At 35.8% G+C, this 72,089-nt stretch overlaps 2 protein-coding genes and 1 non-coding gene across 3 annotated transcripts; 2 read left to right on the top strand and 1 right to left on the bottom strand.

The window, feature by feature from the left end:
• Positions 1-9,323: 9,323 nt before the first annotated feature.
• Positions 9,324-9,431, bottom strand: LOC148570165 (small nucleolar RNA R71). The gene has a single exon (XR_015908735.1). It is a non-coding gene; the product is annotated as a small nucleolar RNA R71 (small nucleolar RNA).
• Positions 9,432-34,154: 24,723 nt separating this feature from the next.
• On the top strand, positions 34,155-36,797 carry LOC107630085 (protochlorophyllide reductase, chloroplastic). The gene is made up of 5 exons (XM_016333118.3): positions 34,155-34,371; positions 34,457-34,555; positions 35,057-35,588; positions 35,795-36,153; positions 36,423-36,797. The coding sequence occupies exons 1-5, from the start codon at positions 34,318-34,320 to the stop codon at positions 36,576-36,578; spliced, it is 1,200 nt and encodes a 399-aa protein (XP_016188604.1). The 5' UTR covers positions 34,155-34,317; the 3' UTR covers positions 36,579-36,797.
• Positions 36,798-59,600: 22,803 nt separating this feature from the next.
• On the top strand, positions 59,601-64,318 carry LOC107630086 (stem-specific protein TSJT1). Its single transcript, XM_016333119.3, has 4 exons — positions 59,601-60,125; positions 61,491-61,731; positions 62,467-62,587; positions 63,975-64,318. The coding sequence occupies exons 1-4, from the start codon at positions 59,914-59,916 to the stop codon at positions 64,163-64,165; spliced, it is 765 nt and encodes a 254-aa protein (XP_016188605.1). The 5' UTR covers positions 59,601-59,913; the 3' UTR covers positions 64,166-64,318.
• The last annotated feature ends 7,771 nt before the right edge of the window (positions 64,319-72,089 follow it).

Genomic DNA, 72,089 nt, shown 5'->3' with positions numbered 1-72,089 from the left:
TTACCGATCCATAGAAAGTAAACAGAGCTCCTAACCCTTAATAAGAGAGGTTTAGTTACTCATGACAATCTAAAACTACTAAGGTGCTGGATGAATCCAGTTATGACTTGATGATTGATGATTCCCTATGTGAACCATACGTTGATTTATTTATCTTCTATTTCTGACTTAGAATTCAAATTTAAAAACTAAATCTAATCTTATCTTTTGAAGGATAAAATAGATAAAAATAACAATTCAAATTTAATCTAAAATTAAATATTAACAAACAAATCTTATCTTTCTAGAAGAAGTTAATGCTAACTAATCATTCAAATTTTGAATCTTTTGAGTTGAGTTAAAGCTTCCTGGGAGAAGATATTGAACTTGGCACTAGGCTTGAGTAGTTGGCGCCTAACTTGAATGCAATTTTGGGCCACTGAGAGTGAAAAATCACTTGAAGGCGGGTCCGAGACTTGGCGCTGGGTGCCCAGTGTATTGAAATTGGGTGGCGCTGGGCGCCTCTTCTGGAAGCTGGGCAACAGCCCTTCTTGCCCTTTCAGGTCTACGAAGGTGCCAGGCTTGGAGGTTTGGACATTGGGCTTGGTGTCCTAGAGCTGGGCTTAGGTCTTTAAAGCCTAGCGCCAACTTCTCTTCCTTCTCCTGGGAGTGTACTTTGTGTTTTCTTATTACTTTTATCTTGATTACTTTAAAACAAAGCTTGAAAACACAATTATTCTAAAATAACTCCAAACATATAATTAGTCATAAAAACTTCACTAAAAACATAAGACCTTTGAATTAAATCTAAGAAAACTATTCAAAAATAAACCTAGAAACTACTAAAGATACGTAGGCATCACTGATTACAATCATGTGCCAAAAAAATTATTGATCCATCAGAATGAAACACATAACTCAATCCATATAAGCATATAAGAGCACACTAAATATTCTAAGTTGTCCCTAACATTTCAAACGCCATATTTCTATCTCAAAAAATTTTAAACATGTTGAATATGATCATACTATTAAATTTGACAATAATAATTAACAAAATGAGTGACGTGGATGTTAATAACGTTACTAGTTAAGTCATATCTTCTTTCATGTGTTAGAAAAACATAACCAAAACCTTCTTGTAACAATTCTCCTCAATTTCCTTTTTATACAAAATTCAAAAGCCTAACAATTAATCATCAACGCTTTAAAATTAAAGAAAAAACTTTTATATTAGTGATTGTTGGTGATTCAATTTTACTTATATACTGAACTTAAATGCTACTAGCTCTTCAATATGCAAATTATTTATGCCAAATTTAATGATAGGACAACATTGAACCACTTAAAACTTTGTTCGGGTTGAAATAAAATGTCTAAATATTTTTGGGATTAAGATAAAACGTTTAAAACTTTAGAGACCAAAGTAAAATTCGACCCAAACGATAGGAACCAAAATAATACTTTATTCATTATTCTTTTAAAACCTTAAGAATAAATAAATCCTTCAAAATATATATGTCATGGTACAAAATACAATTTATGCCTTTTGTGATCAAACATAATGGATCGAATCCATAAAAATCCAAAAGAAAAAACTCATAATTACTAAACCATGTGTATATATTGCGTCTTTTCGAATAGACCCAAGCAAAAAACAATGGAACCTTTTAACCAATATATATATATAGAATAAAGTTTCTAAATCTTTTGTTAATGAATGAAGGTATATATTCAAGACTCCATGTCTTACAATTCATCAGGTGTAGCATATATTAATAGACACAACAAAGAAAGAGAGCAAGGAGAAAAAAATGATTCAACACACACGAACTTTACATTACTGGAGGTTTTGAATCTCTAATCTCAAATAGACCAAAAAATATATATAATCATACATAATTTACGTAACCGACTTTGAATTCTATCATTAACGATCGCAAAAAACGATCCAATCTTAACAATTGAATTAAATCTTTTTTTTATCAATAATTCAATTATGGATAGCTCTAATATTACATGTCGAAAATTTTTTATTTTCTTAATCTCAAGATCATCCATGTTAAATTATTAAAAAAGAAATATTTGAGTGTGAAAGTGTACCTAAATTCATAAACATGATTAGAAGAGTTTGGTTATTTAATTTTTCTCAACCAAAGCCTTTGGTATTCTTGATAGGGATGAATTGTAACTTTTCTGATGAGAAAAGAATTACAAAGGTGGCTTTGATGTGTTGAGAACCATAACTCTGAAGTCACTTTATATTTGAGTGTGACACATATTAATAAACTCTAAATCCCAAATAAAATAGTATATATGGTTTTATTCTCATTTAATTCCAAATCAAAAGTAATAATGATTTATTTAATTTAATATTTATAACAATAAATGAGATTACCATTATACAAGTCATTTAATGTAACATGACTTAATTCTGTGATTACGATTGATATATATATTGTCCATAAATAAATTCAGAAATTAATAATTTTTTAACATTTAATATTTAGTTCTTTTTGTTGAGTTTTTAAATCTTTCAAGAACTTATTTATCATTAGCATTTTTTGAGATTCGTTTTGTCTGCATTACGAATTTTTGAGTACCATTTTAATAGTTTACTCTCTTGCCAATTTTAAATAAATATTCTACAAATTGCCACAATTTATATGTAAAGTACTGTATGCTAAGATCAAAATATTAGTAACACATATTTATGATCGTCATAACTAATTAACAATAAAAATATAAAAATATAAAAATCAATAACATCCTTCTTCATGAATGAGAATAGAAAATAAAAAAAAATTGCACATGGAAAATAGTCATGTCTATGCATGTGATGATTAAACAACAACAACAACAACAACAAAGCCTTGTCCCACTAAGTGGAGTCGGCTAAATGAATCAAACGACGCCATTGTGCTCTGTCATGTGTCATGTCTACAGAGTGACTGTTTCGAGGGTTACCTGAAACTGTAGGTCGATCTCGGATGAGATCTTTAGTACTGGTCGGAGATGACGTGTCCGGCTGGCTGGTGGCAGCCGGAGCTGTTGCGTCCGACTTGTTGGACTTGCTGCACTGCTGATCCTTGGCCTCCGGAGGGTGGGGGGTACCTGCAAGAGACTCCGATGCTTAAGTTAGCACGGGTATTAAGCAGGTTTTTAGTAGAATCAGAGTATGAGTTATACCTGGGTGCTCCAGTGTATTTATAGTAGTGTGGGCCGACCTTTCTGATAAGATAAGTTAGTTATTTTTATCTTATCTTATCTTTATCTTGAGTGAAGTAAGCTTATCTTTAAGGGAACCGCCTTTATCTCTATAGGCTCGGATTGCCTTTGGATTTGGGTCGTGCTCCTCTATTTGGGCCCTTTACTGGGCTCTCCTGTTGATTTGGCCGAGCTCTTTAAAAAGAGGTTGGTCCGCTTGACCTAAAGAGGTCCGTCGCTTTGCTACTGAACATCCCGGCCTGGTCATCTCGACCCAGGGTATGAACAGTGCCCCTGTTTGAGCTCGGTCTTCTTTTTGAGGTCGAGTTCTTGACTTCGGTCCTTCTCTAGTGAAGCCGAACTCAAGCATTTTGTCGATTCTTTTGTAGAAGCTTTTGAATGTAGAACGTTTTCCTCTAAAAGCGCACGCTTTTATATCGGCGCTTTGGAAACGTGCGAGGGTTTAATGCCTTTATTAATTTTAGCATTAATTGCCCCGTTTCCTTTTGGCTTTTTATTTTGATTTTGAAAACCCAGAAACGGTTTCTCTCCTTCGCCCTTTTCGTAACTTCTTTCTCTGCTCTCTTTGCTCTCTGTCTTTTGCTTGCGCTTCTGCTTTCTTGTGTTGTGGCGCTTGTTTGGCGATTTTCTGGGCAGCTTTCGTCTCTGCGCCTCCATTTTTCTCCTCGAAGCTTCTTTCGCCTCCAGGTTAGTCCCGTTTCGTGCTTTCTTTTTGTTTTTGTCTTTGTGATGAGGTTTTGATTTTGATCCTCCTTTAGAGAAAGTTGGGATCTTCCTGTTTTCATTGTGCCCTGTTGTTGTTGAAATGTGCGTTTCTGGGAGTTTCTTCTTCTTCTGCATGATCCTTTTTTGCTTTTGCTTAATGCTTTTAGGGCTTTACATGTTCTTTGTTATTTCTGTTTGGATACCGTTTATCCAGAAGAATCCGCATCTGTTTCTTGCTTTATTTGACAGTTGCTTTGCCTGATTCTGAAAAAGTTCGCACCTTTGATGGTTTCTTCTTAGCGTACTTGATTTTTGGGAATGCTTTTGCTGGTAGACTGTAATGACTTTTGTGTTTTACTTTGGTGGAGAATGCTTGCTGTTTGAAGTCTTTTTCTTGTTTGAGAGATGCTGTAGATTTTCCTGGAAACATTGCTTTGTTACTACCTCCAAAGGATGCCCCAGGATGTCGGCTTGAGTCTTGGGGTTTTCCTTTTCTGTTTCTTTACCTATATCGTATTAATCGAGTCATTTTCTCCCTTGTCCGAGATGTTTTTGGTAACCCCATCTTCTTTTCTTATTGTAGGGTTAGTTGGCCTCATGTCTTCTCGCAATAACATTGTAGACATGTCTTCCCGAGTTCCTGAGGGGATGTCCGATTGGTTGGACTCCCTTGTCTTGCTGTGTGTTTCTGTTGTGGATGCTGAATTTTGCATAGAGATGAGGAAGTGCCATAGGATTTGTGGTAATAGTGCCCGGGAGGGAGATTATGAGCTTGTTGCTCCTGATTCTAATGAGAGAGTTTGTTTTCCGACTTCCGTCGAGGAGGAGCGTCCCTTCTTTTACGCCTATGAATACTTCTTCAGTCAGTTGAACATTACTTTTCCTTTCACTGCCTTTGAGACCGACTTGTTGTGGTCGTGTAATATTGCCCCCTCCCAGCTTCACCCAAATTCCTGGGGTTTTATTAAAATTTTTCAGTTACTCTGCCGAGAATTAGGTGTAACACCTTCTCTGACTCTCTTCCTGTACTTGTTTGTATCCGCCAAGCCTGGTGGTTCTTCGAAAAAGAAAGCTTCCTGGGTTTCCTTCAGGTCTGCCCAGGGCCATAAAGTTTTTGCTATGTATGATGAGTCCTTTAAGGACTTCAAGAATTACTTCTTTAAAGTTCGTGCCGTCGAGGGGGCCCGCCCCTTTTTTCTTGATGAAAATGATGAGCCCTCTTTCCCTCTATGTGGCAGAAGGATGTGAGAGTGTCTCGCTGATGAGCGGATAATTTATACGCTTTTTGGCATTGTTTTTAGTATGTTTTTAGTAGGGTCTAGTTACTTTTAGGGATGTTTTCATTAGTTTTTATGTTAAATTCACATTTCTGGACTTTACTATGAGTTTGTGTGTTTCTCTGTAATTTCAGGTATTTTCTGGCTGAAATTGAGGGACTTGAGCAAAAATCAGATTTAGAGGTTGAAGAAGGACTGCTGATGCTGTTGGATTCTGACCTCCCTGCACTCAAAATGGATTTTCTGGAGCTACAGAACTCAAAATGGCGCGCTTTTAATTGCGTTTGAAAGTAGACATCCAGGGCTTTCCAGAAATATATAATAGTCTATACTTTGCCCAAGTTTAGATGACGCAAACTGGCGTTCAACGCCAGCTCTCTGCCCAATTCTGGCGTCCAGCGCCAGAAACAAGTTGCAAAGTGGAGTTCAACGCCCAAACTGGCACCAAAACTGGCGTTCAACTCCAGGAATGACCTCTACACGTGTAACACTCAAGCTCAGCCCAAGCACACACAAGTGGGCCCCAGAAGTGGATTTATGCATTAATTACTTACTTCTGTAAACCCTAGTAGCTAGTTTATTATAAATAGGACTTTTTACTATTGTATTGGATATCTTTGGACGCCTGGTTCTTAGATCAGAGGGGCTGGCCATTCGGCCATGCCTGGACCTTTCACTTATGTATTTTCAACGGTAGAGTTTCTGCACTCCATAGATTAAGGTGTGGAGCTCTGCTGTTCCTCAAAGATTAATGCAAAGTACTACTGTTTTCTATTCAATTCAACTTATTCCACTTCTAAGATATTCATTCGCACTTCAACCTGAATGTGATGAACGTGACAATCATCATCATTCCCTATGAACGCGTGCCTGACAACCACTCCAGTTCTACCTTCGATTGAACGAGTATCTCTTAGATTACTAATACAGGGGACCGAGTCCGAGATATTGGGATCTTCGTGGTATAAGCTAGATTGATGGCGGCATTCATGAGAATCCGGAAAGTCTAAACCTTGTCCGTGGTATTCCGAGTAGGATTCTGGGATTGAATGACTGTGACGAGCTTCAAACTCGCGAGTGCTGGGCGTAGTGACAGACGCAAAAGGATAGTAAATCCTATTCCAGTATGATCGAGAACCTCCAGATGATTAGCCATGCAGTGACAGCGCATCGGACCATTTTCACAGGGAGGAATAGGATACAACCAACGACAAAGGTGATGCCTCCAGACGATGAGCTGTGCTGTGACAGAGCATTTGGATCATTTTCCCGAGAGAGATCGAAAGTAGCCATTGGCACCGGTGACATCCTTACATAAAGCTAACCATAGAAAGGAGTAAGATTGATTGGATGAAGATAGCAGGAAAGCAGAGGTTCAGAGGAACGAAAGCATCTCTACACGCTTATCTGAAATTCGAACCAATGAATTACATAAGTATTTCTATCCTTATTTTAGTATTATTTTCGAAAACCCCATTACTATTTTATATCTTCCTGACTGAGATTTACAAGGTGACTATAGCTTGCTTCATACCAACAATCTCCGTGGGATTCGACCCTTACTCACGTAAGGTATTACTTGGACGACCCAGTGCACTTGCTGGTTAGTTGTGCGAAGTTGTGAACCATGGTATTGGCATCATGTTTTTGGCGCCATTGTCAGGGAAATAAAGAGCAATGAATTTTACATAATCTAAGTGTAATCACAATTTCGTCCACCAAGTTTTTGGCGCTGTTGCCGGGGATTGTTCGAGTTTGGACAACTGACGGTTCATCTTGTTGCTCAGATTAGGTAATTTTATTTTTGTTTTATTTTCAAAAACTTTTCAAAAAAATCTTTCAAAAATTTCTCCTATTGTTTTCGAAAAATTTTTAAAATAAAAATGTTTTCAAAAATTTTATAATTTTCTTCAGAATTTTGAAGAATGAATTCTAGTGTTTCATGAAGCATGTTGAAGCCTGGCTGGCTGTAAAGCCATATCCAAACTCCTTTGGGATTGGTCTTCAACTAATCACCTCAATGGATGTAATTCCATTCTAAAGCTTGGCTGGCTATTAAGCCATGCCTGACCCCTTGATTGGAGCTTTAGTTTAAAGAACATAAGATTCCTAGAATTCATATTAAAAATTTTGGAATCCTTATTTTTCTTTTTCAAAATGATTTTCGAAAAAAATTAAGAGAAAATACAAAAAAAAATCATAAAATCATAAAAATAAAAAATATTTTTGTGTTTCTTGTTTGAGTCATGTGTCATGTTATAAGTTTGGTGTCAATTGCATGTTCATCTTGCATTTTTCGAAAAATTCATGCATTCATGGTGTTCTTCATGATCTTCAAGTTGTTCTTGGTAAGTCTTCTTGTTTGATCTTGATGTTTTCTTGTTTTGCATCTTTTCTTGTTTTTCATGTGCATTTTTACATTCATAGTGTCTAAACATGAAAGATTTCTAAGTTTGGTATCTTGCATATTTTCTTTGCATATAAAAATTTTCAAAAATAAGTCTTGATGTTCATCTTGACATTCAAAGTGTTCTTGGTATACATCTTGACATTCATAGCATTCTTACATGCATTCATTGTTTGATCTAAATTTTCATGCATTGCATCATTTTTAGTGTTTTTCTCTCTCATCATAAAAATTCAAAAATCAAAAAAATTATCTTCCCCTTTTTCTCTCATCAAATTCGAAAATTGAGTTGACTTTTTCAAAAAATTTAAAAAAAAATTTAAGTTGTTTCTTATGAGTCAAATCAAATTTTCAATTTGAAAATCTTATCTTTTTCAAAATCTTTTTCAAAAATCAAATCTTTTTCAAATTTCTTAGTTATTTTCGAAAATTCCAAAAATATTTTTCAAAAATATTTTTCTTATCTTTATCACATAATTTTCGAAAATAACATCATCAATTAATGTTTTGATTCAAAAAATTTCAAGTTTGTTACTTGCTTGTTAAGAAAGATTCAAACTTTAAGTTCTAGAATCATATCTTGTGATTTCTTGTGAATCAAGTCATTAATTGTAATTTTAAAAATCAAATCTTTTTCAAAACTAATTTCAATCATAGCTTTTCAAAAATATCTTCCTTATCTTATCTTTTTCAAAATATGATTTTAAAATATCTTTTCTAACTTCCTATCTCCTTATCTTTTCAAAATTGATTTTCAAAATTGTTTCAACTAACTAACTAACTAACTTTTTGTTTGTTTCTTATCTTTTTCAAAACCACCTAACTAACTCTCTCTCTCCAATTTTCGAAAATATCTCCCTCTTTTTCAAAAATTTCTTTTTTTATTTAACTAATTATTTTAATTTTTGATTTTAATTTTCGAAAATTACTAACTTTTTTTTCAAAAACTATTTTCAAAAATCACTAACTCTTTTTCAAAAATAATTTTCGAAAATCCTCTCCCTCTCTCATCTTATTCTATTTATTTATTCATCTACCAACATCTCTTACTCACATCACTCACCAAATTCGAACCCCCTCTTCTATCTGTGTTCGAATTTTCTCTTCTTTTCTTCTTCTACTAACAATAAGGAACCTCTTTACTGTGACATAGAGGATTCCTCCTCTTTTCTTTTTCTCTTCTCTTTCTTATGAGCAGGGACAAAGAAAAAGGCATTCTTGTTGAAGCTGATCCAGAACCTGAAAGGACTCTGAAGAGAAAATTAAGAGAAGCTAAATTACAACAATCCAGAGACAACCTTATTGAAAATTTCGAACAAGTAAAGGAGATGGCAGCCGAACCCAACAACAATAATGCAAGGAGAATGCTTGGTGACTTTACTGCACCTAATTCCAATTTACATGGAAGGAGCATCTCCATTCATACCATTGGAGCAAACAACTTTGAGCTGAAACCTCAGCTAGTTTCTCTGATGCAGCAGAACTGCAAGTTTCATGGACTTCCATCTGAAGATCCTTTTCAGTTCTTAACTGAATTCTTGCAGATCTGTGATACTGTTAAGACTAATGGAGTAGATCCTGAAGTCTACAGGCTCATGCTTTTCCCATTTGCTATAAGAGACAGAGCTAGAATCTGGTTGGATTCTCAACCTAAGGATAGTCTGAACTCTTGGGATAAGCTGGTCACGACTTTCTTAGCCAAGTTCTTTCCTCCTCAAAAGCTGAGCAAGCTTAGAGTGGATGTTCAAACCTTCAAACAAAAAGATGGTGAATGCCTCTATGAAGCTTAGGAAAGATACAAGCAGCTGACCAAAAAGTGTCCCTCTGACATGCTTTCAGAATGGACCATCCTAGATATATTCTATGATGGTTTATCTGAGCTATCAAAGATGTCATTGGATACTTCTGCAGGTGGATCCATTCACCTAAAGAAAACGCCTGCAGAAGCTCAAGAACTCATTGACATGGTTGCTAATAACCAGTTCATGTACACTTCTGAGAGGAATCCTGTGAATAATGGGACGCCTATGAAGAAGGGAGTTCTTGAAATTGATACTCTGAATGCCATGTTGGCTCAGAACAAAATATTGACTCAACAAGTCAATATGATTTCTCAGAGTCTGAATGGAATGCAAGCTGCATCCAATAGTACTCAAGAGGCATCTTCTGAGGAAAAAGCTTATGATCCTGAGAACCCTGCAATAGCAGAGTTAAAATACATGGGTGAACCATATGGAAACACCTACAATCCATCATGGAGAAATCACCCAAATCTCTCATGGAAGGATCAAAAGCCTCAACAAGGCTTTAATAATGGTGGAAGAAACAGGTTTAGCAATAGCAAGCCTTTTCCATCATCCACTCAGCAACAGACAGAGAATTCTGAGCAGAATCCATCTAGCTTAGAAAATTTAGTCTCTGATCTATCTAAGGCCACTGTGAATTTCATGAATGAAACAAGGTCTTCCATTAGAAATTTGGAAGCACAAGTGGGCCAGCTGAGTAAAAGGATCACTGAAATCCCTCCTAGTACTCTCCCAAGCAATACAGAAGAGAATCCAAAAGGAGAGTGTAAGGCCATTGACATAACCAAAATGGCCAAACCCAAAGAGGGAGAGGAGGACGTGAATCCTAAGGGGGAAGACCTTCTGGGACGTCCAGTGATCAATAAGGAGTTTCCCTCTGAGGAACCAAAGGAATCTGAGGTTCATCTAGAGACCATAGAGATTCCATTGAACTTCCTTATGCCCTTCATGAGCTCTGATGAGTATTCCTCTTCTGAAGAGAATGAGGATGTCACTGAAGAGTAAGCTGCCAAGTTCCTTGGTGCAATCATGAAGCTGAATGCCAAATTATTTGGTATTGAGACTTGGGAAGATGAACCTCCCTTGTTCATCAATGAACTAAGTGATCAGGATCAACTGACACTGCCTTAGAAGAGACAGGATCCTGAAAAGTTCATAATACCTTGTACCATAGGCACCATGATCTTTAAGGCTCTGTGTGACCTTGGTTCAGGGATAAACCTCATGCCCCTCTCTGTAATAGAGAAACTGGGAATCTATGGGGTGCAAGCTGCTAAAATCTCATTAGAGATGGCAGACAATTCAAGAAAACAGGCTTATGGACAAGTAGAGGACGTGTTAGTAAAGGTTGAAGGCCTTTACATCCCTGCTGATTTTATAGTCCTGGATACTGGAAAGGAAGAGGATGAATCCATCATCCTAGGAAGACCTTTCCTAGCCACAGCAAGAGCTGTGATTGATGTGGACAGAGGAGAATTGATCCTTCAAATAAATGAGGACAACCTTGTGTTTACAACTCAAGGATCTCTCTCTGCATCCATGGAGAGGAAGCATAAAAAGTTTCTCTCAAAGCAGAGTCAAACAAAGCCCCCACAGTCAAACTCTAAGTTTGGTGTTGGGAGGTCACAACCAAACTCTAAGTTTGGTGTTGAACTCCCATATCCAAACTCTAAGTTGGTGTTGGAGAGTCTCAACAATGCTCTGAACATCTGTGAGGCTCCATGAGAGCCCACTGTCAAGCTATTGACATTAAAGAAGCGCTTGTTGGGAGGCAACCCAATTTTTATTTATTTAACTATATTTTTCTTAGTTATATGTCTTTGTAGGTTCATGATCATGTGGAGTCACAAAATAAATATAAAAATTGAAAACGGAATCAAAAACAGCAGAAGAAAAATCACACCCTGGAGGAAGCACCTGTCTGGCGTTCAACGCCAGAACAGAGCATGGTTCTGGCGCTGAACGCCCAAAATGGGCAGTATCTGGGCGCTGAACGCCCAAAATGGGCATCATCTGGGCACTGAACGCCAGAATTGCACCCTGGAGAGTAGCTGGCACTGAACGCCTAGAACAAGCATGGTTCTGGCGTTCAACGCCAGAAATGGGCAACAAATGGGCGTTGAACGCCCAAAATGGGCACCAACCTGGCGCTGAACGCCCAGAGTTGTGTGCAAGGGCATTTTACATGCCTAATTTGGTGCAAGGTTGTAAATCCTTGAACACCTCAGGATCTGTGGACCCCACAGGATCCCCACCTACCTCCACTCACTTCTTCTCACCCCTCTTTCACACAATCCCATAAACACTCTTCCCCAAAACTCTTCACCACTCACATCCATCCACTCTTTCCCATAAACCTACCTCATAAACTCCACCTACCTTCAAAATTCAAAATCAATTTCCCACCTAACCCACCCTAAAGGGCCGAACCTAACCCCTTCTCCCCCCACTATATATAACCCTCCATTCTTCATCATTTTCACACAACACAACCCTCTCTTCTCTTCTTGGCCGAAACACAACCCCTTCTCCCTCTCCTCCATTTCTTCTTCTTCTTCATCCATTCTTTCTTCTCTTGCTCGAGGGCGAGCAATATTATAAGTTTGGTGTGGTAAACGCATAAGCTTTTTGTTTTTCCATTACCATTGATGGCACCCAAGACCGGAGAATCCTCTGGAAAAGGAAAAGGGAAGAGAAAAACTTCCACCTCCGAGTCATGGGAGATGGAAAGGTTCATCTCCAAAGCCCATCAAGACCACTTCTATGATGTTGTGGCCAAGAAGAAGGTGATCCCCGAGATCCCTTTCAAACTCAAGAGAAATGAGTATCCGGAGATCCGACATGAAATTCAAAGAAGAGGTTGGGAAGTTCTAACAAACCCCATCCAACAAGCCGGCATCCTAATGGTTCAAGAGTTCTATGCCAATGCATGGATCACCAAGAACCATGATCAAAGTAAGAACCTGGATCCAAAGAACTATGTTACAATGGTTCGGGGGAAATACTTAGATTTTAGTCTGGAGATTGTAAGGTTGGCATTCAACTTGCCAAACATGGAAGAGAACGCACGCCCCTACACAAGGAGAGTCAACTTTGATCAAAGGTTGGACCAAGTCCTCATGGATATATGTGTAGAAGGAGCTCAATGGAAGATTAACTCAAAAGGCAAACCGGTTCAACTAAGAAGACTGGACCTTAAGCCTGTAGCTAGAGGATGGTTGGAGTTCATTCAATGCTCAATCATTCCCACTAGCAACCGGTCTGAAGTTACTATAGACCGGGCCATCATGATCCATAGCATCATGATTGGAGAAGAGGTGGAAGTTCATGAGATTATACCTGAAGAACTCTACAAGGTGGCTGACAAGTCCTCCACTATGGCAAGGTTAGCCTTTCCTCACCTCATTTGCCACCTGTGTAATTCGGCTGGGATTGACATAGAGGGAGATATCCTCATTAAAGAGGACAAGCCCATCACTAAGAAAAAGATGGAGCAAGCAAGAGAGCCCATTCATGGAGCTTAAGAGGCGCATGAAGCTCATCACCATGAGATCCCGGAGATGCCTCAAATGCATTTTCCTCCACAAAACTATTGGGAGCAAATCAACACCTCCCTAGGAGAATTGAGCTCCAATATGGGACAACTAAGGGTGGAACATCAAGAGCACTCCATCATCCTTCATGAAATAAGAAAAGATAAAAAAGCAATGAGGGAGGAGCAACAAAGACAAGGAAGAGACATAGAAGAGCTCAAGGACATCATTGGTTCCTCAAGAAGGAAACGCCACCATCACTAAGGTGGATTCATTCCTTGTTCTTATTTCTTCTGTTTTCGTTTTCTATGTTATGTGCTTATCTATGTTTGTGTCTTCATTACATGATCATTAGTAGTTAGTAACTATGTCTTAAAGTTATGAATGTCCTATGAATCCATCACCTCTCTTAAATGAAAAATGTTTTAATTCTAAAGAACAAGAAGTACATGAGTTTCGAATTTATCCTTGAACCTAGTTTAATTATATTGATGTGGTGACAATGCTTCTTGTTTTCTGAATGAATGCTTGAACAGTGCATATGTCTTTTGAAGTTGTTGTTTAAGAATGTTAAATATGTTGGCTCTTGAAAGAATGATGACTAGGAGACATGTTATTTGATAATCTGAAAAATCATAAAAATGATTCTTGAAGCAAGAAAAAGCAGCAAAGAACAAAGCTTACAGAAAAAAAAAGGGCGAAAAAAAAATAGAAAAAGAAAAAGCAAGCAGAAAAAGCCAAAAGCTCTTAAAACCAAGAGGCAAGAGCAAAAAGCCAATAACCCTTAAAACCAAAAGGCAAGGGTAAATAAAAAGGATCCCAAGGCTTTGAGCATCAGTGGATAGGAGGGCCTAAAGGAATAAAATCCTGGCCTAAGCGGCTAAACCAAGCTGTCCCTAACCATGTGCTTGTGGCGTGAAGGTGTCAAGTGAAAACTTGAGACTGAGCGGTTAAAGTCAAGGTCCAAAGCAAAAAAAGAGTGTGCTTAAGAACCCTGGACACCTCTAATTGGGGACTTTAGCAAAGCTGAGTCACAATCTGAAAAGGTTCACCCAATTATGTGTCTGTGGCATTTATGTATCCGGTGGTAATACTGGAAAACAAAGTGCTTAGGGCCACGGCCAAGACTCATAAAGAAGCTGTGTTCAAGAATCATCATACTGAACTAGGAGAATCAATAACACTATCTGAACTCTGAGTTCTTATAGATGCCAATCATTTTGAACCTCAATGGATAAAGTGAGATGCCAAAACTATTCAAGAGGCAAAAAGCTATAAGTCCTGCTCATTTAATTGGAGCTATGTTTCATTGATAGTTTGGAATTTATAGTATATTCTCTTCTTTTTATCCTATTTGATTTTCAGTTACTTGGGGACAAGCAACAATTTAAGTTTGGTGTTGTGATGAGCAGATAATTTATACGCTTTTTGGCATTGTTTTTAGTATGTTTTTAGTAGGGTCTAGTTACTTTTAGGGATGTTTTCATTAATTTTTATGTTAAATTCAAATTTCTGGACTTTACTATGAGTTTGTGTGTTTTTCTGTGATTTCAGGTATTTTCTGGCTGAAATTGAGGGACTTGAGCAAAAATCATATTTAGAGGTTGAAGAAGGACTGCTGATGCTGTTGGATTCTGACCTCCCTGCACTCAAAATGGATTTTCTGGAGTTACAGAACTCAAAATGGCGCGCTTCCAATTGCGTTGGAAAGTAGACATCCAGGGCTTTCCAGAAATATATAATAGTCCATACTTTGTCCAAGTTTAGACGATGAAAACTGGCGTTCAACGCCAGCTCTCTGCCCAATTCTGGCGTCCAGCGCCAGAAACAAGTTGCAAAGTGGAGTTCAACGCCCAAGCTGGCACCAAAACTGGCGTTCAACTCCAGGAATGACCTCTACACGTGTAACACTCAAGCTCAGCCCAAGCACACACCAAGTGGGCCCCAGAAGTAGATTTATGCATCAATTACTTACTTCTGTAAACCCTAGTAGCTAGTTTATTATAAATAGGACTTTTTACTATTGTATTGGATATCTTTGGACGCCTGGTTCTTAGATCAGAGGGGCTGGCCATTCGGCCATGCCTGGACCTTTCACTTATGTATTTTCAACGGTAGAATTTCTGCACTCTATAGATTAAGGTGTGGAGCTCTGCTGTTCCTCAAATATTAATGCAAAGTACTACTGTTTTCTATTCAATTCAACTTATTCCACTTCTAAGATATTCATTCGCACTTCAACCTGAATGTGATGAACGTGACAATCATCATCATTCCCTATGAACGCGTGCCTGACAACCACTCCAGTTCTACCTTCGATTGAACGAGTATCTCTTAGATTACTAATACAGGGGACTGAGTCCGAGATATTGGGATCTTCGTGGTATAAGCTAGATTGATGGCGGCATTCATGAGAATCCGGAAAGTCTAAACCTTGTCCGTGGTATTCCGAGTAGGATTCTGGGATTGAATGACTGTGACGAGCTTCAAACTCGCGAGTGCTGGGCGTAGTGACAGACGCAAAAGGATAGTAAATCCTATTCCAGTATGATCGAGAACCTCCAGATGATTAGCCATGCAGTGATAGCGCATCGGACCATTTTCACAGGGAGGAATAGGATACAACCAACGACAAAGGTGATGCCTCCAGACGATTAGCCGTGCTGTGACAGAGCATTTGGATCATTTTCCCGAGAGAGATCGAAAGTAGCCATTGGCACCGGTGACATCCTTACATAAAGCTAGCCATAGAAAGGAGTAAGATTGATTGGATGAAGATAGCAGGAAAGCAGAGGTTCAGAGGAACAAAAGCATCTCTACACGCTTATCTGAAATTCTAACCAATGAATTACATAAGTATTTCTATCCTTATTTTAGTATTATTTTCGAAAACCCCATTACTATTTTATATATGCCTGACTGAGATTTACAAGGTGACTATAGCTTGCTTCATACCAACAATCTCTGTGGGATTCGACCCTTACTCACGTAAGGTATTACTTGGACGACCCAGTGCACTTGCTGGTTAGTTGTGCGAAGTTGTGAACCATGGTATTGGCATCATGTTTTTGGCGCCATTGCCAGGGAAAGAAAGAGCAATGAATTTTACATAATCAAAGTGTAATCACAATTTCGTCCACCACTCGCTATACTTGGAAGATGCTTGACGATGTTGAACGTGCTTTTGTTGTTGTTCTTGAGGATTTATGGGGGGCGCCTCCTCATCTTGATACAAAAAGATTTTTAAACGATCCGTCTTTGGTTCGGACTGTTTTGGGTATTTGTTAGACTTGTTTCTATACTTGTTTTATTGGCTTTGCTTCCTCTTCTTGTAATTGTGATCCTTTGCTGTGGCTGGTTTTGCAGAGATGTCAAAAAATAATGATTCCATGAAGGCCTTCAAAAGGGCAAAAAAGAAAACTGCTGCTCGAAACATCTCGGCCAAGGCGGCTTGGGAGGGATCTTCACAAGTTTCAATGAAGCCACCCGTGCCGAGTTATCCTGGTCCGAGGAAGGTGATCCCCACTCCTCGGGTTCGTCCGGTGGAGCCCCCCCAGTCTTCTGCTGCAGCTTCTGGTGCTCCTCCTAGTAAAAAGCAAAAAACGATTGAGCCTTTCAACCTTGATGCTCCTAACTTTGATGCGGTCGAGTTTGTAGATCAACAAATCGGTCCTTATGGTGTCCTCCCTATGGATGACGTGTCGCTTCTTCATCATTTTGATTATATAACTCGGAGTAGTATCAAGATGGCATACATGGGAGCGGCCCTATATCGAGCTGCTCAAAGTCTTCCTCTCCATGCCACTAAAGCTTTTATGGAGGAGGCCAAATAGGAGTTTGAACGGATGAAAGGCTTAAAGGAGGAGCTTGAAGTGAAGGTGGCCAAGTTGGAAAAAGATTTGGAGAATGAGAAGGCGAGTTCCATCTCTCTGGCAGCTTCTGTGAGGCTGGCCGAGGACACGGCTATGAGACATAAGGATAGTTATGTGACATCTTACCGGGAGGTGTTGCGCCTGAGGGAGGAGTTGGAGAATGCCCGAGCTGATTACTCCGAGCTCCAAGGTCATCTTGTTGGTAGTGTAACTGTTGCCTATGAGAATCTGAAGGAACAAGTTCGGGTTATTGCTCCCGAGGTCGACCTGACCCTCTTCAGCCTAGATAACGTTGTCAGGGATGGCAAGATTGTCCCTGATGATGAGGATGATAATGATGTTGAACCTCCCCCTGTGTCCTCTGCCAAGGTGTCAACTCCTGCTGTTCCTGCCGAGGTCGGCCCTCCCGCTTCTGATCCTGACTGCCAGATCTTAAACCGGGATGACGGTACTGTGGATGCTGTTCCTCTCCAGACTCGCCCTCCGTCTCCTCGGACTGATGCTGCTAAAAAGTCTTATGACCCTTAGCCCATTTATTTCTGGATATTTATGTAGTTGGCCCGGCTTATGGGCTTTTTAAACTCTTTATGTTTTTTTAACTGCAGATACTTTCTCGTTGCTTGCCTAACAACTTTTTGTTTTGACAAACAAAAGTAACTTTCTAGCTTTTGAGGTAGATTTTGGTGGCCTCTTAAGCTTTATAACTTTGTAGATTATATCATGCTTTTGCGCTTAACTTGGTATCTTTTTTTTTTTCTGAGGATGTTGGAACCCTGCCGCTCGTCCTCTTCGGATTTGCTTTATTGTTTGTAGCTTGGATCCTTTGAGGTTATGGTTATGTGTGTCCAACTTGTTTTTCGGTTTTCTCGCTCTTGCTTGTATTTCTGACGATCTATAACCGATTTCTTCAAGTTGGTCCTCTAAGTTATTTTGGTAGTCCTTTGTCCGGTCTCTCTCAGGGGTTACCTTTGTAACTTGCTTTGTAGTAGGCCGACTTCTTTACGTCGTCCTTTTCTAGGTTACTTTTGTAATCCTCTTTCTTGGATCTTTGTCAGATCCCTTTTATGGATTACTTTTATAACTTTTTAGTAGTAGGAGTCTGACTTCGTTATGTCGGTCTCTTCTAAGTTATTTTTGTAATCCTCTTTCTTGGATCTTTGTCAGATCTCTTTCAGGGATTACTTTTATAACTTTTTAGTAGTAGGAGTCCGACTTTGTCATGTCGGTCTCTTCTAAGTTATTTTTGTAATCCTCTTTCTTGGATATTTGTCAGATCTCTTTCAGGGATTTCTTTTATAAATTTTTAGTAGTAGGAGTCCGACTTCGTTATGTCGGTCTCTTCTAAGTTATTTTTGTAATCCTCTTTCTTGGATCTTTGTCAGATCTCTTTCAGGAATTACTTTTATAAATTTTTATTTTGGGCTGACTTTGTCATGTCGGGCCCTTCTAAGTTAAAGTAATCCTCTTTAATAGGGTTGGCCAGACCTCTTTCCAGGGTTTACTTATAACTTGGGTTGACTTGGTTCGACTTCTTAACGTCGGCCAGTCTTTAAGTTATTATTTAGCAATCCATAAGACCTCGTCAGGTTCTTTTTCGGATCACTTTCAATAACTTCTTACATTATTCTGTGTTCATCTTTGCCGATTTGTAGAAGGTGGTTGCTATCTTTAGATCGTCTTTTGGGTGAATCGCGTTTTCACCTTTATCGGACGATTGTCTTTATCGTGATCGTGCAGTGAAATTGTTATTCACTTTCTGCCGATCTGTTGCTTTATAATCGAACGATGAATGCTTCAGATTAATGCGTCTTGAATACTTGTAGAATATCTAAAATATATATTTTATTCAAAGGAAAGTGCAAACATATACATGTGGGAATTTTTCATCCCTTTATGTCGAATAGTGTTTGAGTCTCAACTTGGTGCCTCATTAAAAAACCTTTTCGGGAAAAAGAGTGCATCCAATAGTGAGATCTTTTACTTTTCTAGCTGTAGTACCTTCTTAGGTTGCAGGCGTGCCATGATCTGGGAAGCTCTCGTCCATCGAGTTCAGACAGTCTGTAGTAGCCCTTCCCAAGTACTTTTACAACTCGGTAGGGTCCTTTCCAGTTTACTGCCAACTTTCTTTCTCCTGGTCGAGTTGTTCCTATATCATTTCGGATTAGGATGAGATCGTTCTCCATGAAACTTCTCGGCACTACCTTTTGATTATATCTGGAAGCCATTCGACGTTTTAGTGCTTCTTCCCTGATCCGAGCTCTTTCCTGGATTTCAGGTAGTAGGTCGAGTTCTTCCTTCTGAAGTTGAGAGTTGGCCTCTTCATTGTAGTGGACTACTCTGGATGACCCTTCCTCGATCTCTACTGGGATCATTGCCTCCACTCCGTATGCTAGTCAAAAGGGTGATTCATTTGTCGTGGAGTGTGGCGTTGTTCGATATGCCCATAGGACTTGCGGAAGTTCTTCGACCCAAGCTCCCTTTGCATCTTGTAGTCTCCATTTCAACCCAGCCAATATGACTTTGTTGGCAGCTTCGGCCTGTCCATTGGCTTGAGGGTGTTCGACGGAGGTGAACTGGTGCTTTATATTCAAGTCGGCTACTAGTCTCCTGAAGCCTGCATCTGTGAATTGAGTGCCATTGTCTGTGGTGATGGAGTATGGAACCCCGAACCTCGTGACAATATTCCTGTATAGGAATTTCTGGCTTCTTTGAGCGGTGGCGTTGGCTAGGGGCTCTGCCTCAATCTATTTTGTAAAATAGTCTACTCCAACTATGAGGAATTTTACTTGTCCTGATCCCTGGGGAAAGGGTCCGAGAAGATCAAGTCCCCATTTTGCAAATGGCCAGGGCGAGGTTATACTGATGAGCTCTTCTGGCGGGGCGATGTGGAAGTTGGCATGTTTCTGACATGGTGGACATGTCTTTACAAATTCTATAGCTTCTTTCTGTAGGGTTGGCCAATAAAATCCCGCTCGGAGTACTTTTTTGGCAAGAGCTCGTGCTCCGAGATGATTGCCGCACATGCCGCCGTGTACTTCTTCTAACACTTCCTTTGTGTTGTTGGTCGGTACACATTTTAGTAGCGGTATTGAGATCCCTCTTTTGTACAGGATGTTGTTTATAATAGTGTAGTACTGTGCCTCCCTTTTTAATCTCTTTGCCTCCTTTTCCTCCGTGGGGAGCGTCTCTGCTTTGAGGTAGTTAATTATGGGGATCATCCATCCTTGGTCCTGACTTGTTATGGCTAGGATTTTTTCCTCTTCCGAGATTGACGGGTTCTGTAGCTTTTCCTGGATGAGGCTTCTATTGTTGCCCCCTGGTTTGGTGCTGGCTAGTTTTGAAAGTGCGTCAGCTCGGGTGTTTTGTTCGCGGGGTATGTGGCAGATCTTATATTCCCCGAGTTGTCCGAGCTGTTCCTTGGTTTTATCCAAATACTTTTTCATGGTGGGATCTTTGGCTTGATAGCTCCCTGTTATCTGCGAGGTGACTACTTGTGAATCGCTGTAAATGTTGAGTTTTTGGGCTCCAACCTCTGTAGCCAGCTTCAAACCGGCTAATAACGCTTCATATTCCACCTGGTTGTTTGAGGCCGGGAACCCGAACTTGAGGGAGAGCTCAACTTGGGTTCCTTGGTTGCTTTCTATTATCACGCCTGCGCCGCTTCCAGTCTTATTTGAAGAACCGTCCACGTAGAGATTCCATTCTGTGGGGTTTCCAAGGCATCTGTGAATTCTGCGATAAAGTCGGCCAGATACTGTGATTTAATGGCCGTCCGAGCTTCATATTGGAGGTCAAATTCTGATAACTCGACTGCCCATTGTAAAATTCTGCCTGCTAAATCTGTTTTCTGCAGTATTCTTTTTATGGGCTGGTTGGTTCGAACCTTAATGGTGTGAGCCTGGAAGTACGGGCGAAGTCGTCGAGATGTTAGAATGAGAGCATAGGCAAACTTTTCTATCTTCTGGTAGTTCAGCTCACATCCCTGTAGCGCTTTGCTAATGAAGTAGACGGGTTGTTGCCCACTTTCGTCTTCTCTGACTAGTGCTGAGGCTATTGCCCGGCTTCCTACTGCGAGATATAATATGAGCGGTTCTTCTTCTCGTGGTCGAGATAAGATAGGCGGCCGTCCTAAGAACTCCTTGAAGTCTTGGAAGGCTTGTTCACATTCTGTCGTCCATTCGAACTGCTTTCCCTTCCTTAAAGTAGCATAGAAGGGGAGAGATCTTATTGCTGCCCCTGCTAAGAATCTGGATAGGGCGGCCAATCTCCCGTTGAGTTGCTGCACTTTTTTGACACAAGTGGGGCTCATCATGTTGATTATGGCTTGGCATTTATCCGGGTTTGCTTCAATTCCTCTTTGTGTAAGCATGAAACCTAGGAATTTGCCTACTTCTACCGCAAAGGTGCATTTTACAGGATTGAGTCGCATGTCGTGCTTCCTTATAGTGTCGAACACTTGAGTCAGGTCGGAAAGTAATGTGTCTTCGCTTTGTGTCTTTATCAACATGTCGTCCACATAGACTTCCATAATTTTTCCGATGTGGTCTGAGAAGACTTTGTTCATCAGCCTTTGATAAGTAGCACCCGCGTTCTTGAGACCGAAGGGCATCACGATGTAGCAGTAATTTGCTTTCGGTGTTAAAAACGAGGTCTTTTCTTGATCTGGTGGATACATGGGGATTTGGTTGTATCCCGAGTATGCGTCCATAAACGAGAGGTATCTATATCCGGAGGAAGCATCTACCAGAGCGTCGATACTTGGGAGTGGGTAAGGATCTTTTGGGCAGGCTTTGTTGAGATCGGTGTAATCAGTACACATTCGCCACTTCCCATTTGATTTTTTCACCAAGACGATGTTGGCTAACCATAGTGGATACTTGACTTCTCTTATGAATCCTGCCTCCAGTAGTGCCTGTACCTGCTCTTCCACAGCTTGGGATCGCTCCGGTCCAAGTTTTCTTCGTCTCTGCTGCACCGGCCGAGATCCTGGATAGACCGCCAACTTGTGGCACATTAGCTTGGGGTCTATGCCTGGCATGTCTGCGGCTTTCCATGCGAATAGGTCGACATTATCGCGTAAGAATTGTATCAGTAATTCTTTTGAGTCTCCTCTTAGGATTGTTCCGATATTAGTTGTTTTATCCGAGGTGTCTCCGATCTGAACCTTCTCTATCTCGCCTTCTGGCTGCAGACGGAGTTCTTCTCGTCGCTGCACTCCGCCAAGCTCAATTGTATGAAACTCTTCTCCTCTGCCTCTGAGGTTTAAACTTTCGTTATAACAGTGGCGCGCCATCTTTTGATCTGCTTTTATTGTAGTTATCCCTTCTGTAGTTGGGAATTTCATGCATATATGTGGGGTCGAGACTATTGCGCCGAGTTGATTGAGTGTTGTCCGACCTATTAGAGCATTGTAGGCTGAACTTACATCGACCACAATGTAGTCTATTTTGAGGGTCCTGGATTGGTTCCCTTTTCCGAAGGTTGTATGTAGTGATATGTATCCTAATGGTTGTACCGGAGTATCTCCCAGTCCGAACAGACTGTTCGGGTATGCCTTAAGCTCCTTGTCTTCTAAACCGAGTTTGTCGAAAGCTATTTTGAATAAGATGTCGGCGGAGCTTCCTTGATCTATTAGTGTGCGATGGAGATTGGCGTTTGCCAGTATGATGGTAATGACCATGGGGTCGTCGTGTCCCGAGATGATTCCAGATGCGTCCTCTTTAGTGAACGTGATTGCAGGGATGTCGGGTACTTCCTCCTTTCCTTCGACATGATATACTTCTTTGAGATATCTTTTACGAGATGATTTGGAGATTCCTCCCCCTACGAATCCGCCATGTATCATGTGGACGTGTCTTTCTGGTGTACGAGGTGATCGCGCGGTTCGTCCGATATCTTCGTCCATTCGTCTCTTTCTTTGATCATCATCTCGGGTTGCTAGAAACCGATCTAGTTTTCCTTCCCTCACCAACTTTTCTATGATGTTCTTTAAATCGAAGCACTCATTGGTGGAGTGACCTCGCACTCAATGGTATTCACAATACTCATTCCGATTTTCTCCCCCTCTTTTGCCTTTGAGTGGCCGAGCTGGGGGTATTTTCTCCGTGTGGCAGACTTCTTTGTATACGTCAACTAGGGATACCTTGAGAGGAGTGTAATTGTGGTATTTTTTTATTTTCTCCCCTTGCCGATCTTCTTTCCTTTTGGATTCCTTGTCTTTATCTCGGTAGGGGACCCCAGATTTGGAGGTTTCTCCCAACCGAACGTTTTCTTCCATGTTGATGTATTTTTCTGCTCGCTCCTGCACTTCGTCTAAGGAGGTAGGATACTTCTTTAATATAGATTGGCTAAAAGGTCCCTCTCGTAGGCCGTTGATGAGTCCCATGATGGCGGCCTCTGTTGGTAAGCTTTGAATGTCCATGCATGTTTTGTTGAATCTCTCCATGTAGTTGCGGAGGCTCTCCCGTTCTCCTTGCTTGATCCCTAGTAAACTGGGGGCGTGCTTGGCCTTATCTTTTTGGATGGAGAATCTGGCCAGGAACTTTTTGGCCAGGTCGTCAAAGTTTGAGATGGACTTTGGAGGTAGGTTGTCGAACCATCTGATTGCTGTCTTCGTGAGAGTTGTTGGAAAAGCTTTACAGCGAACGGCATCTGAGGCGTCGGTAAGGTACATTCTGCTTCAGAAATTGCTGAGATGATGGTTGGGATCTGTGGTGCCATCATACAAAATCATATCCGGGAGCTTGAAGTCTTTTGGAATTTTGGTTTTCATGATTTCCCTGGTGAATGGATCTTGTTCTTTGCGTGAATTTTCCTCAGGAGCCGTCCGAGGAGCTTTTGATTTGAGATTGGCTTTTAATTGCTGTAGTTTTTCTTCCAATTCTCGACGTCGCCGAACCTCTCTTTGCAGATCCTTTCCGATCTCCCATTGTTGTTGGGTTTCTTTCTCAAGTTGCTTTAAGCGATCTTGAAGTGCTTCTATTGCTCCCGGATTTGATGAGTTTTTTTCTCCGTTGGATTCCGGAGCATCCTTCAATGTAGTGTCCACGTTCTTGTGCGGTGTTCTATTTTCTAGATCTGAGTCGTAGTCGTTGTCATGGCCGTCCGCCATGGTGTTGGGATGACTTCCAAGTTCCCCGGCAACAGCGCCAATGTTCCGAGGGTTACCTGAAACTGTAGGTCGATCTCGGATGAGATCTTCAGTACTGGTCGGAGATGACGTGTCCGGCTGGCTGGTGGCAGCCGGAGCTGTTGCGTCCGACTTGTTGGACTTGCTGCACTGCTGATCCTTGGCCTCCGGAGAGTGGGGGGTACCTACAAGAGACTCCAATGCTTAAGTTAGCATGGGTATTAAGCAGGTTTTTAGTAGAATCAGAGTATGAGTTATACCTGGGTGCTCCAGTGTATTTATAGTAGTGTGGGCCGACCTTTCTGATAAGATAAGTTAGTTATTTTTATCTTATCTTATCTTTATCTTGAGTGAAGTCAGCTTATCTTTAAGGGAACCGCCTTTATTTCTAGAGGCTCGGATTGCCTTTGAATTTGGGTCGTGCTCCTCTATTTGGGCCCTTTACTGGACTCTCCTGTCGATTTGGCCGAGCTCTTTAAAAAGAGGTCGGTCCGCTTGACCTAAAGAGGTCGGTCGCTTTGCTACTGAACATCCCGGCTCGGTCATCTCGACCCAGGGTATGAACAGTGACCATTTACATGTAGATCTCGTTTGACCACCTCATGGATGGTCTTCTTAGGTCTTCCTCTGCCTTTCACCCCTTGTCCATCTTCCATCTCATCCACCCTCTTGACTGGATATTCTATCGGTTTTCTTCTCACATGTCCAAACCACCTAAGACGCGATTCAACCATCTTTTCTACAATGGGTGCTACTCCAACTCTCTCCCTTATATCTTCATTCCTTATTTTATCCAATCGCGTATGACCACTCATCCATCTCTACATTTTTATCTCTACCACACTTAGCTTATGTTCGTGCTCCCCTTTAGCCGCCAAACACTCCGTACCATAAAGTATAGCCGGTCTTATAGCGGTGCGATAGAATTTACCTTTAAGTTTTAAAGGCACTTTTTTGTGGCATACAAAACCAGATGCACTCCGCCATTATCTCTGCATGTGATGATTAAAATAAATGGAAAATAATTAACACTTTTTTTTAATCAGAAATCAGAATGGTATAATATAACATTATTGGGGAGTAGAGTGTTTTACGCCGTTGTAATAACAGAAATGAAAAAATCAGACCATTCGATTTGATCGGTCAATAATCGAATGGTTTAATTAGGATACACAAATCAGACTGTCCGATTTATATTTTTTTTCTATGTGTCGCACATATGCAGCTTCTCCCAACTCTATTATATATATGTTGTTTATAATAACTAAATGATAGTTAATATTGTTAACAATGTGATATGTAGAATTATTAGAGATGTATTTTTTTATTTAGTTAATAAATATTTCTGAGGCAAGAAATACATTTTTGAGTGAATTTAGTAATAATTATTAGAATTATATTTTAAATATATTTAAACTTTATTAAAAGTTAGAAGCTAATTGTGAAATTTTTGTGAAATAAATGTTGAATATTTTTAAATAATTAATGAGTTAATTGTTATTATAAATATATTAGTTATGTGTGGTGAAAATTAGATATTTTAATTTTAATAATTAATTAATTATTGATAAATATTTAATTAATATATTTATTTTATTGTAATTATGTTTTTAAATTTTTGGATATAATAATTATTGTTATCATGATAATAACATTAGTTAAGTAATTAATAAACATTATTAGCCGTATGTTAAACTACAAGTTAACGAATTATTGAATTTAGTGTAAATTATTTAGTTAATTAATTGTTAACACTAAATTTTGTATTAATTTAATAAAATATTTATTATCATTAATAAATTTAGTGCTAAATATTATTATAGTGATATTAGAGTAATTTAGATACTTTTTAAAATTTTTGGTTATATAATTAGTTAGTTATTTTAAGTTATTAATTATTGTTACTATAAATACATAGGTATAGATATTAGCAAATATATTTTTAACGTATTTATGAATTATATTTTAGATATATTTAAGTTTTATTAATTATTGTTAGAAGTTAAATATAATGGTGAGATTTTTGTAAGATAGATTTAGTATATTTTGAGTAGTTAAAGATATAATTATTATTATTATAATTATTATATTATATTAGTTATGTGTTAATAAAAATGAGATATATTTAAATTTAATTAATTAATGAATTAATTATGGTTAGACATATAGTATATATAATCAATATATTTATTATAATTAAGTTTTTATGGATATCTTTGTTTGATGTGATATTTAGCTACGTTTCGTAGGGTTCATGGATGTTGATGTGTAACCACTTATTGTCGCCGGGATCCGTACAATCCGATTGTCGAGGGGTATTTATGGGAGACTATTTTTATCACGTTTTTCAGATTGGAGTACTTCAGTGTCAGTCGACAATGGTTAACGCATTGATTGAGAGATGACATCCTAATACGCATATATTTCACCTTTCGATTGGTGAGTTTGCTGTCACACTGGAAGATGTGGCTGTAATTTTTGGTCTTCCGACTAACACTACAAGAAAAACGTTGAGTACCGTCGGATTCAAAAAATATATCTTATGGTAATCAATTTACTATTGGAAATAATCTGACGGTATAAACCTTGCCGGTAAATATTTACTATCGGATTTATTTCATCTGATGGTAATTACTATGGGATTTATTTCATCCGACGGTAATGTTGGTGCCAAAGCATGTTTTTGCGCGCCATGTTACCGTCGGATTATTCTTACGATAATTCTGACGGTAATGCCATTTTATTTTATTTTTTTGTGGAATTTGAAATAATTGGTCAATTTTAATTTTAAATTTAATTTTTTTTCACATAAGTAGTGGTCAATTCATAAGTAGTAATGAAGAATTTTTATTTGAAATAAATAAATAAATAATACAATGTGCAAATTAAATAAAAGTCAAGTATACCAAATAAATGTATGAAATAATAAAACAAAAACCTAATATCTACAGATCTAGGTAGTTGTCATCGTCGTCGTCAGTCTCGTGGCTCTGAGTCGATGGTGACGATGTCCATTTGCCACCAGCAGGCTCGATACCAGCGGCGTGCATCTAGGCCTAGTATACTTCCATCTGAGCCTCCATACGCTGCATCCGCTCCAGCGACTCCCTAAACTCTAGCCTGAGCTCATTCGTAGATGTCATGCGGGTGAGGATCTCCTGATACCTCTTCCAATAATCGTTAAGCTCCTGAGCCTACTGGGGAAGGCTGCGCTACTGGAGCTCTTGCACCTGGAGCCTCAAATTCACACCTTCCTTAGGTTGGACAGCTCGATTGGTGGCAGAGCCTGACGGTGGCCTCAACGTCGAGGTACAGAGGTTCTGGTATACACGGTTCTTGTATGCGACTGAGGCGGTCTCGCGCCAAACCGCATCGGGGTTGACAACTGAGGTCGCAGATCCATCGGTGGCGTCTTCCCACCTTTGCTGAGACTGTTGAGTCGCGGCCTCTAGTCTCTGTGTGTTGGACTCCTGTGCAATTAACACAAGTTATTGTGCGATTAATAAACTAAGACAGATATACAATTAATATCTAATAAGTTCATAGTAGAAGATAATCAGATGTATGTTTACTCACACAATGATCTTGAGACCACTGATCAAGAAATCTTGCTTTGTTCTCCTTCAGCATGTAGGTGTACTTGAAGGTCTCTGCCAATGTGGCCTCGCGGTCCAACGACTTCGACTATGCAAGTTGCATTGAAATACAAAATTATTAAAATGCCTAGTAATGATATGCAAAATAGATAATATAATGAAGTTATTAACAATATTAAAAGAACTACATACCATCCTGGCCTTAGTCTTCATGACGGTCGCCGAGCCGCAGGTGTACTTTGACGACCTCTCCGGTGCTCTATTAGCTTGGTTGGTGAGACGCTGATGCCTAAACCCCGCATCGGTCTCCCAGTGAGTGAACATGCCCTTCTTTACCTCTGGTCGGAGCCAGCGTGTCCGCTGGTCCCGGCCGTGGAAAACATCATCCAACATCTGTTGGAGCAGCCAACCATCCTATCGTCGAATATCTTTCGGATGGCCAGGTCGTACTCAGCATTCCAAATGAATTGCAGCTGCAATAAAGAAGCTTTAAATTTAGTTAAACAAGATAGATGATATAAACTAGCAAAAAAGAATTAAAACAGAAACAATGACAATAATTACCACCCATTTCTCAAATCAGTGCTGACTGGTCTCAACGGGGATCTTCTTGTAGTTGGGCCAGGGCATGTTGTACATTAGTTTGATAACATTTGTCATCTCCTGAGTACATACGTTTAGGTTTGACAAAAACCTAACAACAACCCAGAAACAATAATCAACCTAACTCCACTAAACATGAATCACTTTTTTAGGAAATCTTAGTAATAACAGGAATCATGATCAATAAAACTAGAAAACAATAACTAACAACATCCCAAATCAACCTAAATTCAGTAAACAAGAATCAGTTTTTCAAGAAATCTCAACAACTACAGGAATCATAATCAATAAAATAAGAAAACAATAACCAGCAACATTCCAAATCAACCTAAATCCACTAAATAAGAATCAATTTTTTAGGAAATCTCATCAACAACAAGAATTAATCAACAAAACTAGAAAACAATAACCAGCAGCATTCCAAATCAACCTAAATCCACTAAACAAGAATTAATTTTTTAGAAAATCTCAGCAACAACAGGAATCAAAATCAATAAAACTAGAAAACAATAACCAGCAGCATTCCAAATCAACCTAAATCCATTAAATAGGAATCAATTTTTCAGAAAATCTCAATAGCAACAACAAGAATCATAATCAACAAAACTAGAAAACAATAACCAGCAACATTCCAAATCAAGCTAAATCCACTAAACAGGAATCAATTTTTCAGGGAATCTCAGCAACAACAGGAATCATAATTAATAAAACTAGAAAATAATAAATAGAAAATATATGAGAATTGAACGTGATACTTACCCCATGTTGCCTTCAGGCCAAATGCGCAACTGTACGATGGTAGGTGGTGGAGGGGCATCAGCTGCTGCCTCACTGCCGTGGTTGAACTCTGAGGGCGTGTCATCCGTCGCTGGACTTGGCATCACCGTGGATGCAGGCTGCTGAGCAGTAGGAGGTGGCATCGTCACTGTGGACGGTAGCACATAGTTGGGATTAGGGACCATGATAAATGGCTGGTCTGCTAAACCCGCAACCTGTGGCGTGACCGGAGTGGTCGGAGTAGAGGGAGAGGATCCAGAAGTCCCAGGGTACCAGAGAAAACTCTCCCTCTACCCCGACCACGACTGCTACCATGACCGGCAGCCTGATTGGGAGCACCTCTTCTTGTCGTCATGTCTGCATGTATCAAAACCAACCGTAACACAGTCAATGAACATCTTTCAAATAATGTTAAACAACTTCGGCAACAATATTCAACAATTCAGTTCAATAATCGAAATACTTTTCAAAGTTAAAGTTCAAAGTTCAAATCAAAATCAAAATAAGAAAAACCAAATCAACAATCAACAAAACTTCAGCATATTCATAAACTCAAATTTAGTCATCTTCAAACACGTATAAAAGTGTAGTCTCCATAGAAAAAATGTTTATTCTTTACATATATTTGATGATGTGTTATCCTATAACAAAAATATTTAACATAATTACTTAATTCGTTTTCATTGGCAGAACAAACAATATAATTAAATATGTCATTAATATTTTAATAGTTATGCATATATAGTTTTTTAAAAACAGTTCAACTAGAGAAACTTTTTTCTAGCTTATATTAATATTTAAATGCACATCTTAAATTACATACTAGAAGAATATCTAACATTTCATTAAAAATAACCTTTACAACTAAAATAAAATATCTAAAATCATAAAGTTTTTTATGGAAATCACCAGAAAAATGATTTAAAATTAAAATAAAATCTTAATAAGTGTAAATGAAAAAAAATGTTAACTCAATATAGAGATTTCAATTAATTCAATATATAAATTTCAATTAACAAAATAAAGTATAATCTAATCGAATTTCAACATGCATCAGCATTAAGCATACAAGCTTCTATTTTTAATATTCGCATTTGAATTTTTTACCTATTATTGCAAAGGCAGAATCGTTTCGAAAAGGAGAAGCTGGACAGTGGCGGTGGTGGTGGCGGTGACGAGCAGACACTAGAGAAGCGAACCTAGGGAGTGGCGGTGGTGGCTCTGTGGTGCGGCACGGTGGTTGCGGTTCGGAGAACGGAAAAGGTTAAAGGTAAAGTGGCAAGGAGAGAAGAGGGAGAAGAAGAAGAACGAAAGGGTCTCAGGGGTGGGTGGGTTGACAGCGACGGAGGGGGCTGCAATGGTGGCAGTGTCGGCAGCGGCAGATGGTGGTTTTGAGGAGGGCAAGGGAGTGGGAAGAAGATGGTGGTTTTGTGAGAGAGGGAATGAATCTGAATGAAGGGAAAGAGGGTTCACGTTTTGAATTTACGTTCCAGTTACCGTCGGATGTGTCTGACAGTCACCAAAACGCATCGTTTCACTAATTGGAGTTACCGTCGGACAAATCCGCCGATATATCCGACGGTAAAGAACGCGCCATTTTATTTTTTGTTTCCCTCTAAATATTACCGGCGGAGTTACCGTCGGATCCCAAAACCTTATGAATTTGGCGACATTACCGCCGGTAAATTCGATGATAATTTTGCCGCTAACGTCCGACGTTAAATCTGACAGTATTCGACGTTTTTTTTGTAGTGTAATGGTCTTTAAGTGATAAGAGTGACTATGAGTAGTTACGATACCTTAAAATATGAATACTTGCACTAGTTTGGAATTAAATTTAGGAAGGCAGATTGCAAAAGAAATTTTATAAAATTGACGTGACTTCGAAATTTAAAAGATTAATGCATAAATTGTAATAGTTATCATTTTAAAATTCTATAAAGTATAAAACATTTTACTTTTGAAATAATAATAATAATACGTGTTATGCATATTTGTTTACATAAAAGATATAATGTTTGATAAATCGCTTGATATATTTTAATATGTTAATGTATAATAACACAATTGTAAATTTATGTGTTGTGACAAAAATTTGGCATAAACGGCATATGTCTAAAAGAATTCAATAGTTAAAGTAAAATATTACATATATATGAAGCATACTACGGAGAAAATAAGAATGAGTTAGATTTGATAAATTATTTTATATTTGGTGTCCAATTTTACTTGAATTTTAAGATTACTTGAAATCTAAATTTATTTGAGATCCAAGATTACTTGAAATGTAAATTTACTTGAAGTCTAAAGTTATATCAATTATCTTAGATTTTTTTTCATGTGAATAGGATTAGTTTCAATAAACTAGAGAAGCTTTCATTGGCTCTTTTTTTATATGGAAGTAAAATGAGTGATATACCATAACACTGTCATTTTTGGTGTTTTTAAAATTGTAGAAAGTACATAAATTGGAGAATCCGATTTCTGTATCTCAACTTTTTAATTTGTTTAACACAAATCAGATGGTCCAATTTCTGTACCTTTTACAAATCGGACGGTCCGATTTCTGTACCTCTAACAAATTGGACGGTTTGATTTCTACTTCTCTAATTAAACGATTTCATATTTGAGAATAACACCCGAACAATTCACATTTCAAAAAAATACCATTACCACTCCAATATCAAAAACAAAAATTCCCTTCTATTCATTCACACACTCATTCTAAAAACTCCTAGTTACACTAGCGTATGGAAACATAAGTCACAATTCCATGTAAGTATTGGAAGACTCTATTTTTTTAGTCATTTTAATTCTATTTTTTCTGTTATTTAAATTCTTTTATTTTAATTCAAATTCTTGTCAATTTTTACACATTTTAATATAAATTTTATAATTTTTAGTTTTTTATTTTTTATACTTATTTTTTCTTACTTCTTACTTTTTATAATTGTTTTTTTTACACTGTTATTGAATAATGATCTCTAAATTCTAAAAACAACCAACAAAAAAAATCATTTACTCTTAAAATTGAGATCAATAATATAAATTTGGTCAATACCTCTTGTTAAAATCTAAAAAGTAAAATTTAAATGAAACATTATGATTGTCTTTTTATTTGATGTATTTTTTTAAACAAATATTCATAAAATAAGTAATTTTATCGTCACATATTGATTGTCAAAAATTATTTTGAGAGGAATAAAGAAAAAATAATAAAACAGTAAAAAATAAAATTAAGGAAAATCCATTAATTTATATCACCTCTTATACCTAAATTATGGTTTTATATTAATAATCTGTATTGTATGCATGTTCAAAATTGAGTCACACTACGTGTTTTTTTATTTTATTTTGTTAGACACTTGTGTTAATTAATTAAATTTGGTTCATTTGGTTCAGTGACTCAATAATCTAGTACCTTGGTTGAGCCAAGTTTAACGGATTTAACTAGCAAATTAACAGTTGCTTGAAAGAGACAGAGGCACATGGTTCTCCGAAATTTCAGAACATGTAATACAAAATTACAAGCTACAACATCCTTCTTATAAATTGAAAAAGAAGGCTTGTCTTTTTTTTTTTTTTTTCTTTCTCTCTCTTTTTCACCTTGAACTCTCAATCGAAAATGTAAGCCCATTCCCCAATCCTTTTCGAACGTTGATATTCACATCCTATAAAGAACACAAATACTTTGCTTAATTGTCATATTTTAGATATAGAATAAATTACTATTTATATCCATAAAAAATATAGAGACTGATAAATGTACTTATATAAGAATAAAATGATAATTATAACTACAAAAAATGACTTTTGTGTGTCAAAAGTACCTTAACGGACCAATTACGTAACTAACGTCTGGGTACTCTTAGCACACGGAGGCTATCTGCCGTGGTTACAATTGTCGTTTTATTTTTATATGAGTACATTTGTCAGCGTCTGTATCTTGTATGAGTACAAATGGTAATTTATTCTTTAGATATAATATTTATTGATATTCGTTTGATACATATGATCTTCATCTGACACACATATTTATCGTGTTCCATTGTGTCTTAATAAAAAATAAAAAATAAATTTTAGATACATCTAAATACCATTACATATTAGCATGTTTAAAAATAATTATTAACAAAAATTTTAGTAAAATCACAATTTAATAATTAAAAAATTATTGAAGGATATTTTAGAAAAAATAATTTATTTATTAAATTTTTTAAAAAATATTTTGATAAAAATATAATTTAATTAATAAAATATAATTTATTAAAGAGTATTTTAATAAGCAAAATTTAATGATAAAAAATAAAAATTTTTGCTAAAGGATATTTTTGTAAAAAATAATTTATTCTTTCTTAAAAAATAGATAAAGTTAACATAAAAAATTTAAAATGGCTTAAAGAGGAGGTTTTTTTTTTAAATTATAAGGGAGGGGATATAAATTTTACAAATAAAAGAGAGAGGAGTGTCATTTTAACATCTCTCAAGAAAAAACAAATTTTTTAAAAAATATTTTGGTAAAAATATAATTTAATTAATAAAAAATAAAGAGTATTTTAGTAAACAAAATTTAATGACAAAAAAATAAAATTTTTGCTAAAGGGTATTTTTGTAGAAAATAATTTATTTTTTAAAAAAAAAATTGATGAAGTTAACATTAGTTAACATAAAAAAATTAAAATAGATTAAAGAGGAGGTTTTTTAAAAATTATAAAAAAAGAGAATGTATATTTTACAAGGTGAGTTCTATGGTGCCTTTGTTATGGTGCCTAAATTGCCTAACTTCCCTCTTAAAGTAAAAAATAAAATGTTTAAAGTAAAATGTAAATCATGTAAAATTTATTAAATATTATTTACTTACCTTCTTTAGTAACTTAGGTACAAAGTAATAGGCACCATAGCATTCACCATTTTACAAACAGACAAAGAAGAAAATGTCATTTTAGTTTCTCTTAGGAGAAGATAGGAGAATAAAATTTTCTCTAAAATAAATTTAATAATAATATATATTATTATTTATTAAAATAAAAATATTTTAAATATTTTATATAATTAAAATAAGAAATTAAAATTAATTAAAATTAATTTATATTTAATATTAATATAATATCTGTACATCATAGTTCACACCTCAAGTCTCATTGATCAATTAAAATATCATAAGAAATCTAAATCACAGAGCATAAAGTTAATGAAAATATCACAAGAAATCTAAAACACAAAACCTCATTGGTTGGTTTCAAGTGACATGGCAAGTGCACATGCTGAAAATTATCTTATCCTTTTCATATCCAAAGAGGCACTTTGCATTATAAATTCACGTGACAAGATATTCATATTTCTCACTATAACCAAATTATAATTGTAATACTCTTGGGTCTTCGCAGAACAAATTACAAGTTCCAAATGGCTCTTCAGGCTGCTTCCTTGGTTCCCGCTTGTTTCTCCATTACTAAAGAGGTTTGCTTCAATTTCTCAGTGCAGATCATCTTATATAATTTTCCCAATTTTTCAGTTCGGAAAATGATGTTCTTTGCGTTTGCAGGGAAAGTCTAGCGCATCACTTAGAGACACCACATTGTTTGGTCTTTCATTTTCAGACACTGTCAAAAGTGACTTAACCTCCTCTGCATTGAGGTCTAAGGTAGTCTCGTACTCTCATCATAAGCTTTTTTGTGTTATTTTTTCTAATATTATGCCATTGAATTTTTTTCAGTTTCCAAAGATATTAGTTACTTTCTCTAGCTCTAATTCTAAATAACTCTTGTTTGAACAAAGTACTACATTAAAAACCCGTATAAGTGTACGTATATACTTAATTTATGTCTAAGTATGTTGATTTTTTAACGCAATGAACAATTATTTAATTGGTTCCGGAGGAAGTATATTGAGAATTGAGATATTTAACTAGAATTATTTAAGAGAGGATATCGATAATATCTTCACTACAATGCCATAATCTAATTTATCTTCAAGAGATTCAAAAGTTGAGAACCCATTGGTTTCTGATTAATCTTGTTGTTCAATGTTCATCATTAAGGATTATAGTAAGCTATAATTTTACCACAATATTTTTGTATTTCCCTGAATCCCTGTCCGTATTCTTGGCCAATTAATTAATTTACTGTTCTGCTTTCTACATCAGAGGGAATTTCACAAAAAGTTTGGAGCAGTGAGAGCTCAGACAGTGGCTACCGAGGCGCCGGCCGTGAAGGCGGCTGCACCAGGTGGCAAGAAAACATTGAGGAAGGGCAGTGTTGTGATCACAGGAGCTTCGTCCGGACTCGGCCTTGCGACTGCTAAGGCATTGGCCGAGACAGGAAAATGGCATGTCGTAATGGCCTGCAGGGACTTCCTAAAAGCCGAAAGAGCCGCGAAATCTGCCGGCATTGCCAAAGAGAACTACTCCATCATGCATTTGGATCTTGCATCTCTTGACAGCATCCGTCAGTTCGTCGATAACTTCAGGCGTTCTGAGAGGCCGTTAGATGTGCTGGTCTGTAATGCTGCAGTTTACTTGCCAACTGCTAAGGAACCTACTTACACAGCCGAAGGATTTGAACTCAGCGTAGGGACTAACCATCTCGGACATTTCCTCCTTTCGCGACTATTGCTCGACGACTTGAACAAATCTGACTATCCATCCAAGCGCATGATCATTGTTGGCTCAATTACAGGTTTGTTGATAAAAATATGTTTTGGTCCGTAACATATGAATTAAGTCCTAATTTTGTTCATAATGTTTAAGTCCTAGTTTTATCTCAAACATTTTACTTTCGTCTTATTTTAGTCATACATTCAAAAGTATTTTTATTTTTTGTCAAAAATATCTTTTGTCCTGTTCAATAATTTTAGTACCCTAATTTTGCATATGATTGAACAGGAAACACGAACACATTGGCGGGAAACGTGCCTCCGAAGGCAAACCTGGGGGACATGAGGGGACTGGCTGGAGGCTTGAATGGGCTGAACACTTCATCCATGATAGATGGCGGAGATTTTGATGGTGCAAAGGCGTATAAGGACAGCAAAGTCTGCAACATGCTCACCATGCAAGAATTCCACCGAAGATACCATGAGGAAACTGGAATCACATTCGCTTCCCTTTACCCTGGTTGCATTGCCACAACTGGCTTGTTTAGAGAGCACATTCCCCTCTTCAGGCTTCTCTTCCCTCCATTCCAAAAGTTCATTACCAAAGGGTTTGTCTCAGAAGATGAGGCAGGAAAGAGACTTGCACAGGTAATAATAATTAAGATTTTGCTATTTACTTGTATCTTAAAGACACATGTTAAAATTATAAGTTGAAAATTTTTATTAAAAATATAAAAATTTAAATTTTTATTATATTTATTTTGTATTTATAAAAATAAATTTAAAAAGTTGAATAGAATTTTTATCTATGACAAATTAGTTTTTAGATTACCGGATTTGGAGATACTATAAAAAAAAATACATGGAGATTATTATAATATAATATCATATAATTGAATGCCACTGTTACTGTATAGGTTGTGAGCGATCCAAGCCTAACGAAGTCAGGTGTATACTGGAGCTGGAACAAGGATTCTGCTTCATTTGAAAACCAGTTGTCGCAGGAGGCTAGCGACGCGGATAAGGCTCGCAAGGTATGGGAGATCAGTGAGAAGCTTGTTGGTTTAGCCTGAAGTTAATGGCAGCGAGCTTCCAAGTTGATTCATTTGGTGCCATTTGCCATGAAGTTGGATAAAATAACATCTAAGAAGAGTGAAATTCCCCTTTTCTGATGAGTTCATTACATGTTTCCGTATCTGCTAACTCCTTTTGCTCGGATGACTTTGCGGCAAAGTGCACATATGTATGAAATTAATGAGAAATGAAATAACAGTGAATCATCATTATTGTAATCAGTGTTATTGCAATCTTCTAACTACTAAAGCTTTATTATAAGGTTTTAGTTAAGGGTATGTATTAAAATCACCATTATTATAAATTTTTCAATTTTTTATTTTAATAAATATTTAAAAATTAAATTTAAAATTTTAATTTTAATTGATAACTTTAACACTTGTCTTTTTTTTTTTAGAATAAAAGACAAATAGGTCTTGAGTTTTTTGTTTGCAAACATTTAAATTACTTAGGATTAAAATATACATTTAACTCTGAATTTTTTGGAATACATAACATTTATATTCTTCCGTAGACTTGGGGTGAAAAACCTAATGGAGTTTGCTGATTTGGAAGGGAGACTGCTAATGTGTTCATTATGATGCTTATGTGGAGATGTAAAGAAAAGTTAGGGACAAATACATTTCTAGAGATATTTGAAGCATCTGAAAATGCCTTTTGAGACAATACACATACTTAAAAATGAGTTGTCCCAAAGATCGAAAGAGTCTTTGAGTTGATCATCCTTTCCTCAACTTCAAAATCAAACAAAATCAACTTTGAAGAAAAACTTTGGTGATTTAGCAAGAAATTTACCGTGTCCCATATTCTTGTATGTTTTAGGCCGATTTTTAATTGTCCACGTAATGCTATCTTCATTTTTGAGTTTCTTTATCCCATATCCACATTGAAATTTAAACAAAAATAAAGACTACTTTAGAATATGTTTGGATTGTCGGTTGTTGGTGAGTGAGCGGACCTCTTGAGTTAGCGTCGAAGGGTGGAGGGTTGGCGCTTTGCGACCTCCTGAGTTGTTGTGGTGTAAAGGGGGAGCCACCTACAAAAAGGACTCCGATGCTCAAGTCGAATTCCGATACTCAAGTCAGAATCTGTATAAATGGCAATAAAGTGAGGGAACTGTGACGTACTCTGTATCTAAGGTGGATCTCACAGGAGCAGATCAGCCTTCCAAAAAGCTTCTTTACCCCCAACTGTCATGTGTCTTGCTGGAAGGGGGAAGGTGTCGGGTCTGCCTCCGGATTCGGACTCGACATGCCCGTCGAGTCGGCCGCTCGGGTCGGAACATTGTGCTAGTTGGGTCGGACCGACAGAATATAAGCATAAAAAAAATTATGAATTAATTGTGTTGAAAAACAAATAAATAGAACTAAAATTCAAGAAGATAAATGATTGAAAAGTAATGCAATACAAGCCACCAAGATCCGCAAGAAAGCTCACTACAACTGGAAACGAAAATTAATGAAATTATTAATATACTCTTAAACTAAATTGTGACATTTGGACAGAGAAGTAACGAGAATTTGATATTGCCTCCAAAATATAAGTTCAAAGAACAAATTTCTAGAGCAATACAATAGTGTTTTTTCGAGAAAAAAAAAAGTCAAAAAACCTCTATTAAATTAATTTTATTCATGCGTAGCAAAATAATCTATTTGTCGTTAATTAGGTTAAACCCATACATAATAAATATAGCTAACTAGTTTGACATGAGGGTGATTTCTCTTTTCAAATTGTAGGTACAAATTATCCTTTGTTTAAACTTTAAGTTATGCAATGACAAGAAGGAGATTTTTTCTGTGAAAAAAAAAGGAGTAAAGTACCAATCCGGTCCCTGTCCATTTCCCAAAATCCTTAACCAAAAACACGTTCCATTACGGTCTCTGACCCTATACTCCGTCTGCCAACCCGGTCCTTCTGCCAGTTTTCCGGCAAAAATTTGACGGAAATTGCTGACGTGTCAGGTTAAAAAATGGACAGGGACCTAGTTGTTTCTAAATTTAAATTGGTTAGGGGTTTATTTGTCCGTATTATTCTTTAAATAATATTTTTTAATTATTTTTTTATTCATTATATTAATATTCTTTTTTTAATAAATAAGTACAAACTAATTAATAAATTATTCAAATTTAAAAATATCATTTATTATAAACCCAAATAAATAATTTTTAAATATATAAATAATAAACATTAAAATTCAATTAATACATTAATAATAATAACCCTATGATATACTATTAGTATTATGATCTAGCTAATTTTTACAATAAAGTGAAAACTAATGAACACATTATTTAATATATAGTAAACTTTTTTTGACTAATAACAAATTTAATTTTTTATCTCTTTAAACTAAATTAATAATTCTATTTGATATCTTTACACTAAAATACACTATGAGTAGGCTACTAATACTAAATGAAATAAAACATAATAGAATTATTAATTTAGTTTAAAGAGATAAAAAATTAAATTTGTTACTAGTAAAAAAAAGTTTACTGTATATCAAATAATGTGTTCATTATTTATAATACTAATAGTATATCATAGGGTTATTATCACCAATGGATCCACTCCTATAGGTGTGGGGGCAAGCGCCCCCACTACAGTTTGAAATTTTATTTAGTAGTATATAATAATAATATTTATTTGCCTCCATTAAATTATTAAATTTGACCACACAATAATTTTTAACTTTCGACACTTGATAATCAATTTGAGAACTTCATATTAGATTTTCATTATAATAATCAATTTTTAAACTTAAATAAGATTGGTGTTCTTTTTTAGAAATCGGCTCAAAAGAATATTATCTATCCATTTGTGTTTCTTCTTTTGAAATTAGCTTTAGTTTTTTTTCATAATAACTACACTAATTGAATGAATTTTTCAACTATGAATATCATCAAGAGCTAATTGTATGAAAGTTGAGTTTTAAATGATTATTTAACGAATAAATGATATTTTTAAATTTGGTTTCATAATAAATGATATTTTTAAATTTGAATAATTTATTAATTAGTTTGTACTTTTTTATTAAAAAAAATATTAATATAATGAATAAAAATATAATTAAAAATATTGTTTAAAGAATAATAAAGACAAATAAACCCCTAACCAATTTAAATTTAGAGACAACTAGGTCCCTGTCCATTTTTTAACCTGACACGTCAGCAATTTCCGTCGAGTTTTCGCCGGAAAACTGACAGAGGGACCGGATTGGCAGACGGAACACAGGATTAAGGACCGTAATGGAACGTGTTTTTGGTTAAGGATTGGTTTATCATTTTGGGAAATGGACAGAGACCGGATTGGTACTTTACTAAAAAAAAAAGTATAATCCAGGCTTGGAAGGATTAAGCAATAAATAAAGATACCAAAAATATAAAGATCGGTTCGTAAATATTAAATTGTAGTAATTGGGACAAATTTAAATATAAGTTTACTTTATGATCATAGCTAATATTATCTTTCTTGCAATAACCTTCGTTTTTATATTGATTTTTTTTTTTGGTCTATTATACTGTTCTTTCTTATTATTGTTATAATTATTATTTCATTTATTTATTATTGCTGTTATTGTTTTCATTAGGGTCATTATTAACGTTCCTGTTATTATTATAAGCCAAAAACAGTCATAACTTGCCTTATTTAACATTTATTAATTGTTGTGACAATTAATTAATACTAAATAAGGTAAGTTCTGGCTGTTTTTTTGTCATACCTAGCATTACCCGAATCATTATTATTGTTATAATTAGTATTAGTATTATTTTGATTATTAAAATTATCATTACTATTATTCTTATTATTATAATTGTTAATGTTATTATAATTGTTTTAAGAGTAATTATCTAAATTAGTCTCTAAAGATTTTAAAAGTGGACATTTTAGTTTCTAAAAAAAATTAATACACAGATCAATCCCTAAAGTTTTACTCCGGCAAACAAATCAGTCCCCGTTCATTTTTTGGTAGAGTAATTACCCAAATCAATCCCAAAAAATTTTAAAAACAAATAATTTAGTTCCCAAGAAAAATTAATATACAGATCAATTCCCAATGTTTTTTTTCTGTTAGACATAACAGTCTTCCGTAAAAAAAAAGTAAAATAAAATTATTATTATTAAAGAGTAAAGTATCGTTTTTGTCCCTAACGTTTGGGGTAAGTCCCAAAGTTGTCCCTAACGTTTCAATCGTCCTATTTAAGTCCCTAACGTTTCAGAATTGACTCAATATTGTCCTGTCGTTAGGGATCCGTTAACACAAAGCTAAGTTAATAATAATAATAATAAAAGTCGACATATAGTAAAAGTAAAATAGATAGGGGACTATTATGTCTGACAGAGAAAAATGTTAGGGATTGATCCGTGTATTAATTTTTTTGGGACTAAAATGTCCGTTTTAAATTCTCTGGGGACTGATTTGGATAATTACTCTGTCGAAAATAATGAACTGTGGACTGATTTGTCTACCGGAGTAAAATCTTAGGGATTGATTTGTGTATTAATTTTTTTTGAAGACTAAAATATCTACTTTTAAAATCTTTGGAGACTAATTTAGGTAATTACTCTAACAATAATAATAATAATAATAAATTGTAAGCCTAATAAGAATGACTCTAATAATGTCAAATTGTAGGCTAATAATATTAGTGTATACCAAAAATATTTTATATGTTATTTTATTATTTTAAATGTGTTAAATATGTAAAATAATAAATAATTAATTTAATTATTAATTATTATATTAATATTTTTATTATTTTTGTTAAATGTGTTAACACATTTTTATTTTCCGCAATAGCCTTCTGTTATTTTATTATTTTTATTTTAATTTAGTGCAATTGAAGGTAGAGAGAGAATGAGAGTTAGAGAGAGAGGGGGTGGGAAACACAGGGAGGGGTAGGCATAGGGAACATGACAAGGATCCAAGGGTTTGGAATCGAGAAGAGTATCGGCGGCTGGAGCATGAATTATTTTCTGTCTTTGTGAGTAATCTGCCGCAGGATATATCGAAGAGGGAATTATTCCATTTGTTCAACTGGACGGGACGAATCAATGATATATATTTATCACGAAAACAAAAAAGTGAAAATATATACATGATTGCTTTCGTGCGATACACAACCAAAGGAGGGGCATTGAAGGCTATTGCGGAAATGAATCATCAGATACTGAGAAGAAAGATTTTATTTGTGGAAGAGGCAAAATACAGAAGAATGTCAGGCGCAGTAACGATAAGCAATATACGCGCGGAGGGGGACAAGCGAAAAACCGCTACATGGCAGCCACGTAGGAAAGTTGCTGAGTCCGAGCCTGAGGCTCCTGGAAATGAGGAGCGAAAACAGGAAAGAGACAAAGATCCGTATGGAAAGGGTCGGATAAAGAAAGTGAAAGTAATAGTGGCAACAGAGAATCTGGAATTGTTGCAGAGGAGCATCTTCGGGGGCACGACCAAAGCCATTAACTTTGAGTCTTTAAAGGAAATGATCGCAAAGAATGTGCCTAATGTTATTCAGGTGCGGGAGATGGGCGCGTACAAAGCACTTCTGACTTTTGACAGTGTACGGAACGCTGACGATGCCTACACCTTTAACATGAATAGCCTCTTACAGCTATTCCATAGGGTGTGGCGATGGGAGGAGTCGGAACATAGTGAAACTCGAAGGGTGTGGCTGGAATGTTTCGGGGTTTCGCTACACATATGGTCAGTTAACACCTTTAGGACGATAGGAGGCCAATGGGGTGAAGTCGTTGGATGTGCTAGAGAAACGGAAATGTGTAGCTCTTTCACTATAGGTCGTGTTCAGATTGACACTTGCGTAATGGATGTGATTCAAGAATGGGTCCACGTTACAGTTGGTACGGGAGGCTTCGATGTCCTGGTGAAGGAGGTTGGACATGAGGCATGTAATCTGCTTTGCACCGGAAAATCTGAAGATGAACATTCAACTATACAAAGGAATTCTGATAGCAAAAGCAACGGTGCCGGCGGAGATATAATACAGAATTCTGTTGCAGGGTCATTGCATGAAGGGATACAGGATGAAGATCGGTTGTTGTTGGTTTCACGGGACGAGGAAGAAGACAAGGGCAGAATTATAATTACAGACACAATTTTGAATGAATGGAATAATGGCAATGTGCAGCGTAATCTGGGGGAAATCGAAACGTATCCGACATTAATGAAGGATAATCATTTTATGCATGAATTGGGGGGAAGAGCCGTTATGCTCTATGAAGAAGATTCTGAAAAAACAGTAAGTGGTGCCCTACTTGGGCTGGAAAGGGAGTCCACAAGTGCAACACCAAAAAAGCCACAATTAGAAAAGTATTGGGCCAAAATGGAACATGGGGACAGACACCAAAGGTTGGGCCCAGGACTCCAAACCCACAAACAAGTGGCCGCGGGTCAGACGCCATGCGAAGCTGGGTCGGGTCGGAGCCCAGAGGGAGACGCGGGTCGCGGTTCTCTTGCCCAGATCTCCACGGGAGATGAGTGTGGCGCCATAGGAGAGCTCCCAGTCGCTGGCAGGCAGGCGGCGATCAACAGGGAAGGTTGCGGTAAGGGTGGCCTCGGCGACAACCTGGGTGTGCAGATGATCCGCGCTGGGTCTGTCCGCTTCCAAACCACTGGGACTGATGCTGACGACGACGCGGGGAGGCAGACGGCGACCAACAGGGAAGGTCGCGGTAAGGGTAGCCTCGGCAGTAACCTGGGTGGGCAAATGATGAGCGCTGGGTCTGTCCGCCTCCAAACCACCGGGACTGAGGCTGACGACGACGCGGGGAGTGGAGTTGATGGTGGGGAAGGTGGCTCTCCGGCGGCGGTCGATCAAGACATGTATGGCACCACAGATCTCAAAGTGGTAAGGGGAGAACGACGAAACAAAATCCAGGAGAACAGTAGACATGGAGACGCAGTGATGGCTTATCACGCAAAGGGGAGGCATGGAGAACAGAGCGCCAGACCAGGGAATGGAACCGGGAGTGACCAAACGCCACATAATTGCTGTGGGCGAACCGGTAGGGTGATTTGCAGGCAGCTTGAGGAAGAATTTGCAGAGACTGAACCGGACCAAAAAGGAAGGAGGAATGAGGTGGAAGCAAGTGAAAAGCAGCAAACCGATCTGGAGGAGCAGATGGTAGAAAATAGAAAGACTTGGGAGCTGGCACGTGAATCAGGAGCGATATTATACGATGAAGAAGACGACATCATGGCAATTTTATAAGCACAGAACGAAGAAATAGCTCGTAAAAAAAATGGTAAAGCAGAAAGCGAAAATGAGACGATGCAGACCCAAACATGCTAAACAGGTGTGTAAAACAATTTTAAAATGATTTTCAGTTCATGGAATGTGCGGGGGTTGAGGGGGGATGGGAAGTTGAGAATGGTAAAGGACCTGAGGAATAAACATAGACTACAAATGTTAGGTTTGATCGAAACTAAAAGGCAGATAGTGACGAGATTTGATGTTGCCAGAATTTGGGGACAAGGTAGTCCAGGTTGGGAATATGTAGGGTCTGATGGGGCGTCTAGTGGACTATTGCTAATTTGGGATGAGGAGATGTTCAGATTGAATAACTGTTATAAGGGAGAGAGGTGGTTGTGTGTTGAGGGAGTTATTTTAAAAAGTAGTTTCAACTGTGCGTTTGTCTTGGTCTATGGTGCACATGATAGAGATGAGAAGATACAGGTATGGGAGGAGCTGAGCTATATAGCAGGGTTATGTCAGGTTCCGTGCTGTTTTATGGGAGATTTCAATGAAATAGTACATGTAGAGGAACGAAGAGGCACTACTGGGCTGACACGGTCTGCGGAAGATTTTAAGTTTTGGATACAGGACATGAACTTAGTGGACTTGCCGCTCACTGATCGAAAGTTTACCTGGTTTCGAGGATGTTCTTGCAGTCGCATAGATAGAGTTTTGGTTAGCTTGGAGTGGTTAGAAGAGTACCCAGAGGCACACTTGAGAGGTGGACCAAGGGGTTTGTCAGATCATTGCCCGCTAATAGTGGAGGGTAGGAAGCTGAGAGGAGGTCCCAGGCCGTTCCGGAGCCTAGATTCATGGTTTACACATGAGGGATTTCGCAGGATGGTGAAGGAGGAATGGAGAGGATTGGGAGAGCTACAATTCACAGATAAATTGAAGGCGCTGACAAAACTACTGAGAATATGGCATAAGGCAAATTTTGGTGACATGGATAACAAGATTATAAAGTTTGAGGAAGAGATCAAGAGGATTGATGATATGGTCAGCAATGGAGTATATGATGGAACATTGGAGGCTAGAAGAAAGGCGTTGGTTAAGTGCTGTGAGCGATGGTATGTGAGGAAAGAAGTACATTGGAAGCAGATGTCGCGGTCTCGACACGTGAATGATATGGACAGAAATACAAGATACTTCCACAATATAGCTTCAGCTAGAAGGCGGAACAATAGGATTGATAATCTGGTTATCAACGGTAGGTTGGTTCGGAATCAGGCTAGAATAAAGGTTGCTATCAGAGAGTTTTATAAGGACTTATACCACCAGGAAGACTCTCCTATGATGGGGTTCAGGGATGGCCTGGTGGTTCGAATAGGTGAGGAGGATGCTATGGCTCTAGAAGTGATGCCGTCGGCAGAGGAAATCAGAGAGGCCGTGTGGGACTGTGAGTCCTCTAAGGCGCCAGGGTGTGACGGATACAACATGAACTTCATCAAGCGATGTTGGGATGAGATTGGCCCTGAATTCACAGCTGCATTGATGGGGTTTTTCCAGACGGCCAGGTTACCGAAGGATGCCAATATCACTTGGGTGGCGTTGGCACCTAAATTCATAGGTGCGAAGGAGATTAAAGACTTGCAACCTATCAGTATGGTGGGGTGTGTGTATAAGGTTATTTCGAAGGTGCTAGTTAGGAAGATGAGATCAGTGATTCCAGCATTGGTAGGAGAGACTCAGAGTGCGTTTGTACAGGGAAGAAAAATCCATGATGGGGTGCTTATTGCGTGTGAAATAGTTAGTTGGCTTAAACTGAGGAAAAAAGAGGCTGCCCTAATTAAGCTTGACTTCCAAAAAGCATATGATAGAGTTAAGTGGAGCTTTGTGAACATTGTTCTGCAGAAGATGGGATTTGGGCATATATGGAGAGCATGGGTGATGGAGTGTGTAGCCACTGCATCTATGTCGGTACTGATAAATGGATCGCCATCTAAGCCTTTCAACATGGAAAGAGGGTTGAGACAAGGGGACCCACTATCTCCGTTTCTGTTTGTACTGGTGGTGGATGTGTTGCATCGAATGATTGGAGAGGCAGTCAGGAATGGTCGTATATCACCATTACTGGTTGGTAGAGATAGTGTAGCATTGTCACATCTTCAGTTTGCTGATGACACTATTCTCTTCTGCCCTCCAGAAGAGGAAACTATAAAAAATTACAAGAGGCTTCTGAGAGTCTTCGAGTTGATGTCAGGCCTGAGTATCAATTTTGATAAGTCTAGCCTGATTCCAATTAATTGTGAGGAGCAATGGGTCGATCGTATGTGTAACTTACTGGGGTGTAAGGGGGATGCCCTCCCAGTCAAATACCTTGGAATATCACTAGGAGCTAATCCAAGGTTGGTGAAGACATGGAAGCCTATCATAGATAAGGTGGAGGAGAAACTCAGCCTGTGGAAGGCCAATGTGCTAAACAAAGCTAGGAAGTTGGTACTTATCAAATCTGTGTTGAACAGTCTGCCAGTATACTATTTGAGATTGTTCAAGATGCCGAGAGCTGTTGCTGAGTAACTGATTTCGCTGCAGAGAAGATTTCTGTGGAGCTCAGAAGAGGGTAGGACTGGTATGGCATTAGTAAGGTGGGAAGTAGTACAGGCACCGAAGAAGTTAGGTGGGCTGGGAGTTGGGGATGCTATGGTTTGCAACACAGCACTGCTGTTTAAGTGGTGGTGGCGATTTGCGAAGGAGGATTGCCCACTGTGGAAAAAAGTTATAGTCTCTTGTCATAATCTAAACCCCAATGAGCCTCTGTCGACTCATGACCCGCCTACTAGAGGAGGACCATGGAAGGATATCTGCCAGTTACACATCAGGAACCAACCTTTAAGGGATAAGATGATCGCAGGCCTGTCCATGGAGGTTGGGGATGGGTGTAGGACACGATTTTGGGAGGATGCATGGGTGCTTGGTGGACCTCTGAAGAACCGGTTCCCGAGGCTTTTCTCTATTTCAAACCAGTGTGGATCCTTTATAGGGAACTGTGGGTTTTGGGATGGGTTTGAGTGGATTTGGAACTTCTAATGGAGGCGAGAGCTCTTCCAATGGGAGTTAGAACTCTTGAGTGCGTTGCATGAGGTTTTGAGACCTGTGAAATTAGTTCATAACAGAGAGGATAGAGTGGTGTGAAAATATGATAGGCGAGGTGTTTTTACAACTAACTCATTTGTGCAGGTGTTACAAGAGGAACTGGTCCCAGCGGAGGTAACTAGTTACAGCTTTGCCAGGACTGTCTAGAAGGAGTTGGTCCCGCCTAGAGTGGAGCTGTTTGTCTGGTTTGTTCTGATAGGAAGAGTGAATACAAAGGACAGGTTGAGCCGGTTTGGAATCATCAGTCAGGAAGATGTTACTTGTGTTATTTGTAACAACGAAGTGGAGGATGTACATCACTTGTTTTTAGGGTGTGTATTTGCATGGCAGGTGTGGAGTGCTTGGATCTCAGCCTTTGGCCGACGATGGTCTTACTCGGGATCGATGAAAGAACACTTTCTTAGTTGGACAGAAGAACCGAGGAGGAAGGAAGAGCGTAATCACAGGTTGAGGTGTTTCTGCGCGATCGTCTGGAACTTATGGTTGGAAAGAAATAGACGGATTTTTCAGCAAACAAGCAAAGGAGTTGAAGAAATCATCAACATGTCTTCGAATAGTACTAACGAGTGGAGCGGTGGGGATCCCTTTAGTTGTTGATGGCTATGCCGGAGATGACATGGGGACGGATTTGTTTTTGCTCTGTTTATATTTTTGCTCTGTTTATGTTTAGTTGTGACACTCTACTTGCTTCACTTCTATTGTGTTGAGCTGTTTGCTTTCAAAAAAAAATGTGTTGGATTTCTATGAGTTACATTTGTGTGGGTTATGGGTATGTGGTAAAGTCCAACAAAAAAAATTGTAAACCAATTCATCCAAAAAAAACCGATTATTAAATGATTGGTCTAACCAAATCATGTATATATAACTTTGGGTCAAAACTAGCATTACTAGTTAATAATTATTGTACAGCAGTCATTCCAACCCTTGATATAGAATTTTTTACATGGTCTTTTAAGTTCCTGATTATTCTTTCTCCACCAAAAACATTCCTGACAAGAAACCTTAAGAGAAAAGAAGTCAAAGTTTAATTAATTTTAAAAGTAACTTCTTACAAAATACTAGGATCCAAAATATTCTCCTTATCAATCCACAACATAAGTAGAGAGAAAATTGATGTACAATATAGTGTTAATGCCTCAAAATGCTTTATATACGTAAACTTTTTAGATATAAGCTTACTTCTTTTCGTACGTTGCAAAGATTTTTATGTGTGACTACAACAATTTGCTATGGTAATAAATTCTTTAAAGAATTATTCTCTCATAACTAATTTTCTTGCTATTTCAGGTGAATGTGATAGAGAAAAATTAATAAATGGAAGCTGAAAGATGTGGTAAATAATATTTTGGCGATGCTAGTTACCTCCTTTTCCATAGAAAGAGGCAAACAACATAACATGAGCTTGTTCATCTGATGCCTCCTTTAACCTAAAGTTAGCTTATACAACAATAACTACCAATCATAAACTTCCTGATCGAGTGTTTAAGCTTGCTTGGATTTGGAGGGGTCTGGAAATTAAAGAATTCGAACCTTTATGTAGCCTGTAGCCCCACGAAGTAATCTTAATAACCAATGGAAAAGAAGAAGGCGACATCTCTCTCACAATTCGAACTGCCTCAGATGCAATGGTCAGGAGAAAACTACGTTTCCATATTCGTGTGAACACAACCACATATCCTTACGGTGACACTATACATATATATATATATATATATATATATATATATATATATATATATATATATATATATATATATATATATATATATGTAAGCGTGTATTATTTTGTCATTCTTTTGTCACAATCTTTGTCATTATATTTTGTTTTTTTAGATCATGATTCATTCCACCATTTTTTATAAGGAGATTCTAAAAGTAGGGATGTTGTTTGAAATCCTCGAATAAGCACGCCAATTTTATTACAACTATGCTAATAAGGTGGGATTCGAGCCTCATATAAGGAACACTAACTTGGACAAGCATGGATGTAACATCGTTACTATCAGAATATCACGCTTCCTACTGCGCCACTCTGATAGCAAGATATCACGATGACTTCTATATATTTAATATTAAAATAAGAGCCTTTAACTTGAAACTGTATTGCTGTTTTCTTTGAAAAACTAAAAGCTCTTTTTTCCCCCTCTATACAAACATGCATATACATATATACAAAATTTCTTACACAAGTACCTTACAAATATTATATACATATACATCATACAATCACGACTCCTTTCCCTCTTACAAGAATATAATAATAAAGACGAGGGAAAAACTATAATTATATACAAAAAAAACAGCAATGCTAAGAAGTTAGCAAAACTTCATGAGCTTTCTCGTCCGTCCTGAAAAGAGAAGTCTGTGGGGGGAGTGTGAGAACATCGACCTCGCAGGTTCTCAATAGAGGGTTTAAGAATTGTCACAAGAGGATACATATAAAAGAAGAATGAATTTCACTCAATACCCAAACCAAATTTCGCACAAATGAAGGGGGATGGGAAAATGGGCACAAAATTCAGAAATGTTTACCACTTTGTTTGAATATAATTGAAGAACTCGACGAGACGAACGCATGGCCGCAAACGGTGCAACGATCGGAGCTCCGGATTGAAAGTTATGAGCAAAAAAATTTTGAAGGGAAAAGGGGGATTAGGTTTTGGTTTTCGATGCTGCTTCTTCAGCGTAAATTGCAATAATGAAGAAGGAAAGAGGCTGTTGCAAGTCTTTTATATGGAGTCATGTGAGTGGGCTTGAGCCCAATTGAGTCCGGTCCAACTAATTTAGCCCGTTGGCCTAATTCTGGACCAAAACATTTAAAATTAACGTTTTAATTCATACTTTAATTATTTTTACTTCTCTAAATCATAAAATTTAATTTCATAATCTCCTTAGCTTATACTTAATTTATTAATTAATTACTTATTAATTTTTAAAGTTTTGCATCCTATCCACCTAATTAGGAATTTTGTCCCCAAAATTCAAATTACTTACAAATAAATGTGGTTAGTCCTTCCTCATCTCTAATTCAAGCTTCTACGTATGTTACTCGATTCCGGCTCGACTCCAAGCAACTTTTACTAATGAGACTTCCTTTTCTCAGATTTTCTTGATACTAACTTCATCAATCCTGACCAAAACCACTTGAAACATCAAATCTTCTTTTAATTGAACTGATTTAGGTTTCGAGACGTGAGTTACATCAGAAGTGTACTTCTGAAGCTATGGAATGTGGAGTATGTCGTGCACGTTCGGAAGATATGGTGGTAAAACTATTCGATACGTCACCGGCCACCAAATCTGTCTCAACACCTCAAACGGCCTAATATACCTCAAGTTCAACTCCTTAGTTTTTGATTGCTCATCCGATTCCAGTTTGTTGAAGTAACCTTAAAGACCGCGTAACTTCCTTCTTCAAACTCTCTAGGTGTTCTCCTCTTTTATTCGCATAACCTTCTGTCAGCTTTGCTCAATTAAAATCTTAACTCGAATTTGCTTGATCTTCTCTCCGTCGTCTCAACTATCATTTCGGGACCTAAGACGCTTGATTCTCCGGGTTCATATCAACACAAATGCGATTAGCATACCGTGCAACCTCACTACCTCCTTAGCTTGATGTATAGTCTTCGGTGCTTTATATTCACCTTCTAACATGTCAAACACTTAGTCACATGCGCCGCCACGTCATTCTTCATTCTAGCCACCCAAAATATTTTATTTGAATCATGACACATTCTTGGTAACTCCAGCATGAGTCAAAAATTCGCTCTTGAGAACTTCGGACAATAGTTTATGTCTCAACTTCCGACATTCGGCACAAGATTCCTCGCCTTATGCCTCCAAATTTCCTTCCCTGTCTCCCTTGATCTTTTATTAATACTCCTATTCAACAAATTTCAACATCCTTGGTAGCTCCTTATCATCTTGCTGCGCTCCCCAAATTCTCAACCTTATAATTATTTGACATTTGTAATTGATCCAGTCTAACACCTCCATCCACCTTCTCAACACTCAACTTAAAAATCCAAACCTACTTGACGATTCTTTCTCCTTAATTACCATCCAAACAATACTAAAAAATTTCTTGCTCAGGGCGTTCGTCACCATATTACGATGTTGCATCAGCACGCATTCTAAGCCCTTTCATAATGCATCACAATAACCCTCAAATAGTTTATTAGGTTCAGGTAACACGAGTGTTGGTGCTATAATCAATCTCTCATTCTGAGTTTGAAAATTCTCTTCACGGTCGGGCATCCATACAAACCGTGCATCCTTGCAAGTCAACTTAATCGTAGACAATGCTGTTTGCAAGAATCAAAGCTTCTCAACTCCTCATGACGCCGCACACTTACCTGCTTCATCTCCTACATTCAGAAGTCTCGCTTTACAGAACTAACGTCTTGATGGTTATATTTAGGGATTGCACACACCACTAAATCAAGCTCGATTTGAATTTTCAAATAATACCGAGCTCAAAAGACAAACGAACAACACAAAGGGTATTCGCGAGAAATCAAGAAGATGTCTTGTATTACGGTAAAAAAAAGTTGTAGAAAAATAATGGAATGCACATGAAGAAGAATTAAGGTGCATCTCAAGAAAGAAATTCAAATCAAAACCTTGTTAGAGAGAGAAGAAAGCGTATCGAATAAAGTAAGCCTCCGTTGATGTCAAAGGAACGCAAGTTTGCGAAGGAGAGCAACCCCACTTACCGCGGGTTCCCAAAATTCAAGGAGAGCTTGATTATACCAAAACAAACTCAGACTCACCTCAAAAGGGACAAAATTCATGCACATAAGAAATAAAATTGGAAAGATCGTCAAATCGTTTAAGAAGAACTCCAAGATAGAATTTCAATGTAGGTGACAAAAGAAAGGCTAGATCGAGTCGCGAAGATTCGTTGGCACACTCTCCTTCTCGTACAGCTTCCTGATATTGTCTTACTTCTTCACCGACATAACCGGTGCCCCCCATAGGAAAACACTTGGTTGAGCAGATTTTATTTCTATTAATTTCTTCAACTAGATCCTAGGTTCTGCTGATTCCAACGTGTCATCTTATGTGGTGCAACCAAAACTGATCTGGCTTTTGACAATAAGTCTATCGCAAATTTACTTTCGCTCGCCAGTTAACCAATTAGCAGCTAAAGGTTACATCTGTGTCATGCCTCTTCCTCGCAATTTGTAAGACCCAGAACTTTTGAAAAGTCTTATTATGATCAAGTCTCAAAATCATATAGTTATTTATAGCCTTAATTTCAGAAATTATTTTATTAAAGATAATTAAGGCAGATTGTGATTTATTGAATTTGAAATAAATTGAGATTATTATCCAATTTTATAATTATTGGATTATTTTCTATAGTTAAAGTATAAGGTTGATAGTTATGAAATAATAAGGATTTTATATGATTTGGATTAGATAAGTAATATTTTAAATATTATTACTGCTATTTTGGAAAATGAAGAAATTAAGTATATTATTTCTAATTTTTAGATTTGGGCATTTTATTGAAAATAATTTATGAAATTGATGAGCAAATAGTATTTTTATACATTATTATTAATGGATTAGAATTTATTTCTAATTACTATAATATCCCTATTTTTATTCGAAATTACTAAAATGCCCCTAACCCTAATTTTTGAAAGAAAAATCCTAACCCTGAAAACCTGACCCGGTACCCGTTTCCACTCCCTAAACCAGCAGCAGCAGCTGCTGCCCTCTAACCAAAACACACACACACAGCCGCAGCCTTCCCCCAATCCAACCAGCAGTAATAGCTGCGGAAATGGAAGAAAGAAAGAAATAGAGAGGGAAGGGAGAAACGGATCGGTGGAGGAGAAGAAGGAGAGGAGGGGAGGAAAGGGACCGCGCCGGCGTGCTGAACCTCACCGCCGCCGTCGTGCCATCGCCGAACCATGGAGGGAAAGGGAGTGTCGCGAGTCACCGTCCCTAAGCTGCAGCACCATGGAGCCATCCTGGTCGTGCCACCTCTGCTGTTTGTGCTACCATCGTCGACCAAGCTCGTCGCCAGTAGTCGCGTCGTTGCCGTCTCTGCCCAGCGCCGCCGCAGATGATGGGTCACCGAGAAATGCCACCGCTGCTGCTGTCGTCTTCGCGGCTTGAGTTGTTGCGATCGCTCCTTGCCGTGAAGCCCGTCACGAGCGCCACTGTCAGCCTCGTGCTTTCGGGTGCCGTCGGTGGAGTCGTGTCGGCCGGATCTGCTGCAAGAGATCGGGAAGGGAAGCGTTCCTCAGATGTCAAACGGAGCTCGGCAGGGGCTGTGCGCCGTCACTGAACTCACACGCAGAGGGAGATGAGACGCGAGAGGGAGCCGTCGCGGGGTTGCTGTCGCACCGCGTGGCTGGGCTCGCCGTGGTGGGAGGTTGTCGCCACGAGTGTCGCTACCAGAGGAGGAAACTACGCCGCCATGATTGGCCACCGGAAAACCCCGCTGCCGTCGCCGGAAAACTCTGCCGGTAAGGGTTTTTGAATTCGGTCTTCATTCGTTTAAGATTCTGGAAGCTTTAACGTCTCTGTATGTGGGTTCCAGGCACCATTGTTGGAGTCCGGTCGCCGCTGCTATTTGAGGTGGTTGCCGGGCTGCTATCGAACCGGTTCAGAGACCACTGCTGCTTCGGTTCAGCTGTTCCTTCTTCATTTGGTAAGCATTTTCGATTTGAAAGCTCTCTAGTTACTATTCTGGCTTCATACACTAAGGTTTTGCGGCATCAATTGCTATAAGATTGAGTTTCTATTGTTATATGTTGCGATTAGTGTTGCTGTGGTTACCGCGGGAGTGGCTTGGAGCCGAGGTTGCAGTTGTTGGTGATTTCGGTTTGAGATAGAAGGTTCCTGTGACGCGTTTGGGTTATGAATTTGCGTTTTGAGGTAGGGGCGCTTTCCGAAAACTACAGTTTATTATTGGAATTATTACATATGGATACTGATATGAAATATGGTGTAATTAGTGATTGTATCTTCCTTATGTATTATTTGATTGACTCGAATGATTATGGATGTTGGCTTGGCTGAATTGTTGTGTGGCTTGTGAAATGTAATGTTTGAAGTTGATTCTTTAAATATTGAAATGAGTTTGATCCGTTGAGGATTGGTTTGAATTGAGTCAATTATTTTGACGATGTGAAGATAGAATGCTCTTGAAATTCAGCCTGGGTTGCTTTAATTGCTCTGGTTTTGATAAATGATTTATTGCTGAACCGATTCTTTAAAGCTTTATAAATGAGTTAAACCGGTTGATATTGAGTTGATTTTTGAAATGGTTTCCTTGAGGTATGCTATTGAGGCGACTGTTGGATTTAGCTTGCTTTTGAATTGATTTCTGGTTTGAGCTGTTGAAAAGGAATGAGAAACGGTTTAGTTGGGACCCGAACCGGGTGGCAAAAGTCCAAGTTTTAGGGGAGGTGCTGCCGAAATTTCTATAAAATCCGAGTCTTTATTGAAATATTGTCTGGAAAATGATGAGTTAAAGACTTCTACTATTTTATTTGAATTATCGAGAAAAGGATGATTCATGCTTTCGAAATGAATTAATAAAGAGGAAATTGTGATTTAGTCTTGCTTCTTAAGAAAGGCATTGTATCTCTTTCAGGAGAAGGTTATTTAGATGAAACTTGTGTTTTATAGCTGTTTGGATGTGAAAAGGGTTTATGCCTTTGAATTTGACTTGGGGGTTTCAATTAAAGAAGTTTCAATGACTTTGAAAGAACCTGAATGTCTATTGACAAGTTTCATTTTGAAATGTTTTGAGAAAGGTTTTAAGTACTCTTTGAATTCTGAATTCTTGCAAGACTAAAACAATTTTGAACAGTTGAAACGTTCTAGAATTATCATGGGGGTTGAAGTTGGTTTTGCCTAATTAAAGGAAACGGCTTTGAAAGAAGTGAATGATTACCTGACTCGGTTTGGCTTAGATCCTATTTTCTTACTCAAATCAGAAAGCCAATGTTTTAATGATTTTAAATTAATTTGGTGAAATGAGTTATATTATTCTCCCCTAAAGACTTGGGACTCTGCCGAGAAACTTTGTTATAAAATCCCATTGTGGAATGGGTGATTTTGATTGTTCCCAAATTGAATCTTTAACTTTCCATGGTTTTGGAAGTCTTGGAAAGAGGATGCCGAGAGCGGCTTTTTTTTAAAAAGGGAACTTACTTTGAGTAAATTTGGCTTATGAACCTGAGATGATTTGAGAAATGAGATCTTTAAAGCCAAGGCTGAAAAGAGTTGAAATTTGATTTCAAAGTGAAATTTCTTGAGAAAAGTGATTTGAGGCTTAAATGCCGGTTTTATGAATTCGATGATGTTGAATGGTGAAAGTGCTGTTTTGTTATGGGCCGGAATGGCTGTGTATGATTATGAATAATGGCTGGTTTTGGATTGAACCGTGAGCCGGAATGGCTGTGTATGATATTGATTTATGGCTGATTGCCGAATGAGTTATGGGCCGTATGGCTGACTATGAATTATGAATTTAAGCCGGATGGCTGAGATGGATGTTGATCCATGACTGGGACTGAATGAATATATGCTTGAGATACCTGGGTAGTAGCAAGGGTTGTGGTTCGTCCCACTTGCTCCAGGTCAGAGACTATGACACCTGGGTAGTAGCGGTAGTAGTGGTGATTCCACTCGCTCCAGGTTGAGCTGTTAAACACCCGCCTGGGTAGTAGCCGCAGTAGTGGTTATTCCACTGGCTCTGGGTTGAGCAGGTAGTAGCAATGGGGTTGTAGCTCAAAACTACTTGCTCCACGATGGGTGTTTCTGTCCATGGTTAGCTACCAGGACGTGTCGGGTTGGCTATATAACCGACAGATGATATCATCAGCCACTAGGGACAGGCATGTATCATATGCATCTATGTGACATTTTTTGGGTGTGCATATTATACTTGGTGTGCCTATGTGATTAATTGCTAATTGTTCTACTTGCAATAACTGTTTGTTTGTGCTTGCATCTTCCTATTTGTGTTTGCTACTGGGACTCTGTTGGACTATGGTGATTGGTTGATGGTTGGATTGTTTGGGCCTAGGGCCGTGGTTGGAATGAGATGAATCGATGGTTGATTTCGGTTTTGTGTTTCTGGTTTGGAATAAAATATGAAAGGCTATTTTGTTTCAGCATAGATAAATCGTGTTGAAAGGCTTGTAAGTTTTTGAGAATTGAATGATTCCTCTTTCAGAAAAGATTTTCGACTTTATTTTTATTGTAAACCGTTGTTTTTGAAAAGGAGGCATAAGACGGTTATTAATCACTGGTACGGTTTATACTCACGTATCCTATTACAGTAATTCCCAAAAACCCTCTACTGAGAACCCTTTCGAGGATGATGTTCTCACCCCCTTACATTTTTTCCCCTTTCAGGATATGGGCGCAGAAGTTACGAAGAGCTTATTTAATTGTTGTTGTGATACTCTGTATTGTTTTAGCTATGGTTTATTGTACCCTCGCCTTTATCTTGATATAATCTGTAAGAGGGATAGGAATTGTATTGGATTATGGTTGTAATATTACTTATATATATGTATGTATATATATATGGATGTACTCTTTATGAGTTTTGTAAGTTGTATGGTATTTATGGATGTATGATATCGGATGAAAGTATTTTTGGATCGGTATTGCGACTTAAAGTTTTAAATAGGCTCATATTTTAGTATTAAATAATATAAAAATCGTCGTAATGTCCGAACTATCAGAGTCGCGCAGCCGGAAGTGTGAGCTTTGGTAGTTAGGGTGTTACACAATTCACCGTCACTGGATTTCAAATGGTAATCCCATGCAACTCTCAACACTTTTGATCCCTTATATATAGCTTAAATTGAATGCTCGAAATAGTTCAACCCACTTCTTTGGTGTAATCTTAAACCACCAAAATCATCAAAATCACTCAATACCCAAATCAAATTTTGCACAAATGAAGGGGATAGAAATATGGGCAAGAAATTCAGAGATACTTACCACTTTGTTCAGATAAAATTGAGAGCTCAACGAGACGAACGCGTGGCTGTAAACGGTGCGGCAATTAGAACTCCGGATTAAAAGTTATGAGCAAAAGAAATTTGAGGTGAAAATTAAGGGGATTAGGTTTTGGTCTTCCATGCTTCTTCTTCAACGTGCATTGCAACGAACAATGAAAAAGGAAAGAGGTTGTTGCAAGTCTTTTATATGGAGTCATGTGAGTGGGCTTTGGCCCACTTGAGCCCGGTCTAACCAGTTTAATCTGTTGGTCCAATTTATGACAAAATTTTTAAAATTTGTGTTTTAATTCATATTTTAATTATTTTTGTTTTTTTAAATTATAAAATTTAATTTCTTAATCTCCTTAACTCATATATAATTTACTAATTAATTATTTATTAATTTTTTAAATTTTACAAAAAGATTTTTTTTATCATCTAATTATAGGCTTCATCCCATGTGAATTTCTCATACACAATGAAATAATATATAGTGAAAAAATGATGTTATAAAACTAGAAATAAAATATGAACTCCGCTAGAGAGACAATGAGAAATTTTGACAATATGTACAATGAGATTTAAATTTGGCCCAATACAAAGAAAAAAAAAAACTCAAACAGTTCTTTCAAAAAATTAACCATTCCAATCATAATTTACCAATGGAATTTACCCAAATACCCTCTCCCCCCAACCGTCTGTTACCCCATCCTCATCAATCATTCCACCTCTCCGGCGTTAGAAGTTCTCCACCGGCCATCAAACAACCATTCAGGAAGTTATTAAAATAAGGTTTAATTACTTTATTGGTCCCCTATAGTTTCGCGAAATTTTTAATTAGGTCCTTATACTTTTTTTCCTTTTAATTGAGTCATTACACCATATTTTTTTTTTAATTGAGTCCCTATACTTTTTTTTCTTTTATTTGAGTCCCTGCACCAATTTTTTTTTTTTAGTTGGGTCCCTATACAATTAAGCCAATTACTACCAAGAGAAATCTAATTGAAAAAAAATTTGGTGCAAGGACCCAGTTAAAAGGAAAAAAGTATAGGGACCTAATTGAAAATTTCTTGAAACTATAGGGACCAATAGAGTAATTAAACCTTAAAATAATCATCCGATTACCTATTGAAATGACCATCTAGTATTTGTTAATTGTATATACTTAAACTAAATCAAACAAAATAATTATCCAATTAAGAATTAAAATAAACATCTACATACTTAGTTAATTGATCATCTAATATCTAAATTCGTCAATTTTCAACCCACTTGCAATAAACAAAGGAAAAACAAGTACATTCTGACCAACTTGCTATCATATATGACCTGAGGAACATTGAACTACTGCAAAGGCAACCACCAGCATGATTACGTGTTATGTTAGGCATAAAATTTGCATCAGGACGACGATTTTTGTAAATTAATCACCTCGGCCAAAAAAGAAGTTTTAGCCCTGAGATTCTATAATGAGACATATGGCGAGGGCGAGGAGGATCCAGGTCGCGATGTCGTTGAAGGCAGCGGCGACCATGGCGGTCTTGGGCTGCACGACGGATGCAACGTACGCGAAGGGGTGTCTTCATTGGATGTTCTCGAACAGCTGGGCGACATCGAATTGTGTCCTGGATGACAGACGGTGGTGATCTTCGCGGCGTCAGTTCGGAGAGAGTGGAAGAGATTTTAGTTCAATACATGGGATATCTATCTTCTTGTTATCTATATAGAATTGATATTTCTTTAATATTTGTAAGTGCCGATTTGCTTTCTTATGATTGAAAAATGTTTCTTCCTGTAAAAAAAAAAAAACCTAGTAAAAACCCACTAACAGATAATTTACATTTAAAAAAATACATACATCAAAGGAGAACCAAATCTAAATAGTGTGTAAGAATTAAAGAAGTTTAACAAACTGCCGACTGCCAACAGCAAATGCTAACTTCCTTGAGATTCAGATTCAGGTCTGAACAACCAACGGCATCTTCCTAGTGTGGTGAAGGTTGAATTGCTTCTCTTCGCATATCATCTGATCTCTTCTCATTTGCGAACAACCATTATGTGGCGAATAAGATTTTGAAAGTAAAGGATTATGCTGGAAAAAGTGTAAGAGATATAAACTACCCTCTATTGTTCCTTTAATTTGTATCATAGAGAAAATCCTATTCTTTTGTTCTGGTGAGTTTTATGCCCCGTTAGATATAAAAAATTGATTGTTATTGAAGGTAAAAATTTTAGATATATAAGTATCATAATTTTATTTAATTGAAACACTTAAAATAAGTGTATGTCACAAAATTATTGTAGCTATATAGCCAATTTAGTGTAGTGTTGAGAATGAAAAATGTTATTTATACATCAAACACTTTTGACAATTGTATAAAAATATAGTTGTTATTAATTAATTATGTATTTAATTTTTTTAATTTAGTTAAAAAAATATATGTTTAATTTTAAAAAAAAAATTAGTATTAAAATAATAGTTATTATAAAAAATATATACATAGCAAAATTGTTCGCGAATTATATCACTTATATCCCATTTAATATTAACTTGTGGCATGATTATGCTCCTTAATTTTTTGGTAGGTGAATATATATGTACCATGCGCACTCCAATTTAATTTGTGGAAGGTTTATCAGATCAAATCAGAGACACGCAAAGCAAATATGCATGCTTAGATTGATAGAGTCACTAATTAAGTATTATATGAAGCTAAAGAAAAGTGAAGAAACCAACAAGAAGAAACCGACAAAAGATAAGAATCCTTTGAAGTTCGTGAATCTTATCCAAAGCCTATAAGCCACGCCCACAGTTTGATGATTCAGCGTCTTGTCTTTTGTTTTGTTTTGCCCTTTTTGGGCAAGGTAGCCAAATATAGATATATTTATTTATAATGTAAAGACTTTAAATAGCCCCTCTATTTTCCTCAAACTAGCAAACAATTTTACACTACAATTCCGATCGAGGTTTAAGATCAATAATAAGATAGAGAATCAAAATGTTGGCAATATTTCATGAGGCTTTTGCTCACCCTCCAGAGGAGCTTAATAGTCCTGCATCTTACAAAGGGATCAAGAAGCCTAAGGTTCCAGAGGAAACTCTTCAAGATTTTATTTCCCATAATCCCAATAACACTTTCTCTATGAGCTTTGGTAATTCTGCTGTTATGGCTTATGTTCGTCCTCCAACATCTTTCCCCACTCCACAAAGGTAATTATCATTTTCATTCTACTAAACTAATTAACCACTCATCAATAATATGATTCTTTCTTTTATTTGCCTCAAGAATTAGTATTTCCTATGGGAGCTGAGTTAGATTAACGCAAGAATTCTAGATGAATTTTTCTTTTAGTAAGCCTTTTTTTGGGGACATCATAGAATCGTGGGTAACCAGAATCCACCATTCTAGATTCGTAAAAAGTATCTATTTGCTCCTCTGATCTAGTCGGTACGGATATATATGACTATGAGATATATAATAAGTGTGTATTAAAAATACAATTAGGGGTGCACAGATCCGGCCCGGCCCGAAGGCCCGGCCCGGTCCCGAATACTTTAGGGACTAATTTGGTGTGATTTCATCGGGTCTAGGGTCGGGTACGGGTCTCAAAAATAGACCCGGTCATTATTTCGGGTCGGGTCCGGGCCATAGCTCGGGTCACCCGAAGTCGGCCCGGTGGCCCGGTCATCATACACAATTAATATTTTGTGTTATTAGTGATAGATCATGAATATTCTTATGTGGAATTTAAGTATTGTAAACCTTAATATTTTATGTTATTAGTCATTATAAGACTATAAATTAATGTTTTATGTTTAGAATGCATAAGACTTTAGACTAATACATAAGATTGTATTATTTGTATTGATTTAAATATTTGGTATTATTAGACAATATTAGTATTGATTGTGGTTATGCTTTAGTATTGATTGTGGTTATGCTTTAATTTTGAAGAAGGGTTGGTTCTTGTTATATTTTTCTAAGTGAATTTTACCATGTTAACTAATAGTTGGAGTCTTGAAAATTTGAATTTTTTTACATGCTAGCTTACAAGAAGGTATCAACGTAATGTAATGTTAACGGCCCGGTTTTTACCCGGTTTTCACCCGGTATAATTGTGGCCCGAAAGTGTATTGGTTTCATCGGGTCTAGGGCCGGGTTCGGGTCTAATAAATAGACCCGGTGTATATTTCGGGCCGGGTCTGGGTCACATCAAACCCGGCTTCACCCGGCCCATGTGCACCCCTAAATACAATAAAATATATAAATTTCAAAAACTATTTATAATAAAATATATCAGGTTTATAACGTGTCTCAAAAATAGTATACATATTTGTTCAAGCTGGCCATCCCCTTTTAGTTAACATTATATATAATATGAATTTTAAGAATATTTATAACCATTGATTTTAACTAAATAATATTTTAATTTCAAAATTATGTTATACAAAGAAATGAGTGTTTAAGATATTTTTAGAATATAAAACCACGTCTGAATTGTTCCCTGTGTATAATAAAAGTAAGAAATGAACATGAGAGGAACCAATAATGTTGCTGTACTGTTTGGATTACAGGCAGTTTTGTGGGTTTGATGACATATATTGCCTCTTCTTGGGGAGCTTGAACAATCTATGCTCATTGATTAGGCAATATGGGTTGTCAAAGAGTAGCAAGGAAGCCATATTTCTGATTGAAGCTTATAAGACACTCCGAGACCGAGGTCCATACCCTGCCGATCAAGTTATTAAGGACCTTGATGGTAGCTTTGCCTTTGTTGTCTATGACAGAAAGGCCGGCAACGTCTTCGCTGCACTCGTAAGCTATAAACTCAATTACAGTATGTGAAAATTAGGGGTAATAGTCAAATTAGTCTTAGAAAGATAAGGTATTTTTTAAATTTGGCTTTGAAAGATTTTTTCAATCAAATTGGTTCTTCAAAGATTATAAATTAACCATATCTGTCCTTCAGTTACTCCACTCACAATTTTCGATTGATGATGTAAAATGTTAATTGTAACATATATGACACATAACATATTCAATTAGACGATTGACTAAATATGTTTACAAAAATCTATTAATTTAGTCACTAAGTCATATTAGGAATAGAATTTTTGTAATTGAAAAAATGACTAAATTAATAAATTTTTATAAATATATTTGGTCAATATTTAATAAGACATATCAAGTATTATATATGTTATTCAATTAACGTTTTATAACATCAATCTTTGAAAAAAATTGTTAATGGAGTGACTAAAAGACAAATATGATTAATTCGTAATTTTTAAAAAATTAATTTAATTAAAAAAATTATTTAAAGATGAATTTAAAGAATATCTTATTTTTTAGAGACTAATTTAAATATTAACCTAAAAAAATTAGTCTTTAAATCAGCTATTCTTATAGAATATAAAATTTGTCGCACAGCATCTAAATTAAACTAATTATTCAACTCCCTATCGTAGTTCTCGCTATTTTAATTAATAATTGTTTTGCTTTAATTTTGAGTGGTTCAATTTTAAAAGGTGAGGTTAAATTTGGTTGAAGGGTTCTGATGGCGGAGTGAAGTTGTACTGGGGTATAGCAGCAGATGGATCTATTGTAATATCTGATGATCTTGATATAATAAAGGAGGGTTGTGCAAAATCGTTTGCCCCCTTTCCAACAGGTACCAACTATATTTTTGTTCATTCTAAGTGCAAAGGCTATAATATAAATGAACTTTTGCATTATATGTTATGAAAGTATAAGAAAATTAATTGAAAAATATGAAAAAACTAATTGCTTTAGGTAAAAAAGAGGTAATTAATTGCAATAAATATTTTTTTCCGTCATTTTTCATCCTAGCTAATAAGAAGTTTAGTATTTTTTATTCTAAAATAAAAATTGCTTACTGCCTTACTTATATTTTATAATATTCTATTTAACACCTTATCTTACTCTAAATAATTTTTTGAGTAAAGTATCGTTTTTGTCCCCAACGTTTGGGATAAGTTCTAAAGTTGTTCCTAACGTTTCAATCGTCCTATTTAAGTCCCTAACGTTTCAAAACTGACTCAATGTTGTCCTGCCGTTAGGGATCCGTTAACAGAATTGACGGCGGAACAAAATTGAGACGATTTTGAAACGTTAGGAACTTAAATAGGACGAAAACGTGGAGGACAAAAATGATACATGGAAATGAATTTAAATTTTATCCTTCATTAATATTATTTTTTACTATACATAGTATTCAATTATTTTTTAATCACATCTAAGTAAATTATATTTAATTATATTACTTCTATTTTAAATAAATTAATTTTTTTATAATTTTACTCTTAAAGATTTTTAGTTATCATGAAATGTTTGTAGAATGACTAGTATATAAACTTGCAAGAAAAATGACTAGTATATAAACTTGCAAGAAAAAAAATATATACAATAAAATATAAATTATACCTTTTGTCTCTAATGTATCAAAATTCTTTAAAATTATAAAAAAATAAATTTATTTAAAATGAAAGTAATGTGATTAAGTGTAATTTATTTAGATATAATTAAAAAATAATTGAATACTATGTACAGTAAAAAATTAATATTATTGAAAGATAAAATTAAATTAAAATTTATTTTTATGTATCGTTTTTGTCCATAACGTTTTCGTCCTATTTAAGTCCCTAACATTTCAAAATCGTCTCAATTTCGTCCCGCCATTAATTCTATTAACGGATCTCTAACGGCAGAACAACATTGAGTCAATTTTGAAACGTTAAAGACTTAAATAGGATGATTGAAAACAATTTTGGAACTTACCCCAAACGTTGGGAACAAAAATGATACTTTACTCTAATATTTTATACAATTATGTTAGGTATACATCAAAATTAACCATTAAAATCAACTATAAATATAAAATATATATTGTTTTTCTTTTGTTATTGTTATTTTTCAATAAATTTCCGAATTAGTTAATGTATATAATAATTTATATTAGAAAATGGAAGATGGACAGTAATAAATTATTAGTAGCAGCATATAGTTAAGATAGATGACAAATTGGAATTGAAATGCAGGGTGTATGTTTCACAGTGAAGGAGGTCTAATGAGTTTTGAGCATCCAATGAACAAGATGAAGGCAATGGCAAGAATAGACAGTGAAGGAGCCATGTGTGGAGCCAACTTCAAGGTTGATAAGTACACAAGGGTTAACAGCATCCCTCGGGTTGGAAGTCAATCCAATTGGACTGAATGGGACCACCATTAATTGCCATAAATTCCGACATCAAAACAGTACGAATAAAATATAGGGTTTCACCTTTGTAAATAAAAAAAAAACATAGTTAATTATTTTTATGCTACGATTATTGTATAATATTCACGCATACGTTCTATTTTATATATGAGTAAATTGCAGTAACGTTTTTTGCTTGTTGATTTACAATTAACTTGTAGTGACACAAATTAATTAAACTGATTTTTGGAAGTGAACAAATCACATTTTGAACGGTATTTTAAAAAGAAGATGAGCATCCTATGAAGTATGAAGTATGAAGCCGCTACAATTAATTTAAGCCTTTTTTCACTATTGCATTTGCGCTTAAATCAGAGTGGCAGGGTTTAAAAGAAGCTGGGAATCCCTTCTATATATATATATACTATCATAATTCATCAATTATTATTTATTATAATAATTATTTTTAGATATTATGTTTCAATTTTTTTCATATATTAAAAATTTAAAATTATATTTTCTTAAAGTTAGAATATTTTAATTCAAATTTAAATTTAATTAAAAAAATAAAAATAACAAATTAAAATTAAACTATAACTAAATCAAACTTAAAATAATACTATCAAAATTAATTTTTTTGATTTTAAGATGGGTATATATAATTTTTTCGGTTCTAATTAACGAGAGTAATAAACACAATTATTTTTGGATGAATTTCGAATGTATTAAAAAATTATTTAGTATGCAATTTTATAATTTTAAATGTATGTGTTATAAGATTATTATTTATATTAAAAACTATAAACACGGATTTAAACTAATTTTGGATTTGTACTAAAAATATTGTGTATTATTTTATTATTTTGAATGTGTTAAAAAAAATCATTTATAGTAAGAAAAATATAAGTACAAATTTAAATGAATGTTGGATGTGTACTAAAAATATTTTGTATGTTATATATCTTATTATGTTGGATGTGTTATGAACATATATAAAAGAATAAAAAAATACCTCAAAAGTGAATTATGCCAGAAAGAAAGAAAAAATAATCTTCAAACACAAGTATATAAAACTAAAATATAATTAGATACGGAGGAGAAGATGTGATATTATTTAATTGATAAGTTAATTTTGTTATTTATTATTTTGGATATATCTACTAAACACATTTAAAATACTACATAAATTTTCACAAATACATCTAAAATAATATAATTATACACAAAATGAATTGTGAGCACATTCGAAATTGAAGCCACATTTCAATATATATATATTGTTAGGATTTGGTTGAATTAGTCCCACATTGCTCAGGATAGCAAATGGAGTGGGTGGCCTAGGCTATAAATATGAGGCTAAGTTCTCCATTTATTTTTGCACCAGTCAGAAACACTTTAAGCTTGTATCTGATTTTTCTTTTCCTCTGTACTCTTTGATTAGAGAGTGTTGTGAGGTGTAGTTAGATATTTGCTTTGAGAGAGTGTGGGTGTACTGGGGTGCCGGTGAGAGAAAGAAGTCTATGTGTTGTAACAATTTTCACATAGTGATATTCTCTGGTTGTCATTTGATAACGGCCGTGGTTTTTTCTCCGGTAATTGGAGTTTCCACGTTAAATTCTTGTGTTGTGATTGTGTCTATTTTATTTCTCTGTCAAAGGTGTTTTCTCAAGGAGGAATGGTGTCTTATTCCCAACAAGTGGTATCAAGAGCTTCGGTTCGGTGGGATTTATTCTTAGTATGCTCTGTGGTTGCAGCCTAGTCTGACCTTCCACATCAGAAAAGAATTTTGTCCTGTGGCTTGAGGTTGATCTTTGGTTGCTGTTGTTGTTGCTGGAAGGCAGTGTGACACTGTGAGAGTGCAATTTGGAAAGGTTCTGGCTAAGGAAAGACTTGGTATTTAAGTGTGTCCATTGTGACCCACCTCTCTTTCCTGGGGACCCTTCCTAGTGCACGGTTGAGTTATACTATTCCAGTATACGGTTGCAACAATGTCAGGATATTCAAGTGCTGTGAAGTTTGAAATAGAGAAATTTGATGGAAGAATCAATTTTGGCTTGTGGCAAATACAAGTCAAGGATGTGTTGATACAATCAGGTTTGCACAAGGCGTTGAAGGAGAAGATCTCTGGTTGCTCTCTCTATGAGAGAAGATGATGTTCTCTAGAAGACAAGAAGTATCCTCATGGTATTACCGCACTGCCATGGATAAGGATGAGTTGTGGCAATCGGGTCCACAATTGCACACGGGCATTGGTTGGCGTTGAGATGCAAGGTGTGTGGCGGAGTTAGGTCGATGGCTGAAGAACTTCCAGGAAAAGCCAATTTGGAAGTTGCACCATGAATTTTCAGCAAGGTTTTGATCTGTACCAAGGTGAAATGCTTGGAGTGGTCTAATTCCAAGTGAGTATACTTTCATGGTAGAGTATGATAGTTCTCTGAACTATGATTGTCGGTATAGACAATGGCAGCAAAGAATTGTTGGTGTTGACAATGGAAGCTGAAGATGTGTGACTATTTCAATCAAGGTGGAGATTGTTAGGATTTGGTTGAATTAGTCCCACATTGCTCAGGATAGCAAATGGAGTGGGTGGCCTAGGCTATAAATATGAGGCTAAGTTCTCCATTTGTTTTTGCACCAGTCAGAAACACTTTAAGCTTGTATCTGATTTTTCTTTTCCTCTGTACTCTTTGATTAGAGAGTGTTGTGAGGTGTAGTTAGATATTTGCTTTGAGAGAGTGTGGGTGTACTGGGGTGCCGGTGAGAGAAAGAAGTCTATGTGTTGTAACAATTTTCACATAGTGATATTCTCTAGTTGTCATTTGACAACGGCCATGGTTTTTTCTCCGGTAATTAGAGTTTCCACGTTAAATTCTTGTGTTGTGATTGTGTCTATTTTATTTCTCTGTCAAAGATATTTTCTCAAGGGGGAATGGTGTCTTATTCCCAACGTATATATCAAATTAAACTAAATTTATTAGAATAGAGTGAAGATAGAAAATAGTTTGCTCATTTTTTTGAGAGAACTTATCCCTCTTGATATCAGAATCATCGTCGCCTTCCCTTATGCAGCTTAAATGTCGTTGCCTCTAGCCCGATCTTTGTTGCCACTACAGCAGCATCTTCGACCGTCTTCGTCCCAGCTCTTCCATCAACATCTTTGTTATTTGTCGCTCTTCCTTTTGATAAGTTTTCTGAGATTTTATTCGGTGTGTGTGCTTGCTCAATGCTAATGATGAACAAGAAAACAATATTCTCCCATCTTTAACCATGAGATTTTGTTTAATTACTTTTGTTTGGTTTTCCAATAATTTACTCTTTTATGACTCTATTAGTTTCAAGTTTACATGGGAAAGAGAGTTGACAAATTTGATAAATGGTGCAGGTTAATTATTTAAATTATTTTGAAATGGAAAATGCAATTTTTTTTAATTTTTAAAACTTTTTTCATATACCTATAAAATTTAAATTAAATAAAATTAATAGTGATTCCTCTAAAATAGAAAATATGATTAACTAATTGATTGAAAAATTAATATAATAAAATAATTATATTTAAAAGATGTTTAAAGGCTAAATCATTGTTGGATGAGTAGAAAAATACTCCAAGACTCGGTTCTCAAATAATTAAATTCTAGCAAGTTATTTTTGGGATTAAATTTTGATTTTATGGGAGTGTTGGGAATTACCCGAACAAAGAATCATAAGAAGGATTGTATTTAGGGATAATAATGGGATGGTTAGCGACAGATTTTTGTCCTATTTAATTTTGTCTCTCTAGCTATTTTGATTTGTATAAAATTCATTATGACCTTACCTATACCTAGTAAGAATCTACTTAATATACTAAAATTGGGTTTTCCCCTAGCTAATAAGAGTGACGTGTCACTTTTTCGTGAGTTCGTTTTCCCTCCAAAACGAATAAAATTTTTCATCTATTCTAAATTATTTATTATAATTATATTATTATATTATATTTAATATTTAATGAATAATATATAATTATACTAATTTAAGAACATATCTTCATTATAATTATATCAAATCAATATTTAATGCACTATTAAACTACTTATCAATTATAATGCCTAATTACTGTACATAATAACAAATTGCCTTAATAGTAATTAATTTACATATTTATTTTTGTTTTACTAAGGTCTATAAATAGTGTTTTTCTATCATACATACATCTAAATTTGAGAGTCAGCTCATAATTTTATATTTAGTATTTTTTTTTACTACTTCATAGAATAAGAATGTATTCTTCATTTTTTATTGAAGTTGATCCTTTTAAGGTACAATTTATAATTTTTTATAATATTTTTCATATACTCATTCTATTATATTATTCTTTTAATAATTTATTAATTGTTGTTACTCTAAGTTGTTCTTATCGTCTAATGTTCCAGTTCAATTGTCTTTTACCACAATCCTTTACAATGCATCACATCTATAAAATACCTCATCGAGTTGTCTTCACTAATTCGGATTCCAACTACATGGATGTAAGCGTTCAAAGAAGGGGCAATAATCTCTACTTTACCGAATGATTGTTGGATCTACTCACCTATTATGACCAACCTAATGAAATGTGGTTAAAGGAGGATGAGTAAATTATTATAATTTTAATTATTCGATTAAAATTGTAATATCAGTTGTGATATTTTAATTATTAATGCATTATTAAACTACTTATCAATAATTTTAATTATCTAACATTTATAATTTACTCATCCTCCTTTTTTATCAAATTATTATAATTGTTTGGTTGCATAATTTCTCATTAGATTCACCATCCTAAATTGGTCAATTTGGTTCAAATTCAGATTTTATTTTTCTTTTTGTTTTTTTTTAATTGCTCTTATTGCAGCAAGTGTCCTCAGATTTTTATTGTGAGCTGCAAGATGAATGTCCCAAACTCTCAATACTTTTGTCATCCTTTTCGTTGTGTTTTTAACTCTATTGAGGTACTATTAATTTTAAATTTGTACGAATTTTAAATGTTGATACTTACGATATTATTTCAGTTGGTTGTCGTTACGAGAATGACTTTATACTATACATGACTAAAGACTAGAATAGATTCAATATTGTTTAAGTAATTTTGGTTTTAATATTAGTATTTGATTAAATTATAATTAAAGAATTTTAAATTATTGCCTCAATTTATATATTATGATTATTTTTCGTGGATGTACTATTTTTAAATAATTTAATAATTAATAAAATAAAGTAGTGTCAAGTATATTATTTAAGTTTATTTTTATTCTTTATTTCTTTATTGGTATTTTCATTATATTTGACAAAAAAAACTCTACCTAAATATATAGTTTTCGTTGTCCTAAGCACAATTTAGTTGCCAATAAAAACCGATTTTATCTATAAAAAATAATGAAACATGTATCTTTTGATATTATATTAATATAGTAAGTAGACATTATGATATAATAATATCTTTAATTGCATTATAATTGTCTCATAAATAATATATGATTATATTATTTTAGAAAAAAATTTTCATTATAATTATATCAAATCAATATTTAATTATGATAAAATATGTTAATTATAATTATATCATAAAATTATAATAATTACGATAGTTATGTTATATATTTTAATCATTTATGTAAGTAAATAAACTAAAAAACAATCAAATCAAATCATGACGGTAAATAAATAATATAGAATATTATTATATATTTAATTGCATTATAATTAGCTCATGAATAATATATGATTATATTATTTTAGAAAAATATTTTTATTATAATTATATCAAATCAATATTTAATATATTATTTAAATCTAACTTTTATATAACAATAATATTATATATATTTATATATCACTTTTTTAAACTCATTCTTACAAATATATATTGGCATATAATTAATATAGATAACATATATACTTAATAAATATCTTTATTAAATTAATTATAACGATTAATACAAGATAATCTCATAAGTATAACCTAATTATAGCAAGAATTTTTATAAAAATAATTGACTACTAATTTGAATATAATTGATATAGTTAAATTGATACAACTTATAAGATTGAGAATATGTAGTAATTATAACAATTATTATATCAATTATAATAATCATTCACGTGACTTCATATACAGTAATTTTTGAATTATAATTGTCACATAATTACTGTTGAATATTATTTAATTTTAGATGTTTTATAGGTAATATTCATTATCACATGAATTATCATCATTATTCAATAATAATAATAATAATTTCGAATTTATATAATTGATAAAATTTTAATTCTCATTCGTATGTAATAATTTTATTAGTATGTATTCACAGTTTTAGTCAATATATAATAATAATATTATTATTATATGGACATCAAATTAATTAGTTAACAAATTGAATTTAGCTTATGGAGTTTTATTTTCTACTCAAATTTTTAATCATTAGTGATTTTATTTTTTATATTTACAGTAAATTTTGACTATAAAAAGAAAAAATTAGTATTGATTGTTTCCTATTTTATTTATTTACAGTCATAATTAAATTTGATATAATTATAGTAAGTCTCTATAATTATAGTAATATAAAACTGCTTCATATATAACAATAATATTATACATATTTATATATCTCCACTTTTATCTCTTTTTTCGAAATTTTGACATATTATTAATATAGATAAAATATAATATTAAACTGCTTTGTTATACATATATATATAAAATTATAAAATAACCCGTATAATTTATACGTATGGCATAATATGTATGTAAAAAAAAATTCCATACTTTTTGTTAACCACTGTTTTGTTATACGAAATTATATAATTTCTATTTATATAATTTTTTTCTATTAGTAACAATTAGTATCTGCATTAAAAATTCATACAGTTTGTAATTAGTTTATATATATATATATATATACTTAATATACTAAAACTGGGTTTTCTCCCCGCTACTAAAGGTGACGTGTCGATCTCTTATGCCTCCGTTTTCCCTCCAAAACGAATAAATTTTTTTTTCTATTCTAAATTATTTTATTGTAATTATATTATAATTAATACTAAATGAATAATATATAATTATACTAATTTAGCAACTTATCTTCCTTATAATTATATCAAATCAATATTTAATGCACTATTAAATTACTTATCAATTATCAATTAAAAATACTTTTAATAATTTTAATGATGATAATAATATCAATAATAGTAATAATAATAATAAAAAATCTTTGTTACCCAATTCACATATATCAAATAATTTTTCTAAATTATTTTATAAAAATATCTTTAATATAATTATATTGTAATTAATATTTAATGAATAATATATAATTATACTAATTTAGAAACATATCTTCATTATAATTGTATCAAATCAAAATTTAATGCATTATTAAAAAATTACCTTAATAATAGGTAATTTACATATTTATTTTGTTTTACTAAAGTTTATATATAGTGTTTTTCTATGGTACATGAATCTAAATTTGAGAACATATATTTTATTAGTGGCAAGTTGTTAACCCATTTATATTGATAATAATAATAACTTTATTAGAATAAATATCAAATTCTATTCCTAATATAAAAATATAAAATTTAATTCCTTCCATCTTCATTTTACCACTATAAAAGACCATGTATATTAGAAGAAAATATCATTCGTTTACTAATAAATCTTTCATTTGATAGCTTTTACAACAATTCTTTTTCTTCCTATGAGGCGTAGTTGCAAGAAGGCAACTATCGTGGACACAAACTACCACATTCTCCAACTTTCGTGCTCATCATTCGGAGCTATATAAGATATGTTATCTATGAAGTATTTATAGACCATGGTGTTATCATGTATGCATAAATAAAAAATATTTCGTATTTAAATTTAAGTCATTTACCTGTTTGTAGTATATTGCAGTGTGAAATTACTTTCAATATGTGTTGTGTAACGATATTATTA

This window comes from Arachis ipaensis, chromosome B3 (genome assembly GCF_059453495.1).
Source record: "Arachis ipaensis isolate K30076 ecotype BB chromosome B3, ASM5945349v1, whole genome shotgun sequence".
NCBI lineage: Eukaryota > Viridiplantae > Streptophyta > Magnoliopsida > Fabales > Fabaceae > Arachis > Arachis ipaensis.
Note: the sequence above shows the minus strand (reverse complement) of the source record. Positions and strands in the feature narration are given on the sequence as shown.

Excerpts from the sequence above, each read along its gene's own strand:
- LOC107630085 (XM_016333118.3), top strand. The coding sequence starts at position 34,318 with ATGGCTCTTCAGGCTGCTTCCTTGGTTCCCGCTTGTTTCTCCATTACT. Across the intron at positions 34,556-35,056 it reads CCTCTGCATTGAGGTCTAAG|AGGGAATTTCACAAAAAGTT; the intron begins GTAGTCTCGTAC and ends TTTCTACATCAG. Across the intron at positions 35,589-35,794 it reads CATTGTTGGCTCAATTACAG|GAAACACGAACACATTGGCG; the intron begins GTTTGTTGATAA and ends ATGATTGAACAG.
- LOC107630086 (XM_016333119.3), top strand. The coding sequence starts at position 59,914 with ATGTTGGCAATATTTCATGAGGCTTTTGCTCACCCTCCAGAGGAGCTT. Across the intron at positions 60,126-61,490 it reads TCTTTCCCCACTCCACAAAG|GCAGTTTTGTGGGTTTGATG; the intron begins GTAATTATCATT and ends TTTGGATTACAG. Across the intron at positions 61,732-62,466 it reads GCAACGTCTTCGCTGCACTC|GGTTCTGATGGCGGAGTGAA; the intron begins GTAAGCTATAAA and ends ATTTGGTTGAAG.